Consider the following 72089-nt stretch of genomic DNA (forward strand, 5'->3'; position numbering starts at 1 on the left):
ATAAGGCCGCTTACGCGACGTTCCAGTACCAACTACCAAGTTTATCGTATGAAATCGTATACCTACCTATATCGTATATCGTACAGTGGCAGTCAAACAGGTGAGGAGGAGGGATAGACCCCCCTATGACCTTTTTTTCAATATTTATAATGATAATAACGTAGGTACACAATGTATAATGTATAAAATGGTAACCATAAATTATATATTTAATAATCAAATAGTATATGTTAAACAATCATAACCCCCCATACCGACCCCCCACCACCATTAAAAAATCATTTTGGCCGCCACTGATATCGTACCAAACTATTATATCATTCTATTATATAGTACAGATTCTAAATACACAAACACCGTAAAACGAATATTATAATATTATAGATATTGTACTTCACAGCCTGCAGCTAAATAAATTGTTGTAATGCAATATAAAACGTACCTGAATTAAGAACTCACCAATTTCTAAAGTAGGTAGGTAGGTGAGGTACCCTATGAAAAAATTCATAAATAAATATGTTTTTACTTTGTAATTTCAGTAAGACATAAATTACTATAATGTTATGAACTGAACAATGAGCAACATAAAATTGGTCTGTTAATGACACGATAATTCAGGTGCATATTTTGTAGTTACTAGTTCGAATAATATTCCTTATTAGGAATTTCAGCCCAAATTTCTGAAGGCTATGTACGTACTACTACTGTACTAACTATAGAACCAATACCAATGTATATCTCTAAAATGTTACCACTGGCCATTGATCTTAAATATAAAGCCTTTATTTGCAATTGTTTTTGTAAAATTAATTTTCGGTACAGTTCTACGCGAAATGCGAATGCTTAGGTACTAAGTATGTACCAACAATATAATGTTACAACTGACGCTCTATCATAATCGAATGATCGGTACATATTTTATCAGGTAGGTATTCGGAATTTCGGCAATTTTGTACGATACGATTTATTTTTTGCTTATCTTGTTTTGGTACTTATATCTTCCACCGAAACCATTATACATTATGTATATAAATTATACATACTAAATACTTACCTAATGCAAACATTTATTTTTTAAATTTCATTCAATTGAAAATGATTTAGCAAAAGAGTTTTTAAGATAGTTTAAGATGTGAATAATAGTAAATATTATTATTTGACTTAAGTAGGTAGGTACTTAAAATATTTCATAAATTATACCTATTGGCTATCAATAGCTAAGGACATTTGAAATTTAAAAAAAATGATCTCTTACATCGTTGAAAATGTCAAAATCCGAAACCATCATTTTAAAGAGTATCTTATAATGTCTATTCCGCAGCGTTTCTCAACATATGGTACGTGGGAAGGTATGAGAAGGTTACACGATCAAAAAAAGCGAAATAGCGGAATAAGTGAAATTTGATTACGTATTACTAAACTTATTTTCTATCTTATGTGTAAAATATATATGACAAATTGACATTTGGGGTAACGTCAAGCAGTGGTGAGAGATAAAGAAGTAGGTACATGAATAAATAAAAATGTAGAAACGCGAATTCTTTGGGATAAAAATATATATTGCATACCCTTCTATAGTTCTATCGCGCAAATGACTTCCTTATGTAGTACATTTTTTTTAAATGTTTGAATATGTTTATCTACAAATAACACAAGATGATCTGTTGTTAAAATCCATAATTCATTGGTTAGGTTATTTAATTAGGAAATAATTGTTCATGAACTAGTTTATTCATTTTCAAATTTCTTATTACCTTAGTTAATGTTAAATTGAAGAACTTTATCTAGGAACAGAGAGGGGAAATATGTTAGCTTTATTTTCCCATTAGCTGCATCGTTTATTGTAAATCAACAATTACAACAACAATAGGTAGGTTGTATTGGACTTTGCTGAAGGTTAGTTCTGGTGCTTAGGCAACCGTTGGATTACATCAAAATGCATAATATACCTACAGAATAACTGTAAAAAGCACCTATCTAATCATTTACTGAATATAAATCTCTCACTTTTTCGTTTTTTATTATTATTAAAATATGTTAATGTATTTGTATTTGCACGAACAATATTTATGTGGGTAATTTGCGTTATTTTTTAAATAAATGAATTTTTAATATTATAGGTAGGTTACCTATACGTATAAAATGTGTATATAATTATAGGCCATGTAATAAGTACCTAGTTTAATACGCACAACGCACGGTATTATAGACATTTATACAAAAAGTATAATAGACGTAGGTAAAATACGAAAAAAAACCGTATTTTTTACATCACTATAGATAATAGCGACAAGTAGATATCGCTAGGCGCTGGCCCGTCTTCTATACTAAATTGGAAGGCGGAGTTATACTGTTCTAGAATACAGTATTGTAATCACAGAAAAAAATTATACGAATTGTGCACTGATGATGATAATGAAATAATAATATACCTACCTAATATACAGTAGGTATGTCGACATGTTGTTAAAATTGGGCATATGAATACAGGCTCAATTATACACACGACAACTTATAAAAGCCTGCGGAATTCGCGGTTGCAATGAATATTAAGATCTGAAAATTTGTATTTAATTTATCTATACATGTTAATAAATAATACTAAGGTAATCCTACCTACCTGTTATCTAATATTTTTTAAAGAGAATAAAATATAATTGATATATTTAAATTAACCAGCTTACCTCAAAGTAAAACAGCCATATAGGAACTTCACTTATGCTGGAGTTATTGGAAAGTACACTTCATGCTATATAGGTAGGTACTTTGATACAATACAAACGTTCGAAGTTTAGTTCAAGTTTGCATAATAATGCATTAAAACTTTTGAGACTATAATAGACTTCTGGAAATAATAAAAACAATCATTTAATTTCCCGTAGATCAGATAACATATTATGGTTGAAACCCCAACTTATAAAGACTTTTGGAGATTAAGCGACCAAAAGAAGGGTGAGTCCACAGTATTTTAACACAAAAAAAACCACAATAGATGTGTCAATATTTAACCATCAGCGTCCGTTGAGAAAACTACAGAAATGTCGAGACATAAAAACAAAAATCGTCTTTTTGGCGGCCTCCAAACGAATCAATGCGTTTGGCAACTGTTTGCCGTCTGTTAAATCGTTACTATAATATTGTCGTCGTGTCGTATTTTTTGGCAACCGTTTGCCGCCACAGATACGTCACAGTCGAAAAGATGGCCGAGTGGCTGTGTGGTGTCGAAAACCCAACGGAGTTCAAGTTCAACCGTTCGCCAGCGAGGGTTTTTTCGTCTCTTCCCTGCACCGAGCCGTCAACGCATGTGATTTTTTTTTTTCAATATAATATATCAAATACTACGGGGTTTTCGAGTTTTACGTTTCGCCCTAAGTTCCAGAGCCGTTTCAGTAGTGTGGATTGGTGAGGGCCGAGGGGTGCGCCTTGTCCGCATAAAGGAAATAGAACTCTGCCCGCCACTAGTTATTACGTCATCGAATAATAATAATATCATTGTCGTGTTACGCAATAATAGTGTTCAAATATCGATTGGATAGTATTTTTTATGTAACGCTCATATTTTTCGTCAGACAATCGGAGGAATTTATAATTTGACACGATGTAGGTCTCTCGTATTCCACGTGACTGCTGTGACATTTTGAGCATGGTATGGGGGGAAGGGTTGATGGCCGGAAAATAATCACTAAAGGTAACTGCCACGTGAGTTAGGACGTACATAACATCTAATCATATTTACTAGCTGCGTACTACCTAGTATGTACAAAGGAGTGTACGTAAGGGTAACCTTACTTTCAATAATCAATTTACATAATACATTCAAGTATTTCTATGTATATATATATATATATTTGTTTATATTTTGGAAACAAATTGCTACACGTTCGCAAAAATACTTAAAATTCAAAAAAAAAAAAAAAAATCCAATGCACAATAATAGTCGGGGGGAAATGTATGCGCATCGATAATTTATTACAATAAGTTATTATATTATACAAGTATAATCAAAATTGAATTAGCTAATATTTAATATATAATCATAACTGGTATGCCTTTTTGGTATGTTAGTAAACGCATTGCACTTTCAAAGTATGATTATAGACAGGATCATCTACTCCATCATTTTTGGAACTAATCGTAAGTTTAAAGTTTATATTATTTTGTGATTGAAAGCACTTTTATAATATATTTCATATATAATGGAAATAAACAAAATAGTATCAAAGTATAAAATGAGTTTAGTTGTATGTTGATATCAAATTGATTTTAATATTATTTTTTCAGAAGACATTGGTTATGAGAAATGCATTATTTGACAGTAAATGGTTTTATTTTATCACAAAAAAAAAAAAGAAAATGATGATGATGATGATTATTATTATTATAGTAAGTTACTTTAATAATGTAATACTAAACGCCCTATATTTAGGATGTAAAGCAGAAGTTGAAGAAATTTTTGGGAAAAGCAAAATAAATTTATTTACATTTAACAATTTGATTAAATCTTATTTTAAACACGCTAATTATTTTGCACTATACTAGATGAAAGGTTATCAGATCTTTTATCGCAACAGCAATACATATTCAATTGTTAGTGTTCATGGGTTTCTCTAAGTGTTCTTGGTGATTATTATATTTGTGCTATGCATAAAATTGGTTATTAGTTTAAGTTTGGTATGACCGAGATATGGGGGATGTGTTCATTGGATGCAACAAGTAGACTTATGTCCATTCTTCATCTTCAGTTTAGATTTCGGACGGTACTTTTCCAGGAAAGCCAGTTGTTTAGAATTTATTGCTCCTCTTCGTTTCCTAAAGAAATGTTTTATCTTAAAAATCAGCACATTAACAGGTAATATTTTTCTTTGTTATGTATGGTACGCACTCTCTGATTAATTGAACGGCATCTTCATACTTCAGCCCAAGTTCTATCAATGCTAGAGCAACTAAGACAGGCGCACGACCCAAACCAGCCACACAATGAACAGCGACACAGCTACCCTCGTCTGTACGAAACTGATTTCTTAATAATTCAAACCATTCTTCTATCAGCTAACAAAACAAAATTTAATGAAAAATGTATCACTTTTTTAATGTGCAAAATAATAGTTAATTAAGTAAATTAGGTATTTACCTCATTTGCAGGGGATGTGCCATCATCGTATGCCAAGTCGGTCACCACAATACCTTCTGCTTTCAATTCATCTATTTTGTATGTTGGTTCACAAACACGCACAACATGTTTAACGTTATGCCTCTTTAATTCCTAAAATTGCAAAAATAAAAATTTAGTTTGATTCATTTTAATATATCTAAAATGTAAATTATTTGTATTACTTACAGCTACATAGTTGTGAATTATCTGATCATTAGGTCTATCAGTGATTAGAAATCTCATACCCTTATAATCAATCTCACAGGGTGGTGGTCTTATGTCTTTTTGACGCATTATGGTTTCGTTGCTCATTGAGCTGATTTATAATATATAACAGGAAAATTAAATTATATAAGGATGAATTATTGTTTAGATGATGTCTGTGTCTAAACTGAAAACTGAAGACAAAAAACAGTCAAGTCTTTAGTCATTAATTAACAGCAGCGTTTTTGTTCTTACGACCAACAAATTATACTAAATTATCGAGGAAAACGATTCAACAATAAGGATAGATTAGGATCAATGCTTGTTCAACGAGCAAGCATAATATTCAAACAAAATGATTTAGTATGTATTCACATCCAATTTATTGTGTTGTGCCTGGCAATATTCACTGCTGTCTAACGACAAATCCATGAAACCAAAGGCTGCTACAGATTTAACAACCTGTAAACAAAATGTATTGACCAGATAAGAATAATAAATCATAGTTTTTGTGTTGACAAGTGCTTATCTTAAGCTATTATTGATATACGTCATGACTCAGAGACTAAATTATAATTACTCTTCATAGGATATATTTTTTTTAAATAAATGATTTACAAATTGTGTAGATACCTACAGTTTATTATATTATTATTTCACTGTGTAGAGACATGGTTATGTTTGATATGGTTTCTAACAATCAATTAGATGCATTGAACATGACAACATCGGACCAAAAACATTTCATTAAGTGGATCACAACTATTAAATGCAATATTTAACTAGTCTATCCGCTCAAATGTCCTTTGACTAAGTGCCTAGTTAAAACCACTAACCTTTTTTTTTATTAGCCCTATACACTAACTCTGAACAAATTATAATACACACAATTATAGCTGGATAAATTAAACAGCCATTATTAAGATTCAGTATACATTGCATAATAAGCAAGTTGTAAAAAAATAATAATTAAAGCAACTGAAAAATATATTATCTTGTTTATTCATAAGTCTTAACTAAAATATTATTTTAATAGTAAATCACTTTGCACGTCAAATATAAACATTACAATTTATGATATTTTAATAATTTATGATTGGGTAGGTAATAAAAGTATGTTTGAATATCACACACAGTCAGTTTAAACAATCTCATTTATCCATCACAAAATGTTTAATGAGAAAATACTTTTATTTAAAATCATTCAAATTTAATAGAAATAAAATTGTTATTATATAAATTATTAAGTAATAGTTAAAACTTTAAAAGTACATACTATTTTTTAAATAACTATCCGACTATTATTCTGTAATTATAATTTATGAATTTTAATATTGTCACGTATTTATATGTGAATATTTAATCACAACAATATCAATGGGTTACACCTTTTGGTAAACATTTTTTTTTTCTTGTATAAAATATATTATTTGTATATACCTACATAAAAGTATAAAAAATTAAAAAATACATTGAATTAATTTTTATCATAGGTAAAAATTGTTGTTTACTAATAAAAAAAATGTATTATTTATTAATTAACTAAATCCATAATTCAATGGAATAAAAATAAACAAAAATCTGAAGAGAAACATAAAATTGTTATTAAATAGGTACTTTTGAATTTTATTACACAATTAATTTAAGTTAAAAATAATCGCCATTTGGTTTTAAAATGAGTTGTTGTTTTCATTTTGTTATGACATACACAATTTAAAATGCCTATGGCTTCCTTAGTATTATGGCAACAAAATCATTATGACGTAAAGGGCATCATTATAATTCATAAACAGTTTACAAAATACATACAAATAAATTTCAGAGTAACTACCAGTACCGATTTTTTAATAAAATAACATTCCGAATTAGTTTTTTTGTAAATATTATGCAAAATAGTTTTTATTACTTATAAATTAAAAATAATTTAACTTTTAGTATCAATAAAATATATTAACTAGATAACAATGACACTTAATTTGAGGAGTAAATATACAATTGGTACTGAGTATTTTATCTTACTAATCTTACTGACCTTAAATACCAATTCAAATATATTTCTAGATCAATTTTAAATACCAAACAAAAATATATGTGTATTACAATAATTATGATACAAAAAAAGTATCTAAGGTTCTATAGTATTAGTCTTATAAGTATAATATTTTTCTATAAGTCAATAAAAAGAAATGTGATTTTACGATGATTGTTAATTTTTAAAAGATGCCTAACTGATGTAAAAGCTTGATAAGGTGGGTAGTTTCTACAAAAATGTGATTTAAGAAATATATGTATCAAATTAATTGTTAGACTTCAGATTTCACTTCAAAAACATCAGACAACCAAAACTAATTACCAACATGATTAGGTATACAACCTACTTTTACTATAGTTAGGTACTCTCTATTTTTATTATAACACATCTAGGTAAGAAAGTCTATTAGGTAGAGTACCTATTAACTGTTTTAGTTGTTTTTATCTAAGTTAGCTGTACGTCTATAAATCTACATGACTACATGACACTTACTAATGTGGCAATGTCTAACCAATTACTATATTATCTGTGTTAAATTAACAAAGTACCTATTAATTTATCAATATAGTACCTAATAGAGTTCAGGATGAATCAGCTTTCTATTTCTATACTACTTATAACTAGGTATAATAGTAAGTGCATAAAAAACCTTAAAACATGTGAATATACCTAGTTTCTATACTTATTTTACAAAAACTATTCCCATATATTGGTATGCAGATCTTGGAATCACAAACAATATAAAGGTAAAACATATTTTTCATTAACTTATTTTCTGTCAGCTAGGTACTGGTTATCTCATGACTTGCATTAGGTATGTCTATTTTATTCATTTTATTGGTATTGCCCTACGTGATTTGCTGTAATACAGTATTATACAAGAACTAAGAAATAGTGAAAGATCAAGGAAAAACTGGGAATGTCCTTTCGAAACATCCCATTCCTAAGAAAATAAACAATTTCTCCTAAACCGACACTGGACATTACAGAGATAACAATGAGCAATAATTGTCCGAAGAATATGCTATCAGTGGAACTCGAGATCAGATGCAGCCTCACGTCGGTCACGTATGATACAAAAATCGTAACAAATAGATATAAAAATTGCAGGGTATATATTATATACTTGCCGGAAAAAATTATGGAATATGGTATACGGTAAAATACAATGTTTGTTGATCGGACGTCGATGCACGTGGAATGGCCCCTAGGAAAATTCAAAATTGAACGACGATAATATTATTGTTACGATAAGACTACGATCGTAGAAGATTGCGTGCTGGCAGCTATCGCCACCAAGACTGAGACAATAAGACGTGGTCGACGGCCGCCACAACATTTGCAGGCCACTTCGATCCTTCTTAGTCTCTCCCCTCCCCATCAACACAACTCATACCATAACCGTTACGGACACCGTCGTCGTCATCCGACCGCCCCTCAAGATCGTCAACGGCCGTGCGTACCTCTATTTATGGCCAAACGCCATTGCAAGAGCGTTACGCGATCGTGACACGCGTAAAACAACCTGACGCAGATCGCGAACGATTTCCGTCGCCCGTGCAAACATCGTGTGCTTGTGTCTGTCTGTCTGCCTGCCTACCTACCTGAAATAACGATCGTAGCCTGTGCTGCGGACGACCTATGCCTACATCACGTCAGTATAATAATTTCAAAGCGACCCAGACGATTCGCGCGGTATTCGTGGGTTAGCGGAAAGCCGTGCGCACTTACCTGCAGTGCTCGATGAATGACCATGGAAGTAGACGTCGTTAAATCAACGGAAAAACTGCCAAAAACTGTACACATACCAGTACGAACGAATTTCCCGTTACCAGCCCGGGGTTTTAAATAACATCGCCAAACGAACAGAGTCGAGACTTCGGGAGTGATGACTGCTGCTGCTGCAGTGCTGCTCCGGCTGCGAGGCGGCGGCGGCGGCGTCGACCAGCCCGTTACGGCGACGAGTGGGGACGATGACGGTCTTGCTGGCGGGCGAGGTCGGGCAGGGTGTGCGTGTCGGTCGTTGGCGGCGCTCCCCCACCTAACGATTTTACGGTCTCCACAGCCGCCGTCGTGCCGCGCTTTGCTGCCGCCTGCCACCGTCACCGTTGCTGACGTCATGACCCAGCACACGGTTAACGTGCGGCAAATGGGAATGGCAATTGGCAAATGCGAATGGTAATGATTCGTTCTTTGACGGGCGGTGACGATAATTTAAGGCTATAACAATATTGTTTGACCCTATCAGAATTTAATTTGTTTAGTAAAAAAAACCACGAAACGTGGGTTTTTTACGGCTGTAGCGTCTGCAAAGCGAACAAAATGTCAAAATCGTGCCTCGTAAGTAGGGTGAAATGGGGAATTGACCGTTTCAAACGAATGAACGATGCAAACCAATATTGTCGTTATAATATAAGTAGATAAATGTACTATAGAGTACTAGACTACTAGTTGTACTAGAGTAGTGAGTTGGTTTTTATAAATTACAAATTGCAATACATTAATACAATGTCCTCCAGTGCCGCCAACAGAGGACGTGGCCGTCGCCCGGAAACGGATTGACGTCGTCTACTCGTCCTCGGCAGACAACTATTAAGGCAAGGGTGGATGACCCTAACAAAATAGTCTTTGGACGATCCGTCGAAAATAACTCTCCATTAAACCACCCACCAAACCACCTACCAATCGACCCACTTGATTACTTGAACACCGACCACGATTCACCGGGTCGTCGATCTTACGGCTCTTGATCTTACTCATTAGTTAACCGACGTGACCTATACACTATATACCGGTATAGTAGGTCCTTGGGGCTTGGACCTTGGTCGTGACTCAAGTCACTGAACTCGTGTGTAGTGTGTACTAACAATACTAATATACTAGGATATTGCTTATATACATATGACGTCATAATATCTATACATTTAACAGCTGTTGAGCTATATGTCTGTACAGTAAGCGTTATCTGGTGGGGGGGGGGCAACTGCCCCTTCAGATATTTAACTGAGTTGGGCAATAATGTAATTTTACCAAAAAGGTTTTTAGTTTTACCACAGCCCCCCCCCCAAAAAAAAATAAAAATAATTTACCCCAGATTACGCCTATGTGTCTGTATGTGTTACGTATAGTACATAATATGTATAGTGTACTGTGTACACCATTTATATTATACAGTAGATAGGTTATAGCTAGTTGACCCATGTATATTATAATTTATAATGAAATAGTCAATAATGGGACCAGTGGCGTATTTACGGGGGTGGGATGGGATGGATCCCCTCACTTTTTTTCTATAATTTCATAGGTGAATATTTTTATAATGCAGAAAAAACACGAGTCCACCGTTATAGTAGTTGGCGATATTTTGTCGACGAATAATGCACGAATGTAAAATAACAATAATAATGTATGGCTGTTATACTCAAATACTCAATATGTTGATTTTGATTCCGACAAAACAAACATAGGATATTCTAAATGAGTAAATTACTAACTATAAAATATATCATATTCATATGTATGCTCTATACACATATATAAGTAACTACTCATTTTTCAGCTTTTCTTCATTGCTTCATGACCTTGTTATCCACGCTACTTTCCTGGAGGCTATAGACACCGGAATGAACCATAACCTTCGCGCATAATATGGGATTACTGTACCTACCTACTATAACTATACTATAACAAATAAAGTATAACTAGAGTCTATAGTCTATCATAATATAGCTGTAGCCTATAACTAGCCGAACGGATAAGAACAGACTAAATTGGTATACTATAACAGTATGGAAACAGCAAAATTATGCCAGATGAAGTTATCAATATGTGAATTCTATAAAACTGGAAAGTTGGATTTTGTGTTTTGGATGTTTTAAATGCGTGCGATAATTTATTTGAGAATCACAGAAAAATAAACCACATTTTTATATTATGCCATATCATGTCATATTTCATTAGACATCTAAGTTTCAATTTTCCAATTAAAAATTTTGATCAATAATCCAACTACCCAGGTGTTCTATCTGTTAAATACTATCGCCTAGTGCAGTCTTTTTAAATAGAACAACAATGTATTTTATTAGGTACTATTATAAGTTATAATATTTCATAGTCTGTTGAAAAATAACAAATACGAATATATTTATAGAAACTGTTAAATATATAGTAGACAGTAGCCTCCAAGTAATAGATCACTTGCTAGTTTCTATCTACTATAGCCCACCCCAAAAATTGTTTCTATATAGGTATGCCACTGACTATCGTAACCTAATTTGTGCATTTTGAATAATTTAAAATAATATATATATATTTATATGTTTTCATAATTAAAAATATATAAAAACGAGCTTAACTGAGTAACTTATTTACTTATGTCTAATGAAATATGACATAATATAGCAAAATATAAAAATTTGGTTTTTATTTTCATGGTTTTTTTTTTTTTTTGTTTTTTTTCCTTGGTTTTTTTTCCTTCAACCTTTATTTGAAAATTAAATGAATTATGTATTCTCTTTGCAGATTATTATAGCCAATTGGTTTTCAAAATTTGTATCACAATTCTCTAGTCTGGTAAAAAAATAATAAGATTGGGGTGGCCTGCAACTTCACGCAAACCCCTACTTCAAAATGGTACCAAAATATCAATCCTTTGAGGTACGGTCAAAATGTTGGAATTATATCTTGAAGTTATTTATTATTAGGGCAATTTATTTTGTTTACAATGTTATAAAATATGAAGTTATCATAGACCACAGTTTAAACTTTTAAGGCATCTTTGGGGATTGGTGAGATGGAGCCCCCCTCGAAAGCTCTGGTCCTCTGAATAAATACTATTTGCTGGTAATCCCTAAAAATTTCAAAATTATTATAATTATATTATTTATTTATCATTCCTATATAATAATAAGTATACATTTTATTAGTTTGTGGATAGCGGCTTACCAGCGTTTCAAATTAATGTACCGAATGGCGAATAACCGAATAGCCAAGAGGTAGTACTATATAATACTACCTAATATACGCATTACGACTATAATACGGCTAATGGCTATACCACGGTTATCTACTCAGGTTAGGAATCGACGTATACTTTTCCACAGCGATTTTTGACGAGTAGATAACTCTGGGCTATACAGACCACGGCTTTAGATCTAAAACCGTGATACAGACTTTCTTACAATATCCGGTTAAAGTTAACCAACACTTAATCGGCCGAATTTTGCCGGTAATAAAATCTGTTATCAGTTGGTTAGCACTTTACTGGACATTGTAAGAACGGCCCTTACGCCGTGTCCAAAGTGAATCCGTCGAGTGCGTGCGATTTCTATTCTGACCATGCTGTTCCAATTGCGTCCGATGCGGCGAAATACAAGCTGTTTGGTTTTTCGACGCATCGGACGCATTTCTTTGGACACGGCGTTAGTCTATACAGTGTACAGTCTGTAGAATAAAAAAAAATATTTGTGAATAACTTTTGATTGAAGACTGAATTGGGTATGGAATATGTAATATTTACATTTTAGATAGGTATCTGATATATTATGTTAATATAAATTATAATATTGATATTCAAACAGTTATGACTTACGAAACTACAGTTTTGTTGAAATGAGAATTGGTACAGTCAAGCGTCATCGACCATATAATTTGTATCAAGTAACAGCCCACAAACATGTACCTTTAATATATTATATTCTATATACAGACAGGAAAACCTAAAAATATTATGAAACGGATACCTACAATTATTATTAAAGTAGAATATGTTATATAAAATATATAAGACTATAAATAATTTTTATAAACAATCTTGAGTTATAATAAGATCATATTTCATATTCTTGGCAATTACATTAATTTAAGTAGATGTGAGTTTATATTATTTATTGACAGTTTGAACATAAACTTATATAAATATATATATATATATATATATATATATAATATTAATTATAAACATGTAGAAACTAGGAACAAAAAATTAAAATATATTGTGTGGCTAAAATAATAAATAATAAATAATAGTAATTGAATATTTTTTGGTAGGTACTCGATACTGGTAGGTGTACTCGGCGTACTCCGTAGACTTTTTGATTTGGATATTTTTACCGTGAATTTTTGACCTAGAATCGTAACTAGGAGCCAAAAATAATTTTGTACAATAACGTTGTATCTCTCCCTCGCCCACAGTCCGCACCATGGTTGTTAAGATACTATAATATTATATTATAACCTACCGAGTACACGGGCTGTTTGCATACTAACGTAGTCACATGTCAGCAGGTCACGTATACGTGACTGCTACCCTACAAGTATTCTTACTTTGTTAGCGTATTTTCAATCTACTTTTGGGTTTAATTATTAAAAACAATAAAAACACAGCACAATATTATTCGATTCATTTCTAAAGAAATACAACGAAACCATTCTGCAACATAATGCTAAATGCTAATAGCAAAAGCCAAAATGTATTCGAATGACTTGTACATGCGTGGGCCATATAAATAGGTAATCATATTTTATACCTAACACGTCTGGGCTTCTCATTCAATTCTGGGTAGCTTTCTGGCAACAACATACGAATTGTTACGTTTATTATGGAAATTTCTCATAATGAATTCTCAGAAAATTCAAACGATATATAGAATTGAACAATTGACTATTAAATTAATATAAACACTTGATTGCTAAAAATCAAGGCAGTAGATGGAACACATTTTCGGGAGGGGTCCACATTTACATCACCAAATCATATATTTTCATAATATAAAAACAATTAACTTAAAATAAATGTACCTATATATGATATTATAATAATACGTCTAAATAAGGATTTTTATGCATTACAGGCATGATAAATTTATAACATTTTAAATATTCAATATTTTTATAGTATAAAGTCTTTTTTTTCTTTTGCGAAACAATCGATCATTCGCATTATCTGGATATTTAAGAGCTTGTAAGACACTAATAGTATATATAGTATATATATACTATATAACTACGACTTGGCTATAAGACGTACTTGGTCTGATAAGTGATAAGTTTGGTAAATAATTTTTAATATTTTCACGGTAGAAAATGTGTTTTCTGGTATTTAAGTCAAAACTGGTAATGTAGGCATGTAGCTAATAATTTCAAAAGAAAAGATATATTTGGTAAAATTCAGAAATTACATTTAGTATGCTTCAATAGCGGAATTCGTGTAAAAACTGCAATACCAATACGGGTAAAGTTTTCAATGAGTTATCGGCATCCTTCGATAAAATATCGTTTGTGAGATATTTATTAAATATAGCAAAATAAGTGCCTATGTATACCTAAGGTATAAGTGTATAACAAGACAAATTCAATATAATATACAGTTATCATATTATTAGGGAAATATGGTAAATTATTATAATTAATTTAGATTCCCAAATTAAATTCATTAACTATAAAAAAGTTTCGTGGGGGGGGGGGGGGGGTTGAACCGCCAAAACCAACCTAGCATTGATTTTACATAGTATATTATATAATCAATATTCAATGGTATGTATAGTTATAGTTATATAATATTATCATTTCGAGTTTCGACGCATTACCGCATTTACCTTACTCGTGATATAGTCCTAAACGGATATATATTTATAATTATTTTATAATATACTTATATACCTACATATACTCTATAGGTAAATATTATTGTATGTATTTAAATTATAGTATAATAATAATTATAATTGACAATATTGTGCCAATCGGAATTTTGGTAAGCTGCGTAAATATAGTTAAAAATAACACCATTTTAAATGATGCATCATACAAATTGTGAATTGTATTAATGGCGGATTGCATAAAAAATGTATTAATTTAACAGTTAACTAAAATTGAATGGACCAGTCATGGGCCAGTGGGCCACTAAATAATGTTTAAGGAACCTTTAGTTCACTATTGATTCATTAGTTAATGTTTAGTGATTTCTTATACACCCTAGCAGCATAAGAGATAAACAATATAAAATGAATACGGTTTGTTTGAGGCAAAATGTGAAGTTATTTAAAGTTAAAAATAAATTAAAAGTACAATTTTGAACTGGAAAGTTCACTATCTATAATTAATAAATTAATCACGTTCGCAGGGAATAGGAATTCAAGATGTTTTTATAGGTATTACACTATTATGTGATATTGTAATATACCTACTTATATTACAAAATGCAAATCACCTTCACAGTTCACTGTTTAGGTATTGGTAATAAATAATTATCGAATATGGAATAAGTATCATGTTCTAAACCGATATAATATCGGTTCAAGATCTGACAAAATAAAATATCGGATCGGCTATAGGCTGATAGTGGTATACCTTCCACAGAACAATAACTACATGAAGCTAAAATGTTAGGCGTTAGCTCATCAGATATCAATGAACAATGGACTATGGACATTTATTATTCAATACTTCGTCACGAGTACTCAGTACTATAATATAGATCATTGATCAATCTAAATTCTAAATAGTAAATTTTATTATCAATAGTATGTGCTATGAGCATGTCCTATCTATTAATATCCAATAATATCAATCATTGCAATTATTAGCACGGGTGTAGCATTGATAAAAATATAATACCCATACTATTGTATATTTAATCAATGGTTGTAGCTAGAGAGCCTAGATCTATAAAAAAAAAATAGGCAGGCTCTCTAGTCAGTAGTCGTAACTTGTAGCATGTTGTATTATAGATATCTACAACCGTGATTATTAGTCAGTTTCTTATCAAAACCTACGTATTTCACACACGGTCTCCGTCAAAAGCGGTGATAACAAGTATTAACAACTAACAACTATCAGTAAGCACAGTTTTAAAGTTCACCAGACACCAACACCTACCTGTATAATAATAGGTTTTACTATTTATTGCTATACGTTCGAACTTAATCCACTATTATAGTAGTTTAGTCCTTAAAGCTTACTACAGATTTATTTTTGTATAATTGAATTAACTACTTAGTGATTCCGATTGGATCCCATTACCTACCTACATGAATTCTTCATCAGCAACTGTAAGTAAACAATTATCATTATTCATTTAGCATCAGTACATTCTTATTATTCAATATCTCGTTATAATGATCCACGTACTACCAAGATCTTCAATGCTTTCAATTTCACCACAGAATTACAGTAACATGTCGAGTGGCACCAATGGAACGTATGACAAGAATGGCTTGTCATCGTCCACGACTGGAGATGGTGATTATGCAAGTGATCCAGCTTCAGGAGGACTATCGTCATTTTTTGTGTCTGATTATAAAAAGTAAGGTTCTATGGACATTGAAAAATACAATTTATTATTAAATTCTAATTGTCACAAGCAATTAGTTCTTAATTTTATCCAAATTTTTAATTATTTTGAATCAAATTGCTATATTTTACTAAAAAAACTATTAAAATATAAAGAATGAATACATACTATATAGTTATTTCATATTTATTATCAATTATAATTTTTATTTTTTATCTTCAACTAATAATAACACTATAATATAGGATAATATTCATTATTTTTTAAAGTTTGGTTGTTGTAGGCATTGATAGTAAAATTATCTTTTTATATGTAATTCATGCTGGATAATTGCAAGTAAAAATATATGACCTAAATCCCTTAACTAGATGACGCATCAGTGTGGAATAAAACTTTAACCTTAGTATTTTCCTAATTCAAATGAACTATAATTTTAGAACATCTACTCACTACAAGTCTACGGCTTGTAATTTCTTAAATCTTTAGTATTTATTATCAATAAATTAAAAATTAAGAGCTACAACATCCAAATTCTAGTATTTTATTAGTTATATTTATATATTAATGAAACCAATTGCATATTAAATATATTGTGTGTAAATTTAAGTAATAATATTGTTGCCAGGCATGACGATTTGAAACAAATGTTAGATTCTCCAAAGGATGGACCAAAATTGGAAGCTATGAAAAGAATTATTGGTGTAATATACATTATTATAATATCAAATTATCGATAAAATGATTTTTTGCAAATTTTTATAATTTTAGATGATTGCCAAAGGAAGAGATGCATCCGAACTGTTTCCAGCTGTTGTTAAAAATGTTGTATCTAAAAATATTGAAGTAAAGAAACTAGTTTATGTATACTTAGTTCGTTATGCTGAACAACAACAAGATTTAGCACTTTTATCCATATCTACATTCCAAAGAGCATTAAAGGTAATATATATTAAATGGAAATAATATAAGATAAAATTTAAGATAATTGAAGGGTCCGATGCAAGAACCGGTTATCTCCACTATTTAAAAATTCATTATTTTATTTACTCCCATAGAAAATAATGAACAATATTTATGATTCCTCCAAAGATAATAATTGGATTTGTATGGTTGTTGTACCTGGTTGTAGCTACTAATTAGTGATGTATGTGTATATTTGTAATTTTAGGACCCAAATCAGTTAATACGAGCATCTGCTTTGAGAGTATTGTCGAGTATAAGAGTTGTGATGATTGTTCCTATTGTCATGTTAGCCATTAAAGATTCTGCTGCTGATATGTCACCATATGTTCGTAAGACCGCCGCACATGCTATTCCCAAATTATACAGGTAATTATTGACATCCTTTAATTTTAGCAATTAGTATTACTATTTCACTTTTATTATTAACTAGCTGATCCTACATAGCGCTGCCTATGACAAATTAAATGCCCATGGATTTACCCCTTCTTAAACTCCGTCAAACGTATACTGGACAGATTATTAACACAGTTATTTGGATTGTTTTGACAAAGTATAAAATACAGGTTTAAAATTATATACAATTATAATTACCATCAGTGGCGTGGCAAACTTCATTAACTTATGAGGCACAATAATTTATGTTAGTAAATATAAATACTTATATAAATAATTACGTATTTACTCCAATGGTAACTGAGAATGATTGGCTTAGTCTTAGTGTGTACTTAATAAATTATTTACTATATGTGAAATGTCCCTAGTCTCCAGGACATCCACCACCCTTTAAGCTGAGGCACGTGCCTCAAATAAAGTCCTTCATCACGCCACTGATTACCATTGTATTTTATGTAACCAATGGCAACTATATACAACCAAGAAAATATTTGTTTTTTGTGAGCCCCTCTTTAAATTGCTTTCACACACAAACATTGTTTTTTATTAATATTAGAACAAAAAATAAAAAATTATTTTTAAGTTTTTTTTTATTTTTTTAGTTTGGACCCTGATCAGAAAGAAGAGCTTATTACAGTAATAGAAAAATTATTAGCTGATAAATCAACACTTGTGGTTGGATCAACAGTTATGGCATTTGAAGAGGTGCTTTATTAAGATTTTGTACAATATAATATTATTTTTAATATATTTTATTTAGAACTAAATTTAGTTATGTCAAATATGATTGCTTTATAGTAAACAAAATATGAAACATAAATGTTATTATAAATAATTGTCTAGGTTTGTCCAGAGAGAATTGATCTTATACACAAAATATATAGAAAACTTTGCAACCTGTTGGTCGATATTGATGAATGGGGACAAGTGATTATTGTAAACATGTTAACTAGATATGGACGTACTCAATTTGTCAATCCTAATAAAATTGTAAGAATAATAGAAAAATTATTAATGAATCAAATAAATTAATCAGTATATATATTTACAGGATACTAACGATTGTACAAAAATCCAAAATTCCAACTTGGATAGCTCTGACTTATCTAGTTGTGAGGAGGCTGGTAGCGATGATAAATCAACTGTATTGGATCAAGACCATCGTCTTTTGCTTAGGAATGCTAAGCCTTTATTTCAAAGCAGAAACGCAGCTGTAAATTACCATTCAATGTTTAATATTTAGTTGTATATATCAGTGTTTCTCAAACTTCAGGTGGCAAGAACTGAAAAGTTTATGTTTTTAAACTCTACAAATAATATAAAATTTATAAAATATAAATCCCTAAAATTACCCAGAAACCGTCATATAATTTCTATTTTCGAGTTTTTTTGAACAACGGGTATTCTTGGTGTGTTGTTATTGCAAAACGATAACCAAATATGTTTTAACTTCCATTAACTTGTTTTTCCTATAATATTTTCGACACAATGGAAATAAATATTGAACAGTGGCTGTTTTAGAACAAGTTTTCTTGTACTGTAAGACCAAGTGGGTATGGGTTGCGATAGATTTTCAGGAGAAAATTTAGATTCTGGTGCTACAAAGTTTGAGAAGCACTGGTATATATAATATAATATAATATAAATTAGGATTTTAATGTTGCTTAGGTTAGGGTAGCCCTGAAGGGCTATTCTTGCCAAATAGGTCTGGAGGTCCCAAGACATTTAGTTTTGTAACATAATATGACTTTACTTATGGCACTACTCACAGGAGCCACCACGAGACGGTGCATCATATCCCCTCCCCTTATAATTATAGTTAAATAATCCTTATTCAAACTACAGTGGAGAAAATAAAAATAAAACACCAAATTATAATACACATAACATATTGGATATATCTTTTTTGCACATACAAGTTGTCTAATAATCTAATAAGGTTTTAAAATCTGATATACAAGCTTCTAATTATTGCTCATATTTAAATTTAATATCAATGTTATACAAAAAAGAGGTTAATTTGTAATTACCTATGCATTTGATGGTATAAAAATATAAATAACTTATATTAATATAAATAGACATCATAAGATTATAACCTAATCTAATATAGCTTGATTTTTGTAAATTTTCCATGAATATTATCATCAATTAATAGTAGATTAATATTTAATTTATTTGTTCAATTTTTACTTAATGGTAGCACTACTTACAAAACATATTTTATTTTACGTACTTTACTTTTGTATAATATACTATTAGGTGGTGATGAGTGTTGCACAGTTGTATCATCACTTAGCTCCGAAATCAGAGGTTAATGTAATTGCTAAAGCATTAATCCGCTTATTAAGAAGTCATAGAGAAGTTCAATCAGTTGTCCTGAATTCCATCGCATCTATTTCAATAGCTAGAAAGGTATTTTTTTTTGACAAATTTAGTAAAATGAACTTGTTAATTGCAATTTTTTATTTTCAGAATATGTTTGAACCATATTTAAAAAGTTTTTTTGTCAGATCAAATGATCCTACACACATAAAATTATTAAAACTTGACATAATGACAAATTTGGCAAACGAAACAAGTATATCAACAATACTTAGAGAAGTTCAAACATACATTTCCAGCACAGATAAGCAGTTTGTTGCTGCTGCTATCCAAGCTATTGGAAGGTAAATTGCATATAATTATAATTTAGTATTATTTATTTAATGAACAAAATCTAATTTTTTAACAAATTAAAAATATATTTTAGTTAACAATCCACATTATTTACATTAGACACATTCTGACATTTGATTTGTTACATTTCATATTTTAGCTGTTTTGCTTATTTTACTTATTATAGGCCCGTATGCATAGTCGGTACGGGTCTTTCAACATTTTATAAAATATTTGAAATAATACCCATAATATGTAGGCAATATTAATGAATTGCCTTAAGGTAAATCATAATATGAATAAAATATCAGGGAACACTATGCTGTAAAATAGGTTTCGAGTGTACCACACGTCCTCACATCATTGGCCATGTCACTGTAATGAATGCGTTAAATTTAAATTTAATAATACGTCATTGTAAAAGATAAATTCTTAGGTTCATAACTTTAAGTGATGCAGTATACTGGTAGAAATAACTAAAATGAATCTACATTGTTAGACAATTTTACTGGTATACTAATATACTGTATAGTTAATAATGATATACGTGGTCAAAAGTTTCAAGTCCCAACGAATAATGTTTTTGAATTACAACAAAATAACTAAAATCATTATTTTTTGTTTAAATAGTGTGTCATACAAGTGTGAACCTCATAAACAATGTATGTAGCTTTACGCTAATTTTATTTTAATTCCAGTAAATATATTTTGTGGAATCATGTAGGCATAGAATTTTCAAGCCCCAAGGTGTTTAAAATCATTTACATATTTCAGTTATTTTGACGAATTTCATAAAAGTTTTAACTCTAAACGCTTAAAAAAATATTAATTAAGTATATTCGTTATTTTTTAATTGCTATAAAAACAGTTTTCGAGAAACTTAGTATTAAATGTTCATACTTATTTACTTACATACAAAAATAGTATCACATAAGAATCGAAAAAGACGAACAATTCAAATTTTTATAAATAGCAAAAAAAAGTCTATGAATAATATGGATACCTGTCTAATAAATATTATAACGAATATTTGGAGAAAATGTCCTATGTCGTACGTGTGTAAGACGGAGACAACACATACGGGTACGACGTCCTCTTAAGATGAAGCATTTTTCTTCCACCTACTATGAAACGTGTACCTACTGTGTGTTTGTGTAAAAGGGGGGGGGATGCAAAGAAAAGAATAAATAAAAAACACAACGCTGTTAAATCAACAATACATACATCGTTTCACTCAGAATCTAAAAAAATATTTTTACAATTAGAACTATATATTAAGACTTTTGGCTGTTTAGTATGTCCAGGTATGTGACCTGTCACCTATTTAATAAAAATATTTTATGGTCTACAAATAGATCTTTTGGAATAATCATCATTAGTCGATGACGGAATTCAATTTAATTGTTTACGTCTATTGTCCATAATTGTATATTATTATAACATAACTTAAAATATCATAACGAAAAGGAAATAATAAGTTTATTGATAAAAAAATATGGAGACAATGTCATTATTTCCAGTTGATTTAATAAGGGTAAAACAATAATAATAAAAACAGGTCAAGGAAAAATAATGATTGGCATAAAAAAAAATCAAACAAAAGTACAAATATAATAAAAATTTAATTGAATTGTAGAAAAAAATATATTAGACCTTTTTTGCGTTTTATTACTTTATAAGACACCACACCATAAGTTACTTTGTGTCAAAAACACTTTCTCGGCGTTTACTCGTAATTCGTAAATAACCGTTGTTCAATTATGTATAGTTGAAACTCAAATTACAAAAAAAACGAAACTCGTGAGTCGTGACTAGAAATCCACGTGGTATTTATAACGAAAATAATTTACATTTTCGCACTGCAATGTTTTTTTGAAATTCAATTGGTAGGTTTAGAACTATCGTTTGGCGAGTGTTTTCTGCATAATATTAAAAACAATAACTATTGAAATTAAATATATTAAATATGTTAGGATTAAATAAAGAATTAAATTAATATAATGGAATTTTATGATTAGAATAAATAAACTGTTATGATTTATGACTATAATATAAAACAAGGTATATGTACTTTTTAAGAACCAAACTTTACGGTTTGTGTTTGTATACTTAGAAATATTTATTGTACATACCTACTTAAGTAGTTAAGATTAAGTACTTAACTACTTTATAATTAGTAATTACCCCTTTTCAGACGATTGAATTATCTGAAAAATTCTGAATATAACTATATAGTAGAATACTACGAATGTAATGTTTTAGTTTGTAAATCTATGATGTAGGCATTATATAGATATTACGTTAAATACTATTATTTTTGGGGAATTTACTGTTTTGTTTTCCGCATATTTCACCCACTTGTTAACTTCCTCCAGTATATTATATCTACTTCCAACGAACGCGGCTGCAGTGAACGATTGGGCTTGTAAATATATATTATTATACGCTTTATACTATTATACATGTTTTTTACTATTGTGATAGCCATTAACGACAAGAAATCATTCTCTTACGATCTGTATACGCTCGATTAGTCGTTCTTCCAATTCCATTCGCAATCTCGATTTCCGATCCGAGAACATCAAACTCATCAACATGCATTAAATTTCTCTATTCCAATATATTGCAGGCATTGCAGCATTATCTAATAATTTGCTTTCAATTGTACGGCCTTCCTTAAGCGTGTATGATACCTATAGGTACAATTCCTCTCGAGATTTATTTCCTTGTCTATCAATCCACAATCCACATCAGTCGATTGACCAAATGTGAGGTAGTCGGTTATTTATAAAAAGTAATATGATTATAATATAATAGGTGTATTGATTAACAGTTAATCGTTAATGTCTATTTTTCAAAAAATACAAAATACCTACCATAAAAAAAATGGTTAACACTTAAAAAAACGCTTGGTACAACGACGTGCTTAAAAAAATGTACATCTTATTACGAAAAATATGCCCAATAAACAAAACATATTTAAATTTTTGAAATTCTATTTTATTTTATCGACCAGAATAAAAAAAAAACAATGAAACACTTGTATAACAAGATACACATGATGTGTACATAATATATTACTCTGATTTACGACGACTACAGAGTTGTGTATGAATATTTTTATTTTCAGATGTGCTTCGAACATCAAGGAAGTCACAGAGACGTGCCTTAGTGGATTGGTCTCCATGTTATCGAGTCGTGATGGTAATAATTCCCAAAAACATTATAGACATGAAATCGCCTGTACACAAATCACAAGTGTTAGTTTTTTTATTGTTGTTATTTCTTTTCTTTTTAGAAGCGGTAGTAGCTGAAAGCGTTGTCGTTATTAAAAAACTGTTGCAAAACCAACCCGAAGCTCACTGCGATATAATAAGGCACATGGCTCGACTAATGGACTCCATAGCCGTGCCTCAAGCGAGGGCGTCAATCTTGTGGTTACTCGGAGAGTACTCGCAATTGGTGTCCACGATAGCACCTGACGTCCTCCGGAAAGTCGCAAAAACATACGTCACTGAGGTAAACTTTGTACTTTTAAAATGATTCAATAATGTGATGTGTATGTAATGGTGTATCTATACAATATTACAATGTAAATGTACACGTCATATTATACAGTAAATACTGACCATCATGATTTGCCGTTGTTTGCGCGCAATACGGATATTTTAATTCACTGTTTGTTGTGTGTGTATAGGAAGATATAGTGAAATTACAAATAATGAACTTAGCGGTCAAATTGTTCTTGACGAATCCTGCGCAGACAACTTTATTATGCCAGTACGTGTTAAAACAAGCCAAATACGATCAAAACTACGACATTCGAGATCGTTCTAGGTTTTTGAACAACATACTGTTTCCTACCGAACAATTCAAGGACAGCGTATTGAGCAAACACGCAAATAACATATTTTTAGCCGAAAAACCGGCTCCATTACTTCAGTCCAATTTCGTTGGTAATTAATCATTTCAATACCTAAACGTTTATTAAATTAAGAAGTTGCAGGTTGTTTTAACGATTAATTTTATTAATTTTAGTAATCAAATTATATTTATCGATCATTAAAACAAAAATTAGTATTTTAATACAACATTTCGGTAGGGTTGGGTTGTAGATTTTACCTACTACCGATAGTTCTTCTGGTCCACTGGTGATACCAATTAACATTTTGGTATCATATTGAATATAAATTCAAACCACTAGTATTTTTGGTCCTTGTGCCTCTTACGTGAGTACGTGGCAAATGTAATAATATGTGAATCATAATCGTAGATCGGGAAGAATATCAAATGGGGTCACTATCGCATTACATCAATAGCAGAGCAATCGGATACCAAGATTTACCTCAGTTCCCAGATTTTCCGACGGACTCGAGCGTTCGTTGCGTGGCATTGCCGGAAGAACAAGAAAAGCCGGTTAAACAGAAGGCCGAACGGACTGCCATTAATAAGAAGAAAACTTTTTATTCCGATTCCGAAAATAATTCCAACGATAGTTCTGAAGAATCGGACGATTCTGACGACGATACCACCGACTCGTCGTCGGATTCTACCTATGAAAAAATCGAACCGGAGGTAAAATTATTAGAGGGTTAAATGAAAAAATAATATGGTATAGAAAACGATGTCGGTTATATGGTTTGAAATGTGTACAATATAGATGAACACAAATGCTGGACGTTTCGTGGATTCCGACGAGGATAGCTCAGACAGTGAATCCGTTGAGAGCGATAGCAGCGATGAACATGCTGTTGTTGTACAAAAAAATGTCTCCAAACAGTCCAAACCGTCAGCCAAGAGCAATGTAGACTTGTTGTTGGAACTAGATGACTGTGAGTTTTGAAATTAGTTTATTATGTTTTATTGCATACCTAGTAAGTCAGCGGCGTATTTGCGGAGAGGGGGGGTCTTAAGGGGTTCTGACTCCCACCCAATTTGCCCATAACGATGTTAAATTTTAGTCTGAGCGAAGAAATTAATGTATTGATTTTAGAATGATTTTGTGTTATTAAATAAAAACGGAAATTTTTACGCATACCAATTTTTTGACAAAATCGATTTTGTTTTTTTGTAGAAATTGAAAAACGAATATAGGTAGCCATAGATTTCAAGTTAATTCGAAGTTAACTGAAACTGCATAAATATTTACTGTAGTATATCTAAATTGCCTTAAACGTGTTTGTCGTAATATAATAATGGTTATTTTTCTCCCCTTTCGAATAAAAACTTAGTCGCCCCAGTTGGACAAACTACGTTGGTACCGTCGTTTGGAAATATTCTCTCTCCGTCGAGCAGCATTCAACCGTCGTCCATTCCCGTTACAAAATTAACCCTGCAAAATGTCAGAAAGGTAAGTTCAAGGTTTAACTGTGTACACCGCTTCGCGTATGATAACTAGCATACGTTTGTTAAAAAATCTTACCACCGTGTGTTGTGTTTATGTATAGACAGTAGCTCCAAGTTACGTGCCATCGGCGAAAACCGAAATATTGAACAAAATTAACGGACACAACGAACTGAGTATATTGGCGCGATTCACGAGAAGTCCTCACGCGATATTGAAAATGGTCAGCGTGGAATTGACCCTCACTAATCACGATAATAAAGAAGCGCTCACAAACATTCACTGGACTCAAAAGGTAATACAAAATATACAACGGCGGCTTTAAATTGTATACACACATGATTATACGTATTTATATACAGGGTGTAATAGAAATAACTGATAAATTAAATTAAATAGCCATAATATTAGTCCTCTAATCGATATTTTCAAGTTTTGTTTTTAATATTATTATTAATAATCATTAATATATATTTTTAAAAACTTGGATACAAAAAAAGTTAATAGCTATATAGTTATATTTGTCAGTTCTTATTTCTTACTGTTGTATTATATAGAAAGAGACAATCACCAGTCTCCACGATAATCAAACGCCGTCAACGCCCATTTGGGATGCGAAATAAGTGTTATAATATATTCTTTCCTTTATTACCATATACAATATAGATCACATAATCTATGTTGGGACGTAGGTACGTACTATTAAATATTATACCTAGAATATATGGTATTATGGTAGGTAATCATTGATCCTGATTTTGCCTCATATAAATGAGCGTATTGATATTTTTCACGAAGGTTGTTTCTCTATTAGTACAAAATCCAAAAATCGAATGTATTTTTTTATTATTGGTGGATGAGGGGGGGGGGGTTAAAGCGTTCACGTAACGTTTAGGTACATATAGTTCTTAGAACAACGTTACACATTATATACAATTAAAGATGGAATCAATGCTCGTCATACGCTTTAATACCTCATCACCGTAATTTTCTGTAGGAAAATGTTTATACTCCGCGGTACATATATATTGGTACAATGGACTTATATTTATTAAAATATGTTTTATACGTACTTATACAGAGTTCTGACATGAGTATTCATAATTCGGCACCGATCATGCAATTGTTACCGGGTTCTGTCACCCTGGGTGCACTCGGAGTGGATTACAAGGATTCTATTCAACCTCTCGTTTTGGAAGTATCCTGGTTTACCGCCGGTATGGAACGTAAAAGTGACGTCGTACTACGCGTTCCTGTAGGTGAACTCGTTCAGCCGCTGTCCATGAGCGAGGACGACTTTGTTAGCGAACAAGGTAAACCAAATAATACAAAAAAAATTAGGCGGACCCTGGTTTATTTTCCCTTTTCATTATCAAAATTGTTTTAATTGTTGAACTAAAAAAAGACCGTCGAATTTTAATATTATTTCGTGTGTTTAGTATTTACGCTAAAATACTAAATGATAATAATATTTTGTATTTAGTAAAACTTAAAGGGATGAACGAGCACATGGCACAAGTCACTTTGAAAAATGTTAATCTAGAAATACAGAAATCCGTGTTTGAAATATTCAACGTTGCGCGTGTTATTACGGAAGAAGAAAATATATTCAGGTACCTACATATATTTTGTAAATGATACATGTTGATTGAAGAAAAAACAATGATATTTAAAATAATATACTTTAACCCATAAGAAACAATTTAATATAAATAATATGCTTTTTTTCACGTTTTGGTAGTTCTAAAAATAATGTTTCATTCCAGTGGACAAATTTAATTATTATAACTGATGTTTATATTTCAGGTTCAGTGGTCAGACATTGTCATCTAATTGTCTTGTGTTACTTACTATTACCAAACAAGAGTCTTTGGCAACGGTATGTGTTAATTGTGAGAAAATGGTCATTGGTTCGGTGCTTTTAAACGAAATAAAAGGGCTGTTGTCCCAGTGAATACCTAACTATAAATGTCCATTATTCATTAATATATAAATGACTATTCCAATACAATATGTTATTTTTACATTTTTAAATTTTAAATAATTTTATGCATAAGAGTGATCTTTAATCATAATATTTGTTTTTTTTATATATATTTTCCCAAAATGTTATATTATAAATCAACTTAATAGCTTAGGTGTATTGTTATTATAAAAATATGTATTTAATCGATATGAATGTGGAAGTAAGTTCATGAAATATATCTAATATATAATATAGTATATATTGAACAATTATTACGTACATATATTAACGAATCTATACACTTATAAAATATAAATTACATTTTTTATATAGTTTTACTATAAGTGAATTCATATAATATTTTTTTATTTTAATTATTTAATATTTTAATTTTTAATGTATACGTAAAAACTAATGCTAAATAAATGAAATGTTTATATATAAAAAAACGCATACGATTAAATTTTTTTAATTACTTTTGTTTTGCCAAAATCCTAAAGATTGATCTCGGTAATATAATTTAACCTTATCTATCGCGATAGCGTGTTTATATACTACACCTATGGCATATTATTATGATATTGTGGTTTTTGCTGTCAAGTTAAAATTACAAATATTACGTATAATTTAATCTCCTAAGAAAAACTCTTGAAATTCAAACTCTCCCTATCCAATAAACTTACCGAATCAATAATTCGACCATTTTGGATATTATACGGTATTCAGTTATGCCAGTTATGGGGTTCTGCAAAGCCATCCAATACCAAAGCGCTTCAGGCTCTAGGGTAGGAACAAATTCCTATCTTAATCAATTAGTAAAATTGTATTACTTTAAATTTCATACTAACTTCCCGGTAATGTATGTATAGAAGACTCAAAAGGTCAAAAGAAAAAAAACCGGTAAATGTAAGTTGCGTCCCAAAAAAAAGGTCCCGAAAAAAACAATCATGCCTAAAAAGCATCAAAGGTCCTCAAAACACCGGGTGGCACTGCTGAGTGCCTACCTATATGCTAACCTTCTGTCATTTATCGAATTTACTCATTATATTAATTGTACTGAATAAATTGTAAATAATTTTTCTATACAAAAACTTACACTGAACATAAACTGAGAAATTCCATACGCGTATAATAAATAACGATATAAATGAAATATAAAATAAATTTCTCAATGATTCTGCACCGCATAAATTAAGCGAAAATAATAACAATTTACTTATTTTACTGTTGTAAATCTTTTAAAATATAAATAATAAAATTATTAGTACCTATCTAACTGTTTGTCGCATAAATTATTATAGTTTTTCACACTTTAGCTTGATATATTTCAAGTATCATGCATATTTTAGAGTTTAATACTTGTGTGCGTCAGGTATTGATGATCGTGACAAGTCATCAATATATCGATGGTCAACCACATTCATTGATGCATTTTTCAGGAATCACACATGAAATATATTTCTTATATGTAGGTAATAATATATTCAAAACAATTTCATTTCAAAATATATATTATTTTTAAAGTTCAACTTGTTAACGAATTAAATTAATATACAACAATGTGTGTGCCGATTTATGGAAAGGTTTATCTAGTTTATCGGAGTATATAGGTGCATATTATTGTATAACGGATTTTAAAAAACGCCCGATTCAAATGTTGAAATGCTAATGCTGAACACGCGTTTTACCGATTCAAACAATATACTATATTAGCATAATATTCTATTATAATAGTTACCGACACAGCAAATGAACGCGTACGCACCAAGTCCCGTATAATATACTACCTATATTGTCTTACGGTCCGGATCGTTAATTAGGATTTTTTTTTATTCGTAATACCAAGCTAGACGTGCTGCAGATGTCTACGCTGCTGCGGAGAACCTCCTCGGCGGCTTTACGTGTACATATATAATTATATAAATATATACCTAATAAATAATAATTAATAGGTAGGTATACTCCATTCTGCAATAACCGCACTTACAGTTCATAATTTACGCGATGTGTATATTATATATACAGAGTGGTTCACCATGCGCGTTCAACTACATTTTTCCTTTAATAATGCGTTAAATCAAATTTTTAAGTACCCAGGTAATAGGTATACATAATATAAGGACCAACTTTGTAGTTATTCAGCTTATTATTTACACAACTTTTGGGAATTTCCTGTGATAATACAATCTTATTTTTTAAAAGAGAACCTACCTTTTTTACTGTAAATTCTAACCTATGTGCAAAAATCTAAGTATTTGAAATTATGGTCTTGAAATCATTCGTCCAAAAATCAGAATTTCAAAAAAATTCATTATTAAATGAATAATGGGGATGGACATGCTTGGTGATTCACTCTGTATATTATAAATGTTATATATATATAATAATAACATAACACAGACGTGTACTACAACTGTAGTATCGTTCTCATCGCTGCAAGACAACGGTGGTGGTATTTACAGTATTTATCATAGACGCTAAGAAGCCTTCGTCCGCGAAACGATCTTATATCGCGCGCAGAGTTCGCCGCACCGCAGTCGTTGAACGTGTGCAATCCATTCGTACTGAACCGCATTATTTAAGTGAGTATAACAACAATATTACCTACATTATACGCTATGGCTTTTTAACGTTATTTTGTTATTATATAATATTATCCATACCATATTACCCATGTATTTAATTATTTCATACCGTATTATATACTGCAACCTAGCATGTTTAAGCCGTATGTAAAAGTTCCCGGGGAGTTGTTTTTTGCGTGACATTTAGAAGATAAAAAATGTGTTAAAAAAACTAATTAATTTGTGTTTTTTTTGTTATAATTAATTAATGTTTTTTTATTTATTTAAAATTGTTTCTATTTGTATTTTAAGGTGTATAGAATATAAATGTACCTACGCCAATATTTACATTCGAGTGTTCGAGTTTTTACGGTGGTAAATAGATAGGTACATATAGTGCACACACAGTATTTCAACCGGTAAAATATTTTATAACCATTGTTGATTTAGCATTCTAGCTCAATGCTTCTGTTCAGAATTTCAGATTTCCCACGAAACGGCGTAATGTATAAAATTAAGTATTAATTACCTGTCCATAGGTTTACCTTAACCCGCGCTGCTGCAAAGTATTAGGTACATACGAGAGTTTTTTCAACTGTGTGAACTCTTCTTGCCGCAGTATTCTTTTCTTCGAGCTAGTCGTTCTTTGAAATGTTCTTAATAATTGCATAACTCGGTATTGCCGCAGAAGAAATATGTGAACGAATAGGTTCGAAGGCCTGTAATTTGCGATATATGTTATGAGTAGGTATACGCCATAAAACTAACAATAATAATATATATTTAATATTTACTCAGTCAGATTAGGTCTTGCACAAACTTTTGAAAAATTCCAAAAACAACAATATGTATAATTATTAATTACGATATGTACGAGAAAATTTAAATTCGGCTCACAATTATCATTTTCGTTGTAAATTTAGTCTTACAACAGAAGCTAGTAAATATATTTATTATAAGGTAGGTATATAATTAGGCCCGATATTTTTTATGAAATATCAATTAATGAATAGGTACCTACGTAGAATACCTACTAGAATACTTGACTAAGGTACCAACAGCTTAAAAATAATTAAATAGATTCTTCATTAAATTTATATTAATTTATATTTATATATTATTACTTATAAATTATAATATATTACATTTTACATCATTCATGTTTTATGATTGAAAAAGATTTTTCAAACGAATAAATAAATATTATATTGTCTATTAAATATTGATGAGATTTCACATATTTTAATACAGTTCAATTAAAAAAAAAAGAAAACATTTTTGTTTAGGGATGATGAAAATTATCTAGATGATAAAGTCTCTTAATGAATATACCATTCCCTCCCAAAAAATATCTGTGACCGCCGACCGGCTTACATTTATGTGGCTGGTTCAAAAAAATGCCTAGCTTAAATATAAAATATTTACTAGGTACTATTAAATTATAATTACAAAATTTAAATAAAAAAAAAAATATAATTAAGTCAATATCAATATGATATTAATATAATATTATAAATTATAATGTAACCTACATAAGTAATAGACAAGTATTTATAATTAATAATATATGACATAGATGTATAATGTATTATATATATCTGCTACGTATACTGCATAGCCTATTATAATATAGCCATAAAGGTACGGCTCCCTTGTTTACACAGCTCGAAAATAATGAAATAAGTGTATTCAGTTAGTAGTTACCGACTACTACCGTACAATATTATATTGTATAACAATATGTATAGCGCCTACTCCCCTGGAATGGGCCCCGTATAGCTATTACATTGCTTTTGCATAATATTCTTAATTCTTATTATATGATGTTTATAGTTTCATACAAGTGAACAGTTTCGTTTGGTAGTGTATGCGTGAGATTGCGAACGATTCTATTCAGATTAAGCTATCGTATAATTATACTATAACATAAATGGTCTAATTATTTATTTGGAGTGACATTATCAGGTACGGATCATCCACGGAAGAAATAAATTTATACATAATAATATAACATACATATAGGTGGGTACCAAATTTATGATTCTATATTTTTCTTTGTCTTTCATTTTGTATTACACATGCATTAATAACGCTCATAAAACGGGTTATGCGTATTGTATACACGCTCAAACTTAGACTGTTGGTTCATTAACACTTTACGGGTCATGACGATTTTAATTTAGGTACCTTCATCATATAACATAGGTACATAAATTATAATAATATATAATATGATGGGTAAATAGTAAAAGATAATATTTTAATGTACCCATGCGAAAACTCATTTTCGTTGTATTCCATATTATAAACAAATTAATCATATGCAAGCGATTTAGAACACGTGCAGAAAACCAACAAATATCGATTGATTTTGAAATTTGGTTAAGATTAAAAGTAATATATATTGGGAACAATTGTAAATTAACTGGGCATTCACAATCGATTTAAAACTATTAGGTATACACGTGGACACACGTTTGGCTGTTATAAATTGTTGTGCCATGTTGGTAATTTGATGTATATTTCGTGTAAGAAAAAAATTGTTTGTGTTTAAAAATTTCAATCATTGTACTGTTATTAAACGAACAAAGTTTATTTAAAATTATAATTCGATAGCGAATTATATTATAGTCTTCGTCAAAAAAAAAGTTTTAGAAAATTATACGATCGTTGTTTTTTGTTTGTCGTCCCCGAGTAAAATCGTTTCATACCGATTATATTCGCCGAAGGGAAAAAAATCTGCGTTTTTTCGACAATCCGTCGCACAAAATCGCTAATTAGAACAGCAAAAACCAATTTTCCACGAGGCAAACCGCGATTTTCCAGTCTGCGTTATAAGGGGCGCGGAGGATGAGGGTTCACCAAACCGTGATTCCTGCGAATAAAGAAACGACGACTGCCGGGTTCGAGTCGTGTACCATGACGCGCCTCACTATGTAGCTGCAGACCTCGGTGTGCAAAGCATAAACTTGTACCTAGGTATACACACCGAGCTACGCGTGTACTGCAGGATTCAACCAGCTATTATTGTAGTTATTAATATTATTATTGTATTACAGTATAATTCATCCGTGTACTCGCCGATGACGATAATGACCTAGTTTTGTATTCAATATTATACATAAATATAACCTCATCAGGAGTACCTATATATAATATATATTATATACGCGATTCGAATTTTTGGTCTATAGTTGTGCAATTTCTCATCATAACGATAAAATATTATGCGATGATACTTATACACACCATTAGTCATTACCTTATAATATACATCTATAATATTTATGCGCTTATAACTGTATTTATCAGGCAGATGAATACATTATACACACAGGCGCATATTTGTAGGCAATTTTTTTTAAGGGAAAAAGTCTCCTATGGTTATAACAAAGAACGTGCAGTTACGTGGAGCTTAGCACCCCGTGACCCCCAATTTTAGTTTTCGACATAAAATTACAGATTATTTTTACATCCTTTACATTTAATATCTATCATGTTCATGTATATTATATGCATATTATTATAAGCTTATGGAGTAGCTGACACACGCACATATCTGTTATCTGTTAAAATATTACATGGTTGGATCGTATTATTAGATACCATATTTAATGTTCTTAAAATATTTCTGATATAAATTATAATATTATTAAAATACCTTTCGCAGTTCAACGTACGTAAATCACTTTAAAAATATTTTGAGGATGTTAATCATTTACAAATGAAATATTTTTAAATTTTTAAATATTATATATTGTCGGGTCATATTTATTTCTTAGGTACTAAATTTCCTATACAGACAAAACAAAAATTCTTATACTCTGGGCTCTGTTTTTATATCACCTTTGTCAGCATTATAACAATGTTGAGATTTAATTTTTCAATAATTTTTATTAGATTTAATTTAAAAATGTGGCAAAAATTTTTTGACGGAGACTTGATTTAAGGGGACTTGGCCATTAGGATAAAGTTTTGTGGTCGAATTCCCTCTCTTGTGCCAATACTGTAAGTGTGCATGTTATAATAAAGTACTATAGTATTCATAGGCGTAATCTGGGGTATATACTTGGGGGGGGGGGGGACTGTGGTAAAACTAAAATTCTATAAGGTAAATGAATTACTCTATTACCCACTTAGTTAAATATTTGAGGGGGAAGTTGCCCTCCTACTTACCACCCACAGATTACGCCTATGCTAATATTTAAATATGTCCATTAAAGTAATCACATCGAAGGGTTTTTATTTTAGTTTCATAATTGTTCATATTTTTCATATTTTTTTGATTCTTATTATTCGTGCTATTCTCTTTATAGTTTATATTTCAAATACATTTATATAACAGCTATTTAGTAATTCAAGAAGGTACCATTTCAAAAATGGTTTGGTTCCGATTCCGAATATGCTAATATTAAAATAATTTTTATGATTATATAATATGCATACAGTATACGTATAAATATATCATAATATATCATAATATATCATAATATTACTGTTTTGACAGTAAATTTAAGGTTCATCATATTATTACCTGTATCACAGTAAAAATTCATTCACCGCAGCAATCTATAAATCATATAAATCAATAATAATTATTGTATACCTACTTATTATAATAACTATATAGTTATTAACCATCGAATATTTCACGGTAAATTAAACATAACATGCTTATCCTGTTATATATTCCGTTTGTTATTCACAAAAATATAGAAAACGAAAATTATAACAATGACTACTTATAATAAGAGTTTGTAACTTGAACTCGACGATGATGTGACCTGTTTATATATAAAAAAAAATTAATGCCATATTCGTTTGATAATTCCCTACAGATTCGACGGCGAATAGTGCACTGGTATAATATAATTATATTATATTATTACACGTAGCTAGTGATAATAAACATACCTAACCAGCTATACCTAAGTACCTATAAATACATATTATATCCGGCTCATAAAAGCGTCGAGCACACTATAAGTCGTCGTGATTATACCGCGGTATCCGCGGCAGGATGAAGGAGGTACTGTTGGTGGCCCTGTTGTCCGTCGTCTGGTCACTGCGACCTATCTGTGCGGCGGACGTCGCGCAGATAAAAACGGCGGCACCCGCGCCCGAAGCGAGGACTAACGACGACGACGACGACCGATCGCCGCCGTCCGCCTCAGTGTCCGACGGCAGTAACGTCAACAACGGCACGTCACCGTGCGATCGGTACCTTAGATCGGCCGAGGTGGAGGTGCGGAACCCGCGGAACCACAAGTTTGTCACGTCCAACGGCTGGGCGGAACGTCAGCGGCCCCGGCCCGAGATCAGCGTGTACTCGCGCGTCGAAGAGCTACCGTCGCCTCAGCCGCCTGCAGCGACGGCCGGCGCAGCGTTCTACCATCAGCAGCGGGACAGTAGCTTTTACCAACACTCGCGCCAGCAGCAGCAGCAGCCGGCCGTGCAGAGGACGTCCAAGCGGATCATCTACTACGCGACGCTGCCCGATGTCATCCGACCGCCGGCCGGTTACCCCCCGCCCTCGGCCGCTTATTCCGCTGATCCGTTCGCGCTCGGTCCCGGCCCATTTTCCGCCGATTTCCGACAACTGCAGGACTTCAATAGGTGCGTACTTACAATATATAATGTATACCCATCAGTCATTACTCTTACCTAACTATATGCTTGTTATAAAAGATACTTTTTAAAAGTTTTCAAGTACCTACATAATATTATAGTATACAGATACATGCAAGTACTGATTTTCATCAACGTACTTGAAATACGTAGGTTTTTGAGTACTCGCGAGTAAAAGAAGTTATATGGACATTAGATACTATCAAATACTTTACAATCGTCTACGTACAACCTTTTTTTGTTCGATATAAGTAAATTGAATCTAGTTCTTTATAATATTCATATCTTAGGTAGGTACATTAATTTAATGTAAATACCTAGAACATTTTAAATAGTACCAAGTGTAAGTATACAAATTTTACCCAGATACAAAAAAACAAACAGGCCCGTATTTTTCATAAATAGTTACCCAGTTTTCTGGAATGGCCTTTTTGTTGTTGTCTTAAATTGACAGAAATATACTTTGGATATTAGGGCCCGAAATAGCCAAATGTAGCCCTATTGCCTACGCAATTTTACACCATATAATTTGGTGCAACTATATAAATTGTTAATATTGTGTTAACTGTTTTCTAAGTAAAGTTATTTGAATTTTGGTTGGGTACATGTCCCACAAAACGAGTAGGAATATTATCCTAAATATATATACCATATACGCATTACGCAAAATGGTCCAGAAATACACTAATAATAGATTATTTTATTTCATATTACTTATGTACGAAATTAAGCATCTATTATTCTTATTTCTTGTAAATCAACTCAGTTGATTGTAATAATATTCTTCAGGAGTACGCACTAGACCCACTCTGTAAATTACTAAATTCATACTATAGATATAAATTAAACGATATAATATATAAGTAAAAGTAAAACTTTTGGACAATTTGTAATATTTTATTTTTTTGACTGAAATGCATATAACCATATTTTCTTTCCTTGTTTTTGATTCAACGTGACTGAATTGAAAAAATAATATATAAAGTACATGGAACAAATAGTAAAGTATGTAAGTGCTTTAAAATGTATTTGAATACTTACTGTTTTGTATAAATACTTTTACTCGAGCAAAAAGTGTCTACTTAATGATTATAACAAACGTGTAATTAGATAGATATATTATATTCGAAAAATATCACCTTTGCAGTCTGTTGACACATATATAAGCCTATTTTATTCGTAGGAAATCGCCGCCGGATAGCTTGCAGCGCAGCCGATTGACGTCCTACGAAAACGCCTACAACCGTGGTGGCGGCGTTCAGGGGGGCAGTGGTGTGGGTATCGGCGGCGGTGGCAGCGGCGTCACGTCGGTCACATCCAAGACGACGGCCGTGTACAACAGCAAATATGACGAACCGGCCGAGTTCCGCGACCCGTATTACCGGCCCAACGAGCTAACGTCCAAGTTCGCGCCGTGGGCCGAACCATTCTACAAGAGCTGGTCGTCGTCATCGTGGGACAAGGACCGGGCGTCGTTCAGCAACAACAACAGAGGTTCACCGTCGTTCTCGTGGGACAGGGAACCACAAACCAGGGGAAGTGGTTCGTGGGACAGGGAGCCGCTCAACAGAGGCGGTGGCTCGTGGGACAGAGAGCCGCTCGGCGGGGACGGCGGCAGCTCGTGGGACAACAGGGGATCGTCGTGGGACAATAGGGGCTCATCGTGGGACAAGGATCTAGTCGAAGTGCCGTTGCAAAAGCCCTACAGAAGTGGTGGCGGTAGCGGTGGTGGTGGAAATAACAACTTATATAATAACGACAAGTATCCGGAAGTGGCGGTCGTCCATTCTGGAGTGATCGATGTAAGGGGCGATCGGCAGCAGAACGGCTCACCACCGCTCGCGCCGCCACCGAGGTTCACGATCATCGATGTCGATCCGAAACCGTACCACGATCAGCAGCAGCCGATGATGCGGTACGACGAGCGCAGCAAGCCGATGGTACAGCAGCAGCACATGCGGTACGAACCGCCACAAAAGCCGATGCGGTACGAAGCGTACATGCCGATGAACACGCGCATCGAACAGCAACAGCCAATGCCGCCGCCGTCCATGCGGTATGAACAGCAGTATCGGTCTCCACAACAGCAACAGCCGTCGTCCACTCGGTACGGGCAACAACAACAAACACAGAGCAAACCGCCGTCCAACGGGTATGTATTATAATTTATAATTAATAGCTATAGAGCCTAGAGCAATAACTTTCATACATATTTTTAAATTTTTTGAGGTTTAAGATCATATTTTTGATTTTAAGAGCATATTTCTGAGTAGAGCAATGAATGTACTGATTTTATAACGTGTGTATTTTGTTTTGTGTACATGATTAATGAAAAAAAAATGTTTTAATTTTTATCTTCAAAATATTTTTTGGCAGGAAAGTGAATCTATGGTTGGTACATTTTGGAGGTCAAAATTGTAAATCCCAAGTAATCTCGTTAGCTATTGAGAAAAACAAAAAAAAATAGACAAAAACGAGAATCTTTATTCAAAACCAGTTTTTCATATTTTGTTGTAACTTGTAATTCTAAAACGAATAATCTTATTGATCCTTAGTCCTTACCATTTTCACCAAATATTTATATTAGCATTCTTTATACATGGTATAATTTTAATATTACGATTGACCAGTAAAAATAGTAAAACGCATATAAATCCTAGCCCAATAACGCATTATGCATATTACCATTAATTGTTAAGTATATTATACCGAATACCCTAAGTATTCTTTGAACTAGTTGAACTGTTATTTGTAACAGTATTTGGGTACAAAGAAACGAGCTCATGTGATAATTAACTTATATAGGTGGTAGGTACCATAAGGTATCTATAATTTATAATAACAATTAATAAACACAATTTATAAAAAAAAAACAATTAATTAAAATTATTTATAAGGGGATCGGTGGCGGATAGTTTTTAAGGAATTTATTATAGGTAATTTTCAAATTGTATACATGTGGGTCTTGTAAATGTGTGCGTAGTAAGTGATCATTAGTGTGTGTGTGTGAGTGTGTGACTGTGTTAGGTTAGGTTAGATTTGCGTTCCGCGCGCACATGTACAAGTACACTACCTCGGCATTGCGCGCGTGAACGGTAAACAATTTATGCTCATTTGTATGTATCATCGTCCTACCGATCGATCTAATAATCTTATCTAAATTCATTATAATGTCTACTTAAGATCAGTCAGTTCGCATTTTAAGATTTATGATTTAAATTCCGAATAATCAACTTTGAAAATAATAAATACCGAAATTTCAAAATATCCAAACTAAATTTATAATTATTGTGTGTGTGGGGGGGGGGGGGAAGGACAAATTAGTAAGTTTTAGCCGAAATAACTGTCCGAAACCGATCCCCTTAAGACCAATAACAAATCAGCTCTGCTTTAGATACTTTGCGACCTTTGTGTGAACAAACTTTATATACTGATCACTGTCACATTGACACCATCACCAATGACCACATCATTGCATCACCGTGCTCGTCGAACTTTTCAGAAAATAGATTGAAATAATCTTGCCAGCTTTCCCCGCATGCGTTCGTCACCACGCCAACAAACTGTTTCACATCAAACATTTCAAAATGTTAATACCTGTTTGGTGTCTGTAGGATATAGGTATGAGGGGAAGAAACTCCACAGATGTTAGGCACACACGCGGGACCAAGTAGAACATATAGCACTAATACGTTAATCACGGCACAATCCATTGACAAAACGGGTCATTAATACAAACTAAATTTAAATCTCTAGGCTATAATACATTTGGTTATGTTATTATAATTATTATAATATTGACTTAACTAATGAGTTAAATAATTTTAAATGTGGTCAGCTTTTTACTATACACTGGTTAAGTTTTGCTTTTCAGAAAAGATACTTAAATTAAAAATCGATGTTTTAATTTGGTAATAGCAACTTGACTTGCTTATTTTTGAAACCAACTTGCTATTATTATTCGTTATTTATTGGCATGCCATTGAAGTGGATTGGGTAAAGTGGGTGAGCCAAATTTGTGGACATTAATTTACTTTTATATGAGTACTTATTAGTTATTACACATATTCAGTTTTTACATAATTAGAGAGTCAATGACTATATTAAAATAGATGATTGCGTTCAAACATGTTTTCTAGATAAATATTGTTTGTTTGTTTTTAATCGTGAAACGACGATGATCTTTTCAGCTACTACGAGAACATAAAGAACAACATCAACACTCATCAATTCATGACAAGTTGGACGGAAGTATCGACTCAGGACGAAGTATCGCCCACGCACTCCGTGAGCATAGATATTGCTACGATCGGTAATTCAACTAGCGTTCAAAACAATACCAGGATCACTCCAAATGAAAATACTACTAAAATACCAAAGTGAAAGGTGTTAATAAAAAATGTATAAGATATTTTAGGTAATATATTTGTAATATTGGATTTTATATAAATAACAATTCGCGAGCATGATAACTATTACATCGAACAATGTGTTAAATCAAAATGTGATTCTATACCTATATACTATCGTTATACTTGAGCAGTTGCGTATTTAGGAATTTTTCACGAGAAGGGTCCGGATAATTGTTCCAACATAAATTACAAATAAATCATTATTAAAAATATAGATGAAGAAACAAAACGTTATTTTAAATCAAAACAATTTTTGTAATAATTTAAGCTACAATATGACCCATATAGATTATCTATATAGGACTTAATATAAAGTATATTATTCCTACTGAGTACGGACTGAAAACTAAAGACGAACGTTGAATTCCGGTTGCACCATAAATTATTTCAGCATAAAAAAAATTCACTTGTTGGAAAAAATAAACAGGGGCTCATCAAAGTAGAAACTATAATTTTAGTATACTAGTATAGGTATATATTGTACTATTGCTCCCAATAACATACTGTATTTAACGGTATCAATACGAACTTATGTCCTATAAACATTGTGATTGTGTATGTATTTATTTATTTTTTATTTTAAATGAATACTTTTTGATAATGTTTAAAAAAACCATTTTTTTTTTTAGTAAATTTCTCAATTGTTTGGGACAAACCATGTTTTTCAGTTTTTTCAGCAAATATTTTTTTCTCGGAAATTTTGGTCTCTAATTCAAAATTTTACATGGTTGTATATCTATCAAATGTTGAAATGCCAATAGGGGGAGGGAGAGTTGCCAGTTGGAGTCCGGGCCCAATGCCCCCCCACCCCCCTGTAAATACACCTCTGTACATGAGTAACCTAATCTAACCTAACCACCAATAGTAGCTAGTACAGTTATACGATGACAATATTATACTATTAGGTACCTATCTATACGGCTATACAGAAGCGTACGCAGTATTTTAGTTCGGTTAGGGTTTAACCTATGACTAATGACGGACTCTTGAGGGGATTCATCCACATTTACATTATATTTGCTAAACAGTTTTTATATAATTCATTAACAAAGTATAGAGTTATAGTCTCAAATTTAGAGTATTGAATATTCAACTTGGTCATCCCTATTATAGCCTCTTCAGTCCTTAATTGATTATTTTGCTAAATTAAATTTTTTTTCCTAGAAAGAAGATATTTCAGGAGGGTAGAAACTTAGAATCCTAGAACCTTACCCCTGTTTACGCCACTGTGGCTATATTATATAATATTAGAATGCACATATTTTGACCGACTGACAAAAATCGTAATCAATATGGAAACGTAAGAAATGTTATATATATTATTATATTATATACATAATAAAATATATTATATGGGGACGGAGTGGCCGAGTGGATTAAAGCGTCGTTTGCGACGCACGCCGTCGCCGGTTCGAACTCGGCTACGGGTGGCATTTTTCTTTGGGCAGTCACGGTGTCCAGACTCCGGAAAGAGAGGCCGCCTCCCCCCACCCGGGCAAGGCAGATACCTACTTAAAAATTCTACCAAAAAAAAATACACACGTGTTAAAAACCTACAGTAGGTACCTTCCCCCCCCCCCCCCGCAGCTCCACAGGCTCAGTTGTCGAAGCCTCAACCAAAAAAAAAAATAAATAAAAACATATTATAATTATTATTATAATCATATATTATGTACAATGAATTTTTTTGATACCTATAATATTCCTATAAAAGGAAGTTGCAGTGGTTACACCTTACATCACGATATAATTATATTATACAAATAGGTAGGTAGTCCTATTCCTTTTTTTTACATACTCTCCGGCTTGTCAAATTGTAGGTACAGACGTACAAGTATTAATGTATATTATACATAATTACATAAGTATATAAAATATTTAAGATTCTATATAATATTTACTTATGACATTTCCGTTACTCCGTTTTCGAAAGTTTGAACACCCCATTTATATGACACGATACTCCAATACTCCAATACGTGTGGTCCGCAATAGTAATCAAACATAAAATACTGACTTATATAATATAAGTAGTCAGTGGCAATGTCTATTATTCAATATTGCATTTCAATGAATATGGGTAAGTAGGAAACAAACGGAATAATATTTCCTTTGTACTACACATCATAATATCATATTATCATAAAAACATATATTATTTATTATTTGTTTTAGTATTTGAATTTGTATTTTATATATAATGTTCGTATATCACGCAATCTTGATGATATAGGTCAAATCTGAATAACTAAAATCCCATTCATTAAATATTTATTATTTACATCCCAAGTAGGTACCTATACAGGGACGGCCTTAGGTATTTTTCCACCCGATGCGATTTAAGAAACTGTCCATAATATGTAAGGTTAAAACGCCGCCCTTAATTATTCACTTAAAATTGCCACCCGGTTGCACTTGCCTTCAGCCGGCTCTGTTATTATATTATGATAAAAATTAAAAATTAAAAGTGTAAAATATTAATATTAATTATTAGTTGATATTATAATTTACTGTACATTTTAAAAAATATATTAAAAATTCCCTTAAAAAATGTGTATATTGTAACATTTTTCTTATAACTGTGACATGTCCTGAATTTTTATCCTGGACACGCTTCTTAGTAACACCAAGTATGAAATTTATAAAGGAACAATTACAGACTTTGAAACAAAGTATTTGAGACGTCAACCACCAATTTTCCACCATATCTTATAATTTTTTTAAAAAAATTTTATCTATTTTTATAAGTTTTAAATTTTAATATTAACCTTTTAGAAGATGAATTTTTAATTTATTTGTATAGTCCAAGCATACATTTCAATATTTATTTTTATAATTTTTATTTGAATTATAATAAATGTAGGAACGTTTTGTGTTTAAAAAAATAGTTTGTATTTAACTTTTAAGCCTGTAGGACCAATTAATTTCCGTGTATAAGATTATGACGGGGGGCCAATTGTCCTAGATCCGTAATGGGTATTAACGTGAACGTTCAATTAAATAAAGTATAAATAATGTATAAGAATTATTTTATAAATTATAATATATTATAAATAAAATTAATATTGTATATTATGTTAAAAAATGTTGACTTTTAAAATGTTCTTATACCCTAAAACTTTAACCATGTACCTATATCTATAATCACTTCGTATCTACATTGGAAAAACACTCCTATAAATAACATAATAACTTTTTTGTCTATCTACGACGATTATAGGATGTGGTATCTAATACCGGAACTCAAACAGATAACAACTAATTGGTCAGTTGAAATTATATCTTGATCACGTTTATTTCGAGTATAGGTAATGTTAAAAATTCTAAAAGTTTAACCAATGGCGATTTTTTTTCACTTACATGCCTCAAAAATATCTAATATCCAAAATAAAATTATATACTTACCAACACTCAATTTAAGTTGAATAATTAATTTTTTCCCGTTCCTTTGGAAAATAAACAAGTTTTTTTCTTAGTTCCAAAACAAAAAAAAAATTATATATAATATATAAATCATAAATGCAAACTCTCTAATCATTACTACAGATTATAATTTAATTTTGCATAAATTTCTACCTAGATTAAATAACATTTTTTAAGATTTGAAACTTCTCAAATTGTGATTTATTTTAATGTCATGATCCTTGCTACTACAATATTTAAAAATACTTGGTTTTTATGTAGGTTTAAGTTATAACAGTAGACTACAGTCTGAAAGATGATTACATTTATCTACACTACTCCACTGAAGCTTTGTCACATGAATTTATATATATTATAACAATAATAGTGCTATTGAATATTCTAAAGGAAAAGAAGACATAGTTAGTTTTTTTCTTGATAAAATAATTTCATGCCATTTGTCGTTTTTTTGATAAAAATACATTTGTTCAACACTTCAACGTGGCATTCTTTAATAAGGAACTTTGTACCAGAGCACCAGGCAAATCCATACCTTGCAAACGCCAAACACTCGCCCACCCAGGATAGAGTCAGCAAGTTATACAGAGTTCAACTCGGTGGGCTCGACTATATTTTGGTAGATTGTAACTCTTGTACTCATGGACGAATGTAAGTTCCTACACGAGACCTATAGCAGGTAAAAAATACATATTATGTTAGTTCTTACAGGTTACACCAGTGGTTCCAAAACTGTTTTGGTTCGCGGTGCCCTTTTTGAACTAAGGCTTCAAAGCGCGCCTTTCCCAAGTCATAGCATAAGAACTAGAAAAAATAAATGAAACCTGAAAAAATTGTAATGGGTTATATGAAAATATATGTATTTAATTGTATAAGTTCCTATATAATTTAAGAAAAGGTTCGTATGTTTGTTCCTACACGAACAATAAAAAATAAAATATTTTTTTTCTTGTTAAATCTAGGAAAACTTAAGGGGAATTTCGTATTACATTTTCAAAGCGTAGATATAAATAGAAACATTTTTATGAATTTCTAACTCGAAATAATTTGCCAATTTTCGTGAATTTGATGATTTTTATCAAAATTTCAACTTTAGGCGCTCATAAAAAATTATTGTGGATTTAGCTCGACGTATTTTTTAATTTCCACTAACAACAACTTATGAGGAACGCTTGTTACATTTTCAAGTTTTTTGACCAAGTAAAAAATGTTGTCAATACAACAATGTTGTATTAACAATCATTTAAAATAACTAATAAAACTCGAAAATTTGCTATGCATAAAAACAGCTAAAAAGTCCCAATATTTCGAAAATTTAAGGTGCATAGAAATTGCTAATATAAACATTCGGTGAAAAATTAATTTATATTCTATTATTATGAATTACAATAAAAAACAAAATCGATTTTTTCAAAAATTGGTTTAGCGTAAAAATCTCAGTTTTTCCTTAATTTTTTGTTTGATTTCCCTAATGCTTTTGAACCCTATTGGGAATTTCTGCCCTCCTCCCAAAGTTTCAACTAGATTCACTTTCCTACCAGAAAAGATGCTGTTTGAAGTATTTTTACTGTCTCAAAAGGTGATGACAGACACAAAAAAAACACACACACATCATTGTAAAATCAATCTATTCATCGCTCCGCTCAGAATCTAAAACATTTTTCTCTTACCTTAAAGTTTAAACTATTGAATTGAATGTTATGATGTTATTATTATATTTTTTTTTTTTTTTTATGTAAACATTTTATGCGTGTAATATTTAAGTCATCAATAAACTTTGAAGAAAACATTTAATTACGACCAAATGTTTATTTTTCTATCCCGTTCGGCAAAACTTATATCCACCATGACAACCGGCATACTCAGTGCAAGCTTTCGAAGAATTGAATTTCTCCTGTTTTAGCATTAAAGTACAAGAATTGGATAATTTTTTCAGCGTCTCATTAATTCATTAATATACAAAATTAAGGTAACCCGGCGTCTTGGATAGGCGATTTAGCTACACCACGTTACCACAATAATATCACCGCTATCCGATACACAACTGATCCGTTATTACTCTTAATAATGACATCAATAGCAATCTCTTATATTTATTTCTAATATACAGAATACTAACTGAAGTTTGAAAATAATTATGAGTGCAAAAATAATTCAAATTCTCACTACGTTAAAAAATTATTAATTATTAATTTATATTTTGTATTGAGTATTGGTATTTGGTATTACTATTTACCAAAAACATATAAAATTCACAAATAGGTAGGTAAAAACCTCATTTTCTCTGGTGGTTTATACCTATTATCAATAGTATGATATTTAAATATGAATAGTAAATATCACGAAATTATTGAACTATTCTGAGTTATAGCTGATAAAGATAAATTATAATTAGTTTGAAAAAATAGATAATAATAACATATTTTCTTTAAAATATTAAAAATCATTTTCTTTTAACACACATTTTATTACCAGTTATATTTATATATACATATAAAAATGTACAAATAGCTCTTATTTTGATACCTAGTTATGTAGGTACATGAAACATTATGAAATCACTAAAACATAATATGATATGTGCTTGACCGTAATGGCGGTGTTCCACGTGTAAAGAATATATATTATTGCCTTTATTGCCTTACAGCAGGACGCCAGGACGTGTGGCCTACACGGATGTGACCAAATAATATAACCTACTCATCCTTTCTAGTCATCGCATGATTTAAACCAGGGTAATATAATATAGGTACATATTATTATATACTAGAAATATTATTTAAATTATAATAAAGTACACAACAGAAAATTATAATGATGATTTTATGTGAGCTTGCTTGAATTCGTATTAAATGTAAGATAATTGGAAAAATCGGAAATCGGAAAACGTGCAGTGTGTTCATAATAATGTGTAGTCAAATAATTGTAAGAAATAAAATGTTATGTATACAGTATACAAAAAGTAAAGACCACCTGTAAGTATAAAACAGGTACAGAATAATACAAACGCCCGAAATACTCGTTAAAATATTTTAATAATAACAGTAACAATATGATGGTCTTTGGAAAAATAAAAGCGCCCAAAATCCTATACCAGCTAATGCTGGCCAATATAAGAACGATGAACGTACTCGCTGGCTAGTAATAAACATCTGATAGCTTTTCGATTGTCTCGGTGACGGAAGGTATCGAAATCTAGTTCACTTGCAGTTCTGTGTTCTACTTCTCTAAACTCGTCATATCAGCACAAAGTATAGACTTTAAAATGGCCACAACCAATCTGCAAATTTGTTTCAACAACGAAGAGCTAATAAACGAATTGGTACATACTGTATTGGGCGACTTCATCGATGCATGTGTAATGGAGACGTTAGATGCCATCATCGACGCGATTTCTACCCAAGATGATAACAACCTCCAGGATGCTGAAATCGACGACGTCGACGTCAAGGAAGTTGTCGAACCAACGATGTCGGTTGTTTGCGGTGATGCGTCGTCCAGCGGGGAAGCTCCGTCGTCAGAGTTGCAGCCAGTCGAATCCACTGCAACTTCTGAAGACGGACCGCTGGGCGACGCGATGCAGGACGTGAAAGAAGAGAGCACACCGGCTAAGGGAGCAGAGGTCTTCAATTCTTTCGGTGAATTAGTAGGTTGGCTTGATCCGGGGGCAACACCCGTACAACGCGTTCCACGAAAGCGAAATCCATTTTCTGCGGCGTGGACACGCGTCAAGCGCGTTGTACGAGGACTGTGTCGCTGCCGAGGCGAAAGCGTCCACTATTCACGAAGTTGAAACACCGCTTAGCCGAAGACATAGGAAGGAGACGGCGACGTGAAGGATCGGAGGATACGGGAAAGAGCACGGACGGTGCCCGGCGGTATGTCACCCGCGCACGTTCTCCGGCCACCCGCGGCGTGACGAGTTCTTGGGCGTAGCGAGCTCGGTCGCCAATGACGCGCGAGACCCTCTGGCAGCTTGGCGAGCGTCCAGGCTGCGGTTTCGGTTGCGTGGAGCGGCGGACGACGACGACAACGCGGCGCGGCTAGCGGTACTGATGTGGGCAACGATTCCGCCCCAGCGGTACCCGCAACGACGATGGTGCGACTCGTAATGCGACGGAAGCGGCGGAGACTTGGCACGGGGTGAGTGGTAGAGGTATGTGCAGGTACACGGACGCGTGTCAGCGGCGCCAGACCCGCGGAAACTTGACCGTTTCAGGGTCTGTCGGCGTGCGACGACGTGGATCGCAAGACAACGACGCGGCTGAAGGGACAACGCCAGGGCGAGAATTACCGAGAGTTGAGGACCAAGGTGCGTCGCGCTGCGGACCGATGACTCTCGCCTTTTCGCCCCGCGGTAATCCCACATCGGCCGGGTCGCTTGTCCGCGGTCACTGCCGATTCCGCAGCACCAAATCTCGCTTCACTCGCTCGGTGTCTATTGGTCTCTGCCGTCCGTCGTCAGAGTCGTCACCATCAATCGTCAACGCGCATGACATCGCGCACTAGCCGCCGCTTGTCGCCGTCGACCATCGCTCCCGCGGCCGTCTCGGTCTGGACTCGCCGGCTGGGCAAGGTCGTCACGCGCCCGAGCAAACGCGCCCTTGACACTCGTCTACCCGCGGGACCGGTTGTGAGAACTTGGCAAAGGTGACCAGTGGCCTATAACTTGCATATCCGCACCCATTCGCCATCCCCTATCCTCCTGTCCTTGTTTATTGAGTCTCCTTCCTATGTATTTTTTTTTTTTATTTAATTATTCTTTATACCTACATTGTTTTTCCTTGCGTTTTGTATTTTTCTAAATTGTTTGTCCCCCCCCCCTCTTTTTTGGCTTTAAGAATCTTCTACACATATAGCATAATATAGCCACTTTGTGCTCAATTTTTCTGATTACTTTTCTTTATGTCTATTTTTCAAAATTGTTTTCCCCTTTTCTGAATTAAAAATCATATATCTACTTATAAAATGTTAATAATAGCAACTTTGCTCTACTTTTTTCTAGTTACAAAATTTGTTTTTTCTCAAAATCATTTGTTCACCTTTTTGTATTTGAACCATTTATATATAAAATGTTTATGTTTGGTCCAATCAATAAATATACTTTTTGTACCTATATACACAAAAAAATATTGTTTCTTATTTTTTCGTACTGTCGAGTGTAAATAAATCAATTATTACAGATTGAACGGTTAAAAAATCGTTATACTATATATTTTCAACAGAAAAGTGTTAGTCGTTTGTAAGATGGACGCGAATTAAGACGTAGCAGTGGGTTACTAGTGATTTATTTAATATAAAATTGTTTACAAAAAAAAAAAAACCGGGAAAAATATATTAGTCATAAAACAGGTTCAAAAGGAACATTGTCAAAAAAATGTATTAAATGGATGCATTGAATTCAACGATAAATTATTGTACGTGCCTCTACGAAAAACAATTTTGAACTGTAAAAGTTCCAACTTCTAAATAGTGTAAATTATGTTACAATGATAAATTTCTATTTTATATTAGTATGTTGAATTGGAATTTGCCAAAACATGATATACCTATATATTATTTTATGTTATATACTATTATGGTTTTTTGTCATAGGTAATATATTATTGTTGTTCACTTAAAATTCAATAATATATATACATATAATATATACCGTATCGTATAATGGTTTAAATGGATTAGTGGCAATAAAAGCTTGAAATATTTTTAAAAATGCAGTGTATAATCAAATACATATTAAGAGGAAACTTAGATTACTTTTTCGAGGTTTTTAATAAAAATATTACCAATATTTATCGGGAGTAAACTATACAAATTTAAATTGTTCAAATACTATTAAATAGCCTAAAATCATAAAATATAATATATAACGTAATTATAATATATACTGTTAAATAACAATAATTATTAACTGCGTTCGGTATTTTGCTGTAGGTACCTAATTCAAAAAAAATATTATTCACAAACACAATTGCGCCTGACAAGAAATTAGGATTTTTTTTTTTTTCTAATCGTGAAATTAAATTCATTAATGGTTACTTTTAAAAATATTTATAAGCATGGTTAACAGTTTAAAGCCAACTAATACTACCTATACTAAACTATACTATACTATACTATTGTCTATTAGTAAGTATTATGTTATTATTATGCTATTATATTGTTGAGTAAAATAAAATAATATAGACATAAAATTGTTTTTCTTGATTTGACATAATCAAAACATTCAAAACTACCCACCTATTAATTATTTGTGGAATACTATTCCTTTTGTCCTTTTTTTTTTTGAATTTTCCATATTATATTTTAATACTAGAATTTTACTGAGTTGATTTTGACTCATTAATGTGGGAATGCAAGACAAATGTATTAATTTAATGGACTGATCATTAGCCATTGTCTACTAAATCTGTTTAATGGTTGTAATTATGTTGTAGCTCTCTATTGATTCGTTAATTGATTTCTGATTGTTCATGAAGCCCAGCATAAGTTTCTGAAATAATTTTTTATTATTTTTAAATTAGAAAAAGAACATTCTTTAAGGGTATCTATAATAGCCAATAGGTATGTAGTTATAAATATGCAACTTTTTATAGTTTTAATTTAATAATTTTGTAAACTAGTTCTTAAACTTAATACTGATCGGGTAGGTATAAGTACTTAATTATTATTTTAAATGTCTAACGTCAATTAATATTTAACCACCTACATTAACTATTATTTTCATGACTTATAAAATATATTAAAATCAGTAATAACAAATTTGTTAATGCAAAGAAGTTATTATAATTTATAACAATAATTTTAATTAATATTTTATTAATTTGACTAGGTAGATAAACAATTTTAAAAAAATCAAAAAATTAGAATTTCAAGTAAAAATAGTTTTTGAATTGTAATTTTTAATGGTTTTTATTTTACAAATTAAAAACTAGCTTATGTAATCAATAAATTATAAAATGTTTTATTATACATATTGTAAAACTAAATTGAATACAATATTACGTTATTCATTAACCCTTTATAGTTTAAAATATTTATTTGTTCATTCTTTTTTCGTCTTTTAGATGCTCCACTTCCAAACTGTTGGTAAAACATTTTTACTTTAAGTGTCAATAATAGACAAATGTACATAGTAGGTAAATCACGTTTTTAATAAGAAAATTAAAAATAAATTTAATAGGTATAGGTAGTACAAAATCAGAAATAAAACATAAGCATAATCAATGTGCACTAAGAGACCGTGCCTATAGTATAGGCCCTATACAATGAAAAAAATTGAATCACAGTTATCTAAGCTGTAGTTTATCCAGCAAAAGACCGTACTGTGGCCCCAAAACAGCCTAAATAAATATCCAAAATAAATGGTCGGGTGCAGCGAATCGGTTGCACCTGTGTGCAGTGGCGCAACTAGAATTAAAATCTTGGGGGCGCTACAATATTATGAATTACTCACATATTCGGGGGGGGGGGGGGATAATGATTACCAGCATCATTTTGAATAAAGAAAAAAATAAATAGTAATAGTAAAACTTAAATAAAACAAGTATAAGTTTATTTTTATTCTTAACAACAATTTTAAATTTCAGTTATTAGCTGTATATAAACTGTTAACATCATAATGATAAATCGTAAATGTATTAATAATTTAACAATATTACACTTATAAACTATAACACAATATGTGTTGGAAATATTTTTTTCAATTACCACGGTTATAAAGCATTAAGCAACATAAATTATTATTATAAGTAAATAGGTACTTTGTACTTATATAATAACTAACAATATATAAAATAAATATTGTTTCAATTTTCAAAGAAAACAACATTAAATAAAAGTAGGTACAACATTGTATAAAACATATAATATGAACTATGAGTATTAATTATTGTTTTATAGCCTATAGGTAGTTTTTATAATTTTAGATATTAATAGGTTGATAATTTAATTTAGAAAAAAACCTTTGATAAACCAAAGTATTTTTAATTTGTAGTACAATATGTCAAAATGTTTTTTTTCTTAATAATATACATAAGTGCAACAATAAACTTAAGTCCTGAAAATGTATGCTAATATTACTATTATTAGTACAAATCAGTGGACCAGGCAGCTGCAACATGATAATTATTATTTTAATTTCGGTTTGCATTTTAATTATTTAATAATTCCAACAAAATGAATTTCAATAGATATACATTGAATGAATTCAAATCTAAATAATATCATTATTTAACATAAGCTATCATACACTAAACAAACTTACTAACAGCATTTTCTAATAGCACTGGTTGGTCTAAAAACTAAAAACTGTATAGGCATATACTAGTTACTTGTGTGAATATTTAGGTAGAGGTTATGGCTTCATAAAAAGTACTCAAGCCCCCAAATAATATTTTTTCCCTCACAACTAATTATAATATAAAAGATAATACAACTACAAATCACAATTCGGTTTCCTATGACATGGCACTATTACAAAATTAAATGTTTGAAAAATAAATTAAACCCAGATTTTAAGGTCTGCACCATTGCCATTGGTTACATAAAAGGAACTATTAAAAAAGTGAATATTAATAAGTAATAAACAAATCAAATTGCTATCACACAGAATAGTTGCTTTAGGTAAATATAATTTAAATTATTAATTAATCAATTTCAATTTTAAAAACTCTCAATTGTAAATTAGTAGTCAACTTTTAACATTACATAGAATTAACAACCTAATATAATCAAAAACCTCCATTCCAACATTAAGTAGTAATTAGTATCCACCAATTATTATCTTAATTAGCATAAAACATAGTACTTAGTTAATATTATAATATAAATAACACCATTACTAATACTAGTATTTACCTAAAAATAATAAAGTATTAATAAGTACTAAATAGATATGAATCCATTGCTAAGAATCATTTTTCTTTACTAGAGTGTATATTGTCTTTCTCAATCTCTTACTTATCTCTAATAAAGATTAAATGTTATGATTAATTTAAATTTGTACTTAAATTAATTGAATATAAATGTAAAACAAACAATTAGTATCAGCAATACATGTATGATTCATTTGTACATTTTGTAAGTCAGTATTCGATAATAAAATATTAAAATAATTATTACAGAATTAGTTGTACAGTTATAGATAAAAAAATTAATGACTATTATTTATAGTCATTAGTCAAATTAAACATAATAGAATTATAAAAATCTAAATAGTAAATACATTGTCTGGGTATTTAAAAAAAATGTTAACAAGTATATTATGTCAAGTTAAATATTGTATATTTCGTCTGTTAAATTGTATAGTGAAAATAGTTTTATAATTTTCTGAGCAACAAATAAAAATTTTTGTAAAATTAAGTTATACATTGTCAGTAAAAATAAATATATATGTATTTTTATGTGGTTGAGCTTCAAATACCTCTAATATGTACGTAAAGACAAGAGGAATTTTAGTTGGTCCCATGAAATTCAAAACTTGTTACAAAAACAAGTAATTAGCTATTACAGCAGGAAAAAACACATTTTCAATAAAATAGTTATTACTTAATACATTTTTGAACTATCAGATTAAGATCATAACTATTAATAAATTGTAATAATTGTTTTATTTATTTACCTATTAAACAGAACTACTGCAAAATAGTTTTAATAAAAATATTAAATTAACATTTTTTTTTAAACGTGCATCAGTCAAATCTACAATACTCTAATCTTTTTTTCAAACTATTATTGAGATTCTGACAAAAATTATGACATCTTGACCAGTCTGAAAATTGTTCACTATTTCTAAATGTGTTTAAATAAACTAAAATGTCAACTCGTAGTATTATTAGTAAATAATATTGTTATTATATTTTGTTACACCTACAATTTTCAAAATAACGCTTAAAATCTTCATTACAAGCATTTATTTTAAAACATTAAAACAAGCAAAAAAAATCAAACACAAAAATTATACCCTGCTCCCAACCAAACTAAAAATAAATAAAAAAGGGTCACCCCTCGAAATGAAATATTTTCAAACATAAAACTGCCCATCCATAGAAAAAATGTCAGACCTGAAATTAAATGTGTTTTAAAATTGCACTCTTTTTCCATTTTTAAATTTGTAAATTAATAGAAAAACAATATGACGAACAGTGTTACTGAGAATCAGCTAATCATATGTTATCGTGTTGATATATTTTTATTGGCTAGCCATGACAGACACAACATATAGCAAAAATAAACAGACGAGCTGAGTATTACTACTAAAAATAGGATATTACTAATTGAGTTCTAAGGCAAAATTCTATCAAAAATACATTGAGGAAAAAATTATTAGGTTTTGTCAGTGTTTAGCTGTCAGTCTATGTTATCTCAAAATAGAAAATATATAGAAAAAAAAACATAAAAATAACTATACTATATTATAAATTACATATTATTTGAAATCAAAGTAACACGACATACATTTCCATAATGATCTGCTCCTTTGCTAGAGTCAAGCCAAATAAAAAAGCAAATGCTTTCAGTCCCAGACCATGTTTATAAGTTATAACCAATTTAAATTTTTGAATTTTAATAATATTAACTGATTCATATTTTTAGAATTGTTTTGTGTTTATACTCTTGTTTATTTAAACTTAAACTACTCAAGTAATCTACCACTCCTCTTCTTCTTCTTCAGTAGCAACCAGGTTGGATGTGACATCAACATTCTAAAAAAAAAAATTAAAATTAACAGAATTTAAGCATTTTGCTATTTTGGTATATATATCTTATGATTAATAGTGTATAATAAAACAAATAAATAATGTACTATTTCTTGTTTCTGAAAATAATAAGACGACTGCATAGGCGGATATTTGGTCACATCCGGGGGCGGGTTTAACATTTTTGCCTTATCCATTAGCTGTAACATACATTTTTAAACGCTTCAACCTACTAACTAGTGGCTACTCAGTACTCCTACTTTATTCTAGCAGAGGCACCAAGTATATATAGGTGTATTAAAATACACAATTTATTTTGACATCTAATGTAGTTTGTTACATTCAGGGGGGGCTTAAGCTCCCCCAATATCCGCCTATGGACAATTGGATAGTTAATATTAAATATTTATCTTCATGTTACCGTTCTTATATCGTTGAAATCATCAATAGCCGGGCGAGCTCGAATACGTTCAGAAGCATCTTTTAAAAATGATGGTACTTCTTGATCTGCCTAAAATATATAATTATCAACATATTATTTTATAATTGAAATTTTAAGAATAATGTAATGATCTTTTAATTTTATAAATTTTTTTTAAATATTTTATGTATTGCAATGCTATTATTTAAACACAATTTAATTGCAAATTTATACTATTTCCAGCAAAAGAACATTCCAATTCTGCGCATACCTACTTGACACACGGCTATTGGAACCAATTCCACTATGGCAGGGTTTCGCATGGGGATGTGCAGAAAAACCAATTTTTATTATCACGCTGGATAGAGTATAGTAATTTGGGTATTATAATAAGTTGAGTTAAATAAAATAGTTAATATTAATCTATATTTTAATATTTTTAAAGAATTAGTATTTATGGAATCTTACTTGTTTGAGAATTCTAATTAATTCAGAAGCTAGTGGACCATCAGATTCTGGGTCAAAAAATGAAATAGCTTTACCAGCATTTCCTAATCTACCAGTACGCCCAATCCGATGGACATACTCTTCAACTGTTTTTGGTAGATCAAAGTTCACTACATAATTCACACCTTTTATGTCTAGTAATACAAATAAAAAAAATAATAATAATAATTAATAATCTATAATAATAAAATAATCATTTAAAGTAAATACCTAATCCACGAGCTGCAACAGCAGTGGCTACTAGAATTTTCATTCTATTTGTTTTGAAATCTCTTAATGCCTGTTCTCGTTCAGGTTGCTCACGTGCACCATGAATACTTGTAGTAGGGAAATCCACTTCACTTAAATAAGCAGCTGTATAATCCGCAACTTTTTTTCTTTCAACAAACACTATTGTACCTTGACAATTTTCTAAAATAATAAAAACACGATTGGTTATATAAATTATAATATTTGTACAAGCTTTAGACACAAACAATTGCGTCAATATTTTAATATTTTAATTTATAATAAATTATTTAACATTTAACATTAATAAGCATACCCATATCTTTAATTACATCAAGTAATGCATTTTTTTTTTTAAACTTTGTGACTTCTATTACTGTTTGCACAACATCTTTACATGCTCCTCCTATTTCCCCAACAGCTACAAATATATAATCTGATTTCAAGTAAGTAGTGGCCATAAGTTGTATTTCACTTGGAAATGTAGCAGAAAACATAACTGTCTGTCTCGATTCCTAGAAAAATTATACTCATTAAAACTTCCGTCATAGTCCACATTGTATATAATACATCTCATTTACTATTAATGTATAAATAATAAACTAGCTAATCCTGCACGGTGTTCCCCTTGACAAGTTAAATAACCATGGATTTACCCCTTCTTAAACACTGTTAATGTAAACTGTACAGAATTTTAAGACAGATATTTTGGTTGTTTTGATTAAATACAATATACAGGTGTAAAATTATATCTAATCATAACTTTTATTTACTAGGGAATACAATACCAGTCAAAATCAGTTCATCCGGTTTGAACCTCTTTCCAGACATACAGCCAAATGTACCTGTGCAAGTGTCATGCAATATTACATTTAATCGTATAGGTTAGGTTACGTATATACAGTGTTGGATAAGTTACTTTTAAAAAGTAATTAAGTTAGTTTACTCATTACTTAGAGATAAATATAATTAAGTTACTTTACTCGTTACTCAAATAAAACTGTAATGAAATTACTTAACTTATGGAAAATGGACATATAAATTTTGGCCAAAATTGTTTTTCTCGGACAAAAAGCTTGAAATGTAATAAAAAGGATCTCCTATGTTTAAATAGTTTTTATTTAATTTTAAATGTTTTATTAATAACTATTTAGATACAAGTTGATATCATAAAATCAAATATTTAATATACCTTATGCCAAAATAATACATAATTGTCATTATATGTATATATACACTGGTCGGCTGTTTTATATCTTACCGACCATGGTTGGGTATCTAGGCATAGTGTATATTATAAATTATCATTTTATATTTTTGAACAAAGAAAACTTACTATGGAAGGCATAGTCGAATTTGTTAATACTTGTTCTATATCAGGTTTAAATCCCATATCCAACATTCTGTCTGCTTCATCCAAAATAAAAATTTTAACTGATGAGAAAGTCACAATACCTTTTTCAACAAAATCAATCAGACGTCCTGGTGTAGCAGTTAATATGTGAACTCCTCTCTGTGTGGAGAAATTTGTCATGATTAAAATATAAGTTCAAAGGAGTGGATTTATTTTTTAATAATTAAACTATATAAAATTACATTACCTGAAGGATTTTAGATTTTTGGTGGTAAACAGATGTACCTCCATACAGTAGTCCATTTCTAATATCAGTTCCTTTACTAAATTTCCATACACATTCACTAATTTGTGAAACTAACTCTCTTGTAGGTGCAATAATAACTACATGCGGTTCACAATGATGTTCATCGTAAATTAACTGTGTTGGTTGCTTCAGCAAATTATGCAAAATAGGTAAGACATACGCTGCCTAAAAAAAAAGTTATACTTTATACATTTGCTGAATATTTAAAATTAAATTAACTTACAGTTTTTCCAGAACCAGTCTGAGCACTGGCCATCAAATCTCTGCCATCAATGATAATAGGTATCGCATAATTTTGTATTGGAGTTGGTGTAGAGAAATTACAGTAAGATAAGTTGTCTAGCAAAATAGTGCGCAAACCAGAACTATGAAAAGATGTTATACTTTTTGGAGGGTTAGTTCCACTCACTTTTACTTCAATAGTATTATACTTGTCAAAATTAAGCCCTGCCTCAATTCCAGAAATAGACTCTTCATTTTCAATATCAGGAGGAATATACGGTGCTTTTGGTTTATCATTTTCGTTTTTTTTATGACCATCTTCACAATTCCCATACCAGCCACCTGATCCTGATTGATCTCGCCTTCCACCTCTACCACGGTTAAACCCTCGTCCTCGACCTCGATGACCTGGGGCAGTGTTACCACCATGATTATTAATACCAGAGCCATATTCATCCCTAAATGATTCATTTTCTTCGTCATATCTTTTTAAAAAACCTCTACCACGACCACGGCCACGGCCACGTACATGTCCATTATTTGAAGTGGAATCATTACCGTATGATTTTTCATAAGAATTGTTTCCATTGTTGGATTTATTATATCCTCCTGTTCCTTTCCGATATCCTGAGTTATTTTTATTACCATAATGATTTTTTTGATCAGTTTCAGTAACCCAATTGTCTTGTGTGTTTTCATTAGAGAAACCACAGTTATTTTCTTGTGTGTCTATAACGACATTTTCAGGCACCGAATTATCATTTAATGTAGTATCATTTAATGTTTCTACTATATTCTGTTCATAGTTATCATTATAAGAAATATTTTCATCGTTTTTCCATTCGCCAACAGCAGGCTGGTTGATTTTATTAGCGTCTGATGAATTAACAACAGTTTCTTCCATAGTGAGATATCTGTAGGCATAATTTTTTAAATGTTTAGATCAATTTATTTAAGTCTTAAACTATTATTTAAATAATATAATATTATAATATATTTGAACTTTTGCACATTTGTGCATGGATATGTCAGAAAATATTAAATGTTGATCACATTTGATTTAATTTTTATATAGATAACAAGAAAAATTAATATTACCAATTATTTAATATTTAAATAATTAAACGTATTCTAATTTGCTAAAGAAGAGTGTATTCAATTAAAATACCTATTTACAATAAATGAAAAAAATAATAGGTACTTAATAGAAATTTCTATTTCAATAATTGTAAGCTAAAAGTTAAGATAAAACAAATTATGTACCTAATTAAAAGTACCAAATACATTTTAGCATTATGTTAGTTCGATAAAAATGACAAAGAAAAGAGTTGTTTTCATTATGTTCCAGAGTAATTTGAATAAAAACTCAAATTTCCCCACATCGTCAAGTAGATACCACCTACATTTTTTTACAACAAAAATACTCTTTAATTATTCGTTGTTTCTGTAAGGACATAGCATAAAACAACTAATAATAACCTACGTAAATCACTATCTATTAAATGTAGTTAATGTAACATTAAAAGGTACCTAATTTTAATATTTACTCAAACAATTACCTATTGTGTTCGAACGGTCGGAAACAGTGCTAGTTACAGACCACAGAGCTCTTGTTATGTAGACGTTGATAACAATATAGTTCTCTTGTAAATTAAAAAACAAATTAATACAAGCACCAAACTATAAGAAGGCCAATGCCCAAAATTATTGTAATAGCGTAAGTGAAATCTGTCATACGACAGACACCACACACTCAGTACTCACAAAAGTATTGCTCGGACTTGGACCAAATCTGAACTTTTGCGATCATACCATGTTGTTGATATTATAATATGAACAATAAATTACGAAATTATGAATCGAAATCACGCTATCCTGAACCCGTTAAAAAAGGCTCATCGTCGACAATCCAATGCCTGTTAACCGCATTCCACATCCACAATAATTTCCAATATAGTAATATACCAGTACGCCTGCACGCCACAAGTCAAAACTCACAACCTAAAAAACAAAATAATAATAACAACAACAGTCTAGTCCAATCACAGAATGATGACCGCCGATTGTGCGCATGCGTCGTGATTGCCGTATTACTATCATCTTGGGTCCGGATTTTAAATTAAATTTTACCATAGAATAAAATATATAATTATTTTACCAGTTACCACGGAACTCCAACAACTGATTATTTAAATAGACTCTTGGTCTTGGTCCATAGATAAGAATAAATGTCTTAATTATAAATCCATGCCCCGCCACCCCGGGGTTTTTTTGACATAACAATGTCATAACCACGGACTAAGATATAAGTAGGTATAATGTTTATAACTATTAATCTGTGATATTGTGATCATAAGTAAATTCATGGCCATGAACCACGAACTAAGATAACGCATAATAATCATTAACCTATGACATTATACTATTCTGTGTAGAGAGCCTTAATATATTAACTATTGAGACTATCTAATTCTATATTTCTGTGGTATGAGGATTAAGGGCTATGATAATAATATATAGTTTCATAAGAGTAAAAAATGTAGGAGATTTATATTTTGTTCAACACAGTTGTGTTGTTGCATATTTGAGGATATTTCAGGGCTTAAAAAAAAATCTAGTTTTTTACCATAATACGTATTATCTGATATCTCTGAACACTTGGTAAATTAATTGTAAGAAAAAGTAATTTTACATTTTTATTTTTATTTTGAGAATTAGGTACCTCCTTTATAACTTCTATAATTTCTTTAATAATTTATCAATTATCATTTTTTTGGAATATTGTTTGTTTTTTTTGAACATCGACTGTTTACTATTATTTTAAAAATCTATATTCTGCAATTACTTATTAAGTGTAATGCGACTAGGCAAGTGTACACTGTACTTGCAGATTACTTTGACCTCACTTCAATAATTCTTTAACAAAGAATAATTTAACATTATTTTTTTAAATTACTATAGTACTATTGCAATTAATGTAATTAATCAACACTTAACTTGTTTAAATGAATAATGAGTGATGACATTAAAAATAAGTTATAACTTATAGCTTTATAGTTCTTATTTTTTCAGTTGATTTAAAATTAATCTATCAAGTTTTTTTTTTTTTAAATACCTAATTTATTTGAAGTTATTTACAATCTATAGTCTTACTCACTTGTGTAATTTAGTAGTGTCATAGAATCATTACGACTCGCATTTTATCAAAATATATTTACTGCCTAATATACCTAATAATAAGCACCAATTATATGACGACAAAATTATCCCATACAAAATGTAATCTGACATTATTAATTTACGTTACTACCTATATTGTTTCGCATTCTACACATTTTATTGCATTTCATACCTTATCTATAAAATATATAATTTTTAATTGGTATTTTTTAAGAATTAGTATTAATGGAAACTTATTTATATGAGGATCCTAATTAATTCAGGAGTTAATGGACCATCAGATTCTGGGTCAAAAAATGAAATATTAAACTTATTTACGGTAGTTGAGAACCGTTTTATTCTGCTCTTGGCTTTTACATATTTTTCATTAATCATTATATAATATATTGTGCGGGTCGCGACTCTCTTATCTCTGGCCATGCCTGACATTGAGGCATAATGAATTTTAGATTCTGAGTGGAGCGATGAATATAGTTAGGTATTTACCTAGTACCTTACCCATTGATTTTACAATGTATTTTTTTATGTGTATGTGTTCACGATAAGTAGTCGAAATAATACTTCGATTTCCAACTTCAGTAGCTTTTACGGTGTGGAAGTGAATCTAGTTGGTGCGCATTGCGGTACTAGGGTAATTAATTTCGGAGGGGAGGGGACAAATCAAAAAATTAGGAAAAACGGGAATTTTAAAGAAAGAAAAAAAAGGTGGTTAATGGATGTTGCTCTGCTGTACAGTAGGTTACAAGTGGGTCACTGTAATGGATGATGTTAAAATTGAATTCAATGATATAATATCATTGTATGAGAAAAACGATTCTGAGCGTAAACGATCAGTCAGCCTATGATATTACCAAGTATATTTGATGATATTATTGTGAATAAAGTAATTTATATATAACCTATTTACGTGGAGCCTTGTTTTAAGTTTTCAATCCTTAGCTATAGTAAAGTTGAACATTTTATAAATTGTTAACTACAAAATAATTATTAAATTTAAAATTTGAACTTTAAATGCTTATAAAAAAGAATTGTGCCTACGTATTTTTAATATTTTTCAACTGCTATTAAAATGATATATCAGGAGCCTTATACTAAATTTTCACGCTTTTTTACCCAACAAATACAATTTCATTGATATTTATAGAAAAAAAAACTAAGAAAATTGAAAACTGACAATGTCCGTAAACAGCTCAAAAAAAATCAAATTATTTTCAAAATTGTATGGTGTATAGAAAATGCTAATATAAACATTCAGTGAAATTTTCAAGTATCTACAGTCATACGTTTTTTAATTACAACAAAATAATAAAAATCGCTACTTAAGAATTCGAGTGAATATCAAATGTTGTAAAAATATGAACCTCAAACGCTAACAATTTAACATGACTTCCTTACAGACATTTTTTTTTTTGAAAAAAGCTGTAGACAAACTTATAAGGAATCTTGTATTACTAAAATTTTTAGGAATTTCTAACTCAAAATAATTTTCATTTTTCATTTTTATGCCTTTTGTTAAAATTCGAACTTTAAATGAATATAAAATAAAATTGTAACTATGTATTTTTAATATTTTTCATCTGTCATTGTAACATTATATTAGGAGCCTTGCATTACATTTTCAATCTTTTTAACCCAACGAATAACATTTTGTTGATATGTATTAAAAATTGGAAACTGAATATTAAGTCCGTAAAAAGCTAGTTAAAATATTTTAAAAATGTTATCGTGTACTTACCTATTCATTTATTATTTTTGAAAAGTGGAGACTATGTGGTATTCAGGTGCGGACTGGCTGGGATGATGGGATGCTACAAAATCCCTTGCCCTAAAATATATTTGCCTAATATTATTTATTATATATTTAAAGACTCTAGACACCTAATGAACAGCAGATTGTTACCAACTTACGATTATAAGTAATCTATAATATTGTACAACTTTGATTGAAAGTCGGTTGTAACTTGGTACTTATTTACGTTTTTAACGTATATTCAATATTTTTTCAAAACAAAATATAATATATTAATATTTTATAAATAATCTACATGTATTAAATTCGCCCCAACAATTTTTGTTATTTTCCCTTTAAATTGTGTAGCATCTCGTGCCCAATTTACCAGTCCGCGCCTGGCGGTATTCATTTTTTTAAGATAACATACCGCGATTACTGACCAATACTTACCTATAACTCTATAAGTATTATTCAAGTTTAGATTAGTGGAGTAATGAACGACATTTTGCGGGTTACCCCTGTGTCACTACACCACTTATCAAAACTTTATATGCTTATATAATTTAAAAGTAATAAACCTATAACTAATGACCTAGTTGTCCAAAATGTGATCTTTGTAGATTAAAATACTCCAAATAATATTCTGCTAAGGAATATGAAATAAAAAATATATGGTGTTATTCAAAAGAGTAAAAAACTAAAATAAAATAAAAATATATTATTTTCAGAAATGTTGTTTTGAAACGAGTAAATTACATCAAATTAAGTACTTAAAACAACAGTTTTTTTTTTAAATAATGAGCGTCAACAGTATAGACTATAGGGTAATAATATGTCAACACTTAAATGGCTCACTCTGTACATTGATATACAAAAAAAAAAAAAGGCATAGAATACACAGGTACCTACTGCTTATGTGATCCACGTAGGTCGTAGGTATACCTACTAATTAAAAAATGAGGTAACTTTTTTAAACTGAGTTAAGTAAATATTTTTTTCCATAATAACATTACATTAACAGAGTTACATTTATTATTTGTTAACAATTAACTTATAGTACTTATAGTATCTTATCTATATTGCATGTTCACTTAAGTATTTAACTCAACTTGAGTTAATTATCTTCATTAACTTGACCACCTTTGTGCATACAACGTACCTATACTCGACTAATCGACGTAGGTAAATCAATACAATGTCATCATCAATAAATATTCTAACCATGAATATAAGCGAATGTAAGCGAATGTAATAATATTATTTAATAATAATTATTATCAACTAGTACAACATCGGTGACCACATCGGAGGTATGTATAACCAAATATAATGTATATTGTTCTATAGTATAACGTATAAGGTTGATGTTATAAATTACAAGTAGTCTCAATATTTCATCAAATGGAGAATAATATTTGGATAAAATAGCGAAAGAAAACTGTGTGTACTTTCGAATGGATTTTATGGCGCCTTCTACAACATGGTGTAAAATCGTGCGCCCGATACATCTTGCCATGCAACTATGCATACAAAGTTTCTTATCACTAGCTAATTATACAAATAACAGGCGAGTGCAACACAGTGTTACACACAACTACAACACAAGTCACTAACTACCATAATATTATAACTTTAGCTTTGGATACCCAACATTACACTGTACTATCATATTATTGTACTGTAGCTGTATCACAATAAGTTACATCAATACATCGCAGTATCACAATCACAATCACTCTAGTATTATTATTCTTATACATAGTATTTACTTTTATTCTAGAGAACAGTCGATTTACATTGTACAAAAAACAAAATAGTAAATACTAGGTATATTGTAATACTCTTTCGTGGGCCGTGGTGTCTCCTTTGAATCGTCGAGACACCGAAAAAAAGATGGCTGTGGCTGGAGAACCTTTGAACTTAGCAAAAGGCGAGTTTTAGTTAACAAACAGTTTTAATTTTCTAATGTGTGGAGGTATATTATAATTTGATATATTATGTAATTTTCACAGATGTCAAACGTGCCATCGAACTGTTGGAAAAGCTCCAAAAAAGTAATAAATCCACAATTCAATCGTTTATATTAAATAAAAGTTAAACTACTTGTATACTTTTGTCTAGCTGGAGAAGTGCCGGTAACCAAATTAGCTGCGTTGCAAAAAGTACTGCAGAGCGACTTCTTAGCATCGGTGCGGGAAGTGTACGAACACGTTTATGAAACTGTTGATATACAAGGATCTCAGGTGCTTAACATTAATTAATACATAATTTGTATCTGTACTGACCTATATTATAATTTTTTTTGGTAGGATGTGCGTGCGTCAGCTACAGCTAAAGCAACCGTTGCCGCTTTTGCTGCTAGTGAAGGTCATGCTCATCCTAGAGTAGTGGAATTGCCCAAAACAGAAGAAGGGCTTGGATTTAATGTGATGGGTGGCCGAGAACAAAATTCTCCGATCTATATATCACGCATAATACCCAGTGGTGTAGCTGATAGACATGGTGGTTTAAAGCGAGGGGATCAACTTTTGTCAGTTAACGGAGTGGTTGGTTGCTTTTCAAACTTTATTTATTATATTATGTTTATTCTTACTTAAATAAAATATTTTTGCAGTGCGTTGAAGGTGAAAATCACGAAAAAGCTGTAGAGCTATTAAAACAGGCCCAAGGATCTGTTAAATTAGTTGTCAGATACACACCAAAAGTTTTGGAAGAAATGGAAATGCGATTTGACAAGCAACGTGCTGCCCGAAGGAAGCAACTAAACCAATAATTACATACTGTTGGTATGAACATTAGTCTACATAACTATGAATAGTATTTTATCAACTTAAATGGCATACTTATTTAGTTTAAAGGTTGTTAAAATATTCTTATAATATGGTTGTCACTAAGTCTTGTCCTTACTCATATATTGATGTCCTCTAATCAAAGAAAAATTGTGTTTTGTGTTTGCAATAACAACCCTAAATGTAGTAATTAAATTTAATTAATTAATAAGTAACAACAAATTGATTTACTTAAACTATATGCTTAGGTTAATCAAAATAACAATATACCGACAAATAATTGTAGATTTAAAGTTTTTAAACCCACCATTAAAATAATTTATTGTAGGTATCACATCATATAAAAGAAATACATTTCTTAAGTTTGATTATTCTCTTCACATCTATACGAACTTGTTATTTACACTTAAATGTAATTGAATTAAACATTGGTTTAATTTCATAAATACCTTAAAATTTTAAATCACATTTTTTACATTTTACTTGTATAATACACATCTCAATACACATCATATAAAAATGTTAAGATGTTTAAAGTTTTTATTTAGGTAAATGTTAATTGTTTAATATTATTTATGAAAATTCAAACTTGTGTTTATTAAACTAACACTGTTATCCACCGCAGTAAAACCCCCTTTCTTTTAGATAACCGTTATAAGTATTATTGAATATAAATTATAATATATATAATTGTTCATTGTGATCATGCCGGAGTTTCAAAAATTATTTTTGCACCACCATTGTTAAAATGAATTCAGTGATACATCTTCCAACAAGGTTTATGACACTCAAGTCTTGTTTATATTTTATAATTTTTTGTTATTACTTATATTTTATAGTGGATATTGCTAAGCAAATACATTTCGAGTTTAATGAGTGTTTATAATATTATAGTTACACCTACATGAATACATAGTTTTATTATTTAATTAGTGTTTTTAAGAATTTGTATTTATAGCTATAAGCCTAAAACTAACTCATCAAGACTATATTAGATTACTTATAATATACTTTATAGTTTAAGATAATCCCATTTTTTTTTTCAGTATTATAATTTATAATAATATGAAGTATAATACACTCTATATATTGTCAAATAATTACAGATAAAATCTGCAATTATCATTTATTACTTTATTATTATACTAAATAGTTAATTATTATTCATTACCTGCTTACAAATTTTAATTAAATAAATATATTATAATTAATTATAATGTATAGTAACAATATTGAGTTTGTTTAATTAGTCCAATTTTCATTTGATCACTGGTCAGTGAGAAATACTAAAATAGTATAATATCAAATGGAAATGTAGTTGCTTCCATTATTATTTATTACTTAGTACCTACTTAAAATATTATTTAAAAAACCAGGCAAGTCACTATACTGTATTAAAGGCTTCAAGTGTACTTTATCATTGAGTAGGTCACTGAGATGAATGTGTTAAATTTGAATTTAATAATAAATTATTGCATGTAAAAAGCAATTCTGAATGGAGGCTGAAAGAATTATAAAGGTATATCAGGCTAATGCCTAGAGTTGCATTTAAATGTATTAATTTAATTGTTCCCTAAAATATAATGGATCAATCAAATCCTGGAATCTGTTTTGAAAAAAGTGGGACAAAAAGTCCGAAAATACAAAATGTTCTATAATTAATATTTATTATACTTACTCGCATTTTTTTAAATTTTTTAATTTCAATAATAGATAATTTACGAGATTTTGATAAATCTTATCAACATTTGAATTTTAAATACTTAAAAAAAAAATTCGTACCTATGGATCTTTAATATTTATCAATTGCTATTATAGCAACTTGTAAGGAACATTGCATTAAATTGTCAAGCTTTTTGACCCAACGAATAAAATTGAATTGATATTTATAGAATAAAAATCTAAATAATTTTAAATTTTAAATATCTATAAATAACTCGAAACGGGTCAAAAGAATTTTGAAAATTTTATCATGTAAAATGATAAAATAAACATTTGATGAAAACTTCAAGTATCTACGGTTGTCAGATTTGAATAACACTAAAAATAAGGAAATCGTTGCATGAGAATTTGTTAATACGCACGAATATCCATTATCCAATGTCTAGTTTCAAAAACTCATAAAAAATGAATTTGACTTTTCGCCTTCCGGTAAACTTTTTTTTTGTTGATTTGTAGGAAAACCTAAGGGGAATCTTATATTCAAAGCTTATAGATATAAATAGAATGTTTTTTATACATTTCTAACTCAAAATAATTTTCCAATTTTCGTGAATTATTTGAAAATTTTAACTTCAGACCCTCATAATTTTTTTTGGTGAATTTACGCTCAACTTTTTTTTTAAATGTCCAATAAGATTATCTTATGAGACTGAACGTTGTATTACATTTTCAATTTTTTAGACAGACCAAAAAAAAATTTGTATCTACAATACTTAAAAAAAAATTGATATAACTCGAAATTTTCTTATGCTTATAAATAATTCTAAAAGAGTCGCAATATTTGGAAAATGTTATGATGCATAGAAATTGCTAATATAAACATTCAGTGAACATTAAATATATATTTGGTTATGTTTTTCAAAATTACACTACATTTTTATTTTTTTAGATTCTGAGCGAAGCGATGAATGTACTGATTTTACAATGATGTGTGTTTTTTTTTATTTTGTGTCTGTCATCACCTTTTAGGACAGTAAAAAAGCTTGGATTTTCTTCAACAGTAACTTTTCTGGTTCAAAAGCGACGTGAAAAACAAAAGAAAAATTAAGGAAAAACGGGAATTTTTACGCAAAATCGATTTTGGTTTTTGGTGTAACTAAACAAATGACCGTAGGGACATGAAATTTTAACTGAATGTTTATAATTGCATTTCCTATACACCATAACATTTTCCACATATTTTGACTTTATTTGAGCTGTTTACGGACATTGTCAGTTTTCAATTTTTTTTAGTTTTTTTTTCTATAAATATCAATAAAATTTTATCTGTTGAGTAAAAAAGCTTGAAAATTTAATAGAAGGCTCCTAGGTTATTGTTTCAAAGGCAGATGAAAAAATTAAAAATCCTTAGTTACAGTTTTTATTTATAAGCATTTAAAGTTCAAATTTTGACAAAATACGGAAAAATCACGAAAATTAGCAAATTATTGAGAATTCATAAAAATTTTTCTTTTTAAATCTAAGATTTGAAAATGTAATATAAGATTACTCATAAGTTTGTCTACCTTTATAAAAAAAAAAATGTCTACAAGAAACTTAAATTAAATTTTTATGAGCGTCTGAAATTTATATTTTTACAACATTTGATATTCACCCGATTTCTCATGTGACAATTTTCTTATTTTATTGTAATTAAAAAACGAATGACTGTAGATACTTGAAAATTTCACTGAATGTTTATATTAGCATTTTCTATACACCATAAAATTTTGAAAATATTTTGACTCTTTTTGAGCGGTTTACGGACATTGTCAGTTTTCAATTTTTTTAATTTTTTTTTCTATAAATATTAATAAACATTTTTTTGTTGGGTAAAAAAGCGTGAAAATTTAATATAAGGCTCCTGATATATCGTTCTAATAGCAGTTGAAAAATATTAAAAATACATAGGCACAATTTTTTTTTATAAGCATTTAAAGTTCAAATGTTGACAACATTTATCAAATTTATAATTTATTAATTATTTTGTAGTTAAAAGTGTATAAAATGTTTAACTTTTATGGCTAAGGATTGAAAATTAAAAACAAGGCTCCACGTAAATAGGTTATATATAAATTACTTTATTCACAATAATATTATCATCAAATATACTTGGTAATATCATAGGCTGACTGACCGTTTTCGCTCAGAATCGTTTTTCTTATACAATGATTTTATATCATTGAATTCAAATTTAACACCATCCATTACAGTTACCCACTTGTAGCCTACTGTACAGCAGAGCGACATCCACTTATCCACCTTTTTTTTATTATTATATTTTAATTTTAAAGCGAGTATTTTAAGATGTATAATTTACAATTTTAAAATACTCATCACTCGCTTCAAATTAAAATATAATAAAAATCCCATGAGATTGCCTAGATAATCTTACCTTTAAATTTTATAAGAGGTAAATCATGATAATATAATATGTTAATTATATCATGGTGCTGTGGATACCACGCGATACCGTGTTGTCACTAGTCGACGAGATAACGCGTGACGGCGGTGATAACAACGTACGACGGCGATTGCAATTCGTATTTCTTAACTCGTACTGCATAATATGCAATCAGAGTAATCAGACATACTTAAATACATTATAGTGCCACTGTGCCAGTGCCAGCCACTCGTTTCAAGTTGCGTTCCCGGAGCGTACGGCAATGGAGTTGGTGGCCGGTGCTAGTTCAAATTGTTTAAAGTCGTCTAGCGTTCGTAGTTAGCATAAAATATGCTGTCCCGATGCAATTTTCTCGCAATGGCGAGATTGAACGTGTTCGTCCCTCGCCGGCTGTTCGTATCTTGTACGGTTTGTTTATCCAAGTGTACAACCACAACGTCCGGACAGAGGCAACAACAATCATGTCGCGGCCTCGGATGTTTAACCTCCACCCACAACCTTAGATCACACATACATTACACTTGCGGCAGACAACAGACTATGGCTACAACGACTCCGCCGCCGCCGCCACCACCATCGGACGACGACAAGTCGCAAAGTATCTTCCAGAGGTTCAAGAACATGGCCAAAAAGTACTGGTATATTGTGCTACCCGTTCACCTGGTTACATCGACTGTATGGTTTGGTTCGTTTTACTTCATTGCCAGCATATGCGATGTGGCCGCCCTGTTGGAAAAGTTGGGCATTCCCGATTATATTATCGACAAAGTAAGGGACGGCAACTCATGGACCAGTTACTTGGTTATTGCCTATGGTCTGTATAAAATTTTTACGCCACTCAGATATATGGTGACACTAGGCGGCACTGGTATGACAATACGTTATTTGAAAAGAATAGGGTATGTAATCGGTGAAACGCCATGTCCCAAGAAGCCATAAACATTATAAAGACGCACATTACTTTATAGTATATTTATAAGATTGTTTGAATATGTTAATGAATAGATAAAAGTCTATTGTGATTTTATAATTTTATGTAATATCTATAACCAACATAATATTTTAATATTGTAAAAATGTTGTCACAATATATTCTATTAGATGTCAATTAAAACTGTTTTTTTAGTTGTTGTTATTGTATCATTACAATTTTTCTAATCCTTGAAATATATTAAATCTAAAAGCTTGACAAACTATTAAAAAAAATAACATAAAATTATGTAGGTACTAAAGTAGTAATTTGTTGCTAGGTTGCATGAAAAATGTATTAGTTTAATGATTCAATAAAATGTAATAGACCAATCTTGGCCCTTGGCCATTAAATGATTTTAAAGGACCATTAGCTCACTATTGATCCGTTAAATGTTTACCAATTGTTCATGCAACTCGATATATGTGTACTAGTTTTATTTTTATAGCATGTTAGTGGCAGGCTAACATTTTTTTAAAGTAATTATGCCTCCGTATACCCAGATAGATACATTTAATCCTCCCCAAATAAGCCTCTGGACCTACTGAACGTGGTATAATTTGAGGTATAATCACTAATCAGTCATGAAACTATTTTGTTAATTTAAAGATCACTCAATCTAGCTGATGACAAACTTAGATTAATTTAATAAGATTAGATATTATTAATACAATCATAGATATAATGAAAATTGAAAAGTATTCACATTGCTTAACGTGTTTTCATATTGAGAGTGTTTGAATTATTGTTTCTTATTGTTATTTTTACTGCTAAAGTTGACTTAATAAATAGTGTGAATACTATGAAAATAATATCCGAATATCTACTAATAAATGTCATTGAGAATGCTAAAATGTAATAAATAATTTAAGTTATCTCAAATTATAGTCATTATATAAATCAAATTAATTTAAATAGGTACTTACTTACTAAAGTCTCATAATTAAATTACATTTTTATTAGTCTCATTCATATCATGTGTGAATATATTTTGTATAGTTCAGTGAAGAAAATCACATGCACACTCAATTAACATACCTAGATGTTAATGACAAGCAATTACCAACAAGTAGTACCTAGTTTGATTTAATTTAGATTCAGAGAAATCTAGATTCGCCTTGTGAAAATCTATTATTCAGCTGACTGGCTTTTTTCAATATTGATTGTTTCTGAGCGTTATCAAATTTGTTACATTGCAGATCAATATCCCTACTAAAAGGTCTTCTTTCTGCAGGTTCTTCTTTAATCTTTTCCTAAAAAAAAAATCAATAAAATCATTACTTTAAATATCTTAAATATGGTTTCATTTAACTTGATGATATTCTGAAATTAATTTTTTAAATTACAAAGACCTTCTGGTCACATTTTGAGCAGTTAATCAGCTGATTGACTGACAATTCATTTTGAGTTTTTGGTCTGTGTAGTAGTATCAAGTATTAAACTCAATGATCATTGAAAGTTGTAACTGGTAAAATAAAATATAATTTTTGGTTTTATTAAATTCACCTTTTTTTGTTTTTTTAGTTTTTCTTGGTGCATTTCTAAT

General features: G+C 30.6%; 7 protein-coding genes across 9 annotated transcripts in view; 4 read left to right on the plus strand and 3 right to left on the minus strand.

Moving 5' to 3' along the window:
* Positions 1-3821: 3821 nt before the first annotated feature.
* LOC132946988 (PRL-1 phosphatase) lies at positions 3822-9309 on the minus strand. Its single transcript, XM_061017146.1, has 5 exons — positions 9120-9309; positions 5339-5818; positions 5132-5263; positions 4883-5049; positions 3822-4809 (listed from the first exon to the last, which is right to left on the minus strand). The coding sequence occupies exons 2-5, from the start codon at positions 5462-5464 to the stop codon at positions 4698-4700; spliced, it is 537 nt and encodes a 178-aa protein (XP_060873129.1). The 5' UTR covers positions 5465-5818; positions 9120-9309; the 3' UTR covers positions 3822-4697.
* A 6808-nt stretch (positions 9310-16117) lies between these two features.
* LOC132946905 (AP-3 complex subunit beta-1) lies at positions 16118-28436 on the plus strand. 2 transcript variants are annotated; one of them, XM_061017022.1, is made up of 20 exons: positions 16118-16438; positions 16525-16692; positions 17306-17381; positions 17449-17619; positions 17849-18009; positions 18639-18741; positions 18880-19026; positions 19088-19249; positions 20299-20451; positions 20512-20705; positions 23825-23898; positions 23993-24213; positions 24392-24650; positions 24968-25269; positions 25355-25526; positions 25926-26044; positions 26142-26333; positions 27120-27351; positions 27522-27651; positions 27845-28436. In XM_061017022.1, the coding sequence occupies exons 2-20, from the start codon at positions 16532-16534 to the stop codon at positions 27990-27992; spliced, it is 3177 nt and encodes a 1058-aa protein (XP_060873005.1). In that variant the 5' UTR covers positions 16118-16438; positions 16525-16531; the 3' UTR covers positions 27993-28436. The 2 variants fall into 2 exon arrangements, with proteins under 2 accessions (XP_060873005.1, XP_060873004.1); XM_061017021.1 differs by having other exon boundaries at positions 16553-16692.
* Positions 28437-30447: 2011 nt separating this feature from the next.
* Positions 30448-40674, plus strand: LOC132947091 (uncharacterized). Of its 2 annotated transcripts, none has more exons than XM_061017289.1 (4): positions 30448-30586; positions 35407-36184; positions 37380-38348; positions 40387-40674. In XM_061017289.1, exons 2-4 carry the CDS (start codon positions 35589-35591, stop codon positions 40577-40579), a joined length of 1758 nt encoding a protein of 585 aa, XP_060873272.1. In that variant the 5' UTR covers positions 30448-30586; positions 35407-35588; the 3' UTR covers positions 40580-40674. The 2 variants fall into 2 exon arrangements, with proteins under 2 accessions (XP_060873272.1, XP_060873271.1); XM_061017288.1 differs by lacking the exon at positions 30448-30586 and adding an exon at positions 32324-32590.
* Positions 40675-51560: 10886 nt separating this feature from the next.
* Positions 51561-59811, minus strand: LOC132946455 (ATP-dependent RNA helicase vasa-like). Its single transcript, XM_061016462.1, has 10 exons — positions 59532-59811; positions 59327-59410; positions 57769-58681; positions 57486-57710; positions 57221-57397; positions 56201-56399; positions 55867-56067; positions 55618-55790; positions 55150-55239; positions 51561-54734 (listed from the first exon to the last, which is right to left on the minus strand). The coding sequence occupies exons 3-10, from the start codon at positions 58669-58671 to the stop codon at positions 54678-54680; spliced, it is 2025 nt and encodes a 674-aa protein (XP_060872445.1). The 5' UTR covers positions 58672-58681; positions 59327-59410; positions 59532-59811; the 3' UTR covers positions 51561-54677.
* A 4027-nt stretch (positions 59812-63838) lies between these two features.
* Positions 63839-66684, plus strand: LOC132946319 (protein lin-7 homolog C). Its single transcript, XM_061016249.1, has 6 exons — positions 63839-63989; positions 64460-64609; positions 64692-64733; positions 64801-64922; positions 64989-65225; positions 65294-66684. The coding sequence occupies exons 2-6, from the start codon at positions 64573-64575 to the stop codon at positions 65450-65452; spliced, it is 597 nt and encodes a 198-aa protein (XP_060872232.1). The 5' UTR covers positions 63839-63989; positions 64460-64572; the 3' UTR covers positions 65453-66684.
* A 3027-nt stretch (positions 66685-69711) lies between these two features.
* On the plus strand, positions 69712-70708 carry LOC132946318 (protein FAM210A). The gene has a single exon (XM_061016248.1). It carries the CDS (start codon positions 69904-69906, stop codon positions 70510-70512), a length of 609 nt encoding a protein of 202 aa, XP_060872231.1. The 5' UTR covers positions 69712-69903; the 3' UTR covers positions 70513-70708.
* Positions 70709-71511: 803 nt separating this feature from the next.
* Positions 71512-72089, minus strand: part of LOC132946317 (GPALPP motifs-containing protein 1) — a 1665-nt gene continuing 1087 nt past the window's right edge. Inside the window, exons 2-3 of the mRNA XM_061016247.1 lie at positions 72050-72089; positions 71512-71796 (exon numbers count right to left, since the gene is read on the minus strand). The exon at positions 72050-72089 is cut by the window's right edge and continues 296 nt beyond it. Coding sequence (XP_060872230.1) covers positions 71641-71796; positions 72050-72089 — 196 coding nt within the window. The 3' untranslated portion in view covers positions 71512-71640. The remainder of the gene's footprint in view (positions 71797-72049) is intronic.

Source organism: Metopolophium dirhodum, chromosome 6 (assembly GCF_019925205.1).
Source record: "Metopolophium dirhodum isolate CAU chromosome 6, ASM1992520v1, whole genome shotgun sequence".
NCBI lineage: Eukaryota > Metazoa > Arthropoda > Insecta > Hemiptera > Aphididae > Metopolophium > Metopolophium dirhodum.

Coding starts and splice junctions, on each gene's coding strand:
- LOC132947091 (XM_061017289.1), top strand. CDS start 35,589: ATGAAGGAGGTACTGTTGGTGGCCCTGTTGTCCGTCGTCTGGTCACTG. Junction 36,185..37,379: donor CAACTGCAGGACTTCAATAG/GTGCGTACTTAC, acceptor TTTTATTCGTAG/GAAATCGCCGCCGGATAGCT. Junction 38,349..40,386: donor AGCAAACCGCCGTCCAACGG/GTATGTATTATA, acceptor TGATCTTTTCAG/CTACTACGAGAACATAAAGA.
- LOC132946905 (XM_061017022.1), top strand. CDS start 16,532: ATGCTTTCAATTTCACCACAGAATTACAGTAACATGTCGAGTGGCACC. Junction 18,010..18,638: donor GCTATTCCCAAATTATACAG/GTAATTATTGAC, acceptor TTATTTTTTTAG/TTTGGACCCTGATCAGAAAG. Junction 27,652..27,844: donor GAAGAAGAAAATATATTCAG/GTACCTACATAT, acceptor TTTATATTTCAG/GTTCAGTGGTCAGACATTGT.
- LOC132946988 (XM_061017146.1), bottom strand. CDS start 5,464: ATGAGCAACGAAACCATAATGCGTCAAAAAGACATAAGACCACCACCC. Junction 5,050..5,131: donor GCACATCCCCTGCAAATGAG/GTAAATACCTAA, acceptor TTGTTTTGTTAG/CTGATAGAAGAATGGTTTGA. Junction 4,810..4,882: donor GCCGTTCAATTAATCAGAGA/GTGCGTACCATA, acceptor ACATTTCTTTAG/GAAACGAAGAGGAGCAATAA.
- LOC132946455 (XM_061016462.1), bottom strand. CDS start 58,671: ATGGAAGAAACTGTTGTTAATTCATCAGACGCTAATAAAATCAACCAG. Junction 57,711..57,768: donor AGACTGGTTCTGGAAAAACT/GTAAGTTAATTT, acceptor CTTTTTTTTTAG/GCAGCGTATGTCTTACCTAT. Junction 57,398..57,485: donor AAAAATCTAAAATCCTTCAG/GTAATGTAATTT, acceptor TTCTCCACACAG/AGAGGAGTTCACATATTAAC.
- LOC132946319 (XM_061016249.1), top strand. CDS start 64,573: ATGGCTGTGGCTGGAGAACCTTTGAACTTAGCAAAAG. Junction 64,734..64,800: donor GTTGGAAAAGCTCCAAAAAA/GTAATAAATCCA, acceptor ACTTTTGTCTAG/CTGGAGAAGTGCCGGTAACC. Junction 65,226..65,293: donor TTTTGTCAGTTAACGGAGTG/GTTGGTTGCTTT, acceptor ATATTTTTGCAG/TGCGTTGAAGGTGAAAATCA.
- LOC132946318 (XM_061016248.1), top strand. CDS start 69,904: ATGCTGTCCCGATGCAATTTTCTCGCAATGGCGAGATTGAACGTGTTC.